Source organism: Melospiza melodia, unplaced genomic scaffold (genome assembly GCF_035770615.1).
Source record: "Melospiza melodia melodia isolate bMelMel2 unplaced genomic scaffold, bMelMel2.pri scaffold_206, whole genome shotgun sequence".
NCBI classification, from domain to species: domain Eukaryota; kingdom Metazoa; phylum Chordata; class Aves; order Passeriformes; family Passerellidae; genus Melospiza; species Melospiza melodia.
In genome coordinates this window covers 24,840-96,928 of record NW_026948544.1, presented here as the reverse complement: position 1 = coordinate 96,928, position 72,089 = coordinate 24,840, and the positions used below count along the sequence as shown (strand labels likewise).

Sequence of the window (72,089 nt, the reverse complement as noted above, 5' to 3'; positions counted from 1 at the left end):
ACTGACGGTCAGCTGATGAGGCTCAGAGAACCCTGGAGGAAGAAGATGCTAACTGAAGGATTTATTCCAAGAACAGCAAAGATCGATGCCTAGGAATCCTATGCTCAGAATCCTCTGCCTGCCCTCACATTCTTACAAGTCCTACTCCACCACAATGGATCCAGGTGGGGCACAGCTGTCCGTACAGCTCAGAACAAGACCTGACAAGACACCTGACTGGATGCTTCCAAAGAGAGAAGAGAGTCTGATGCCTGTCTGAGCTCCCCAGTCAAAAGTTCTGTGGCCTGGATGCCAGGCCAGGGAATGCAGTGATCACAGATGCTAACAAGGATGCCAAGGTTTATGACAGGCCCCCCTAAGGTAAAAGACATTGCATACACAAACAACACATAATGCACAACAGACACATGACACGAGACACACCGGGACTGCTCTGCCCTGCGCTCCTCAGCACTGGGATCAAAAGTGAGACGTGGCTTGTATGGGGCCTAAGGGGCCACTTCATGAACACCCCCCACCTCCAAATCGGACCCAAAAACCCCTGCCAGTAATTCCCAAACCAGCACCATGCCTTCATCCCCTCTGTGGGTCACAGCCCTCTACTTATCTCTCAGACATCTGGGGATGCCAGTCTGTCTCAGGTGCATAGAAAGGCCACCTCGTCAGCTGGGAAGGTCCTGCTGGCACCGGGCTGGTGTCTCTCAAACAGCTAGATTAAAGAGAACCAAACATCAGTGCCTGACCTTGGCACCGCATCGGCCAAAACCCCACCACTCTGCTACTCACCGCGCTCCTAAGAAGGCCCGGCACCTCCTAACCCTGACCCTCTGCGACACCTGGAATGCAGCTACACCTGAAAGAAAGCTAGAACATATGTCAAACACCACCAGGGTAACTCACAAGCTGCAAACACCTTATGTCAATCTAGGAAGAGCAGCTAGAGCCCAAGTACAGCCCACGTCACAAATTCCAACTCCCCATGGTTTGTCCTACTGAAGCACGCCATGCAGCAGGGCAGAACAGCTCCGGCACAAACACCTGCAGACACCCGTGACACAGAACGTGACAAACAGGGGGACGTGAAACACGACACATCATGCTTGTGGTGGGGGCCTCGAGGGAAGAGGGCAAAAGGGACCCCAAAGACACACTAGGGAACACGGCACACCGGACAACACGACGCACACCGGAGCTGTTCTGCACTGCCCGCCTGAAAGCTGCCATCAAAAGTAGAGCCTCTCCCTTTAGCTGTCCTAAGAGGCCCTTGGACAAGATTGCCTTTCCCTCTGCTCATTTTTAAATCTGCCCCAAGAACTCCCAACCCACTATTCACTCATCTCCAGGCCATGGCCCCCGACTTATCTTTTGGATGATCGGTGACGTGGATCCACGTTGCACCTGAAATGAGTCTGCCTCCGAGGGCCTCATGAGTGCCGAGGAGCCTCTTGGTCAGCTACAATAAAGTAAACCGAAACCAAAGTGTGATCCAGAGTTACGCGGGCCAAATCCCTGCAAGTCAGCTACTTGCCCTTTCCTGAGTGTGCCTGGCTCCCTCAGGCTCCAGCTTCATCCTGATTCCAAGGCTGTGGCCTTCATTAGGGGTGGCACCTGGGTAAGAGAAAGGCAAAGTTAAATGGCATTGCTGTGAGTGCAGTGGATGACCTTGTGTGCTGTAACACACGGGAATGCCTCTGCTAGGCTTCTGAACAGCCTTGTGTGGGGGGGCCCTCAAATAAACAAATAAACACCCTTTCTCACCCTGCTGCCTGCAAACCCCCTCCCAAGAACTCCTAAATGGATACCTGATCACCCTCTCTCTCCCATGCACAACCCTCAACTCACCTGAAGCTTCAATCTCAAACATCATCCTTGACACTGGGCAGACCTCTCTTGCGACATGATCCATCTGCTGAAAAATTGTTGTTCTTGAGAGCTGAGCAATAAGAACCATTTCTCTCCACTGCTCACCTTGGCTGCTGGTATCCAGATTGACTTCCTAAAAAGAAAGACAAAGAACAGTGCTGTAACACAGTCACCATACACACTTCTGCTGCAGAGACAAATGGGGCCTCACCTGCTCGGGGCAATCCCCTCAACGGGATGGGGCCCTCTGGCACCGATTCAATCCATCTCAATCTGAAAAAAAAGGTAGGACAAGAGTCAAACTGTTGCAGGATAACTGAGGAGCTCCAGATATCCTGTGTCCATCTACAAATCCCACCTAGAGTCCAACTACACCCCACATTACACATTCCAAGTCCCCGGGCCCTCTCCTATCGCACCAGGCTGTGCGGCAGGGCAGAGCAGCTCCGGCACATACGTGTGCTGACACCCGTGAATCAGGACAGGCAGGACAGGACAGACAACAGGGACACAACAGGAACAGAAATCTCTTGGCAAGGAAAATGGCTGCAAGGACTGAGAGAATGCAAAAGGAGATGACTGAGTTCAAACTGACGGTCAGCTGATGAGGCTCAGAGAACCCTGGAGGAAGAAGATGCTAACTGAAGGATTTATTCCAAGAACAGCAAAGATCGATGCCTAGGAATCCTATGCTCAGAATCCTCTGCCTGCCCTCACATTCTTACAAGTCCTACTCCACCACAATGGATCCAGGTGGGGCACAGCTGTCCGTACAGCTCAGAACAAGACCTGACAAGACACCTGACTGGATGCTTCCAAAGAGAGAAGAGAGTCTGATGCCTGTCTGAGCTCCCCAGTCAAAAGTTCTGTGGCCTGGATGCCAGGCCAGGGAATGCAGTGATCACAGATGCTAACAAGGATGCCAAGGTTTATGACAGGCCCCCCTAAGGTAAAAGACATTGCATACACAAACAACACATAATGCACAACAGACACATGACACGAGACACACCGGGACTGCTCTGCCCTGCGCTCCTCAGCACTGGGATCAAAAGTGAGACGTGGCTTGTATGGGGCCTAAGGGGCCACTTCATGAACACCCCCCACCTCCAAATCGGACCCAAAAACCCCTGCCAGTAATTCCCAAACCAGCACCATGCCTTCATCCCCTCTGTGGGTCACAGCCCTCTACTTATCTCTCAGACATCTGGGGATGCCAGTCTGTCTCAGGTGCATAGAAAGGCCACCTCGTCAGCTGGGAAGGTCCTGCTGGCACCGGGCTGGTGTCTCTCAAACAGCTAGATTAAAGAGAACCAAACATCAGTGCCTGACCTTGGCACCGCATCGGTCAAAACCCCACCACTCTGCTACTCACCGCGCTCCTAAGAAGGCCCGGCACCTCCTAACCCTGACCCTCTGCGACACCTGGAATGCAGCTACACCTGAAAGAAAGCTAGAACATATGTCAAACACCACCAGGGTAACTCACAAGCTGCAAACACCTTATGTCAATCTAGGAAGAGCAGCTAGAGCCCAAGTACAGCCCACGTCACAAATTCCAACTCCCCATGGTTTGTCCTACTGAAGCACGCCATGCAGCAGGGCAGAACAGCTCCGGCACAAACACCTGCAGACACCCGTGACACAGAACGTGACAAACAGGGGGACGTGAAACACGACACATCATGCTTGTGGTGGGGGCCTCGAGGGAAGAGGGCAAAAGGGACCCCAAAGACACACTAGGGAACACGGCACACCGGACAACACGACGCACACCGGAGCTGTTCTGCACTGCCCGCCTGAAAGCTGCCATCAAAAGTAGAGCCTCTCCCTTTAGCTGTCCTAAGAGGCCCTTGGACAAGATTGCCTTTCCCTCTGCTCATTTTTAAATCTGCCCCAAGAACTCCCAACCCACTATTCACTCATCTCCAGGCCATGGCCCCCGACTTATCTTTTGGATGATCGGTGACGTGGATCCACGTTGCACCTGAAATGAGTCTGCCTCCGAGGGCCTCATGAGTGCCGAGGAGCCTCTTGGTCAGCTACAATAAAGTAAACCGAAACCAAAGTGTGATCCAGAGTTACGCGGGCCAAATCCCTGCAAGTCAGCTACTTGCCCTTTCCTGAGTGTGCCTGGCTCCCTCAGGCTCCAGCTTCATCCTGATTCCAAGGCTGTGGCCTTCATTAGGGGTGGCACCTGGGTAAGAGAAAGGCAAAGTTAAATGGCATTGCTGTGAGTGCAGTGGATGACCTTGTGTGCTGTAACACACGGGAATGCCTCTGCTAGGCTTCTGAACAGCCTTGTGTGGGGGGGCCCTCAAATAAACAAATAAACACCCTTTCTCACCCTGCTGCCTGCAAACCTCCCTCCATCCACAATAACTCCTAACTGGACACGTGCTCACCCTCCCTCTCCCCATCACAATCCTCAACTCATCAGAAGCCTCAGTCTCAAACATCATCTTGGACACTGGGCAGATCCCTCTTAAGACATCATGAATCTGCTGAAAATTTGTTGTGCTTGACACAGCTTGGTATTTCAGGGAGTCTCACTCCTCAATTAAAAAAAAAAAAAAAAAAAAAAAAAAAAAAAAAAAAAAAACAGAGCAAAACCAAAAATTACAAAGGCACCTTACCACCCCTAAACACAAAACCCAAAATCACAAACCTAAACATTCCCTGTGTTCTATGCTGTTTTCTTCACAGAATCTTCCAAGCCTCTGTGCTTTAGATGGCCAGCAACACCTGCTGAAAACAAGCTGAGACGAGATGAAAGAGCCTCTTCGCTGAAATGGGAGGAGAGCTCTTACCCCAACACATCCCAGACAGGGTATGAAGCCCCTCAGCCACGGCTGGGGTTAATAACCCCTGGTGGTGCCCGCCTCTCGTTCCCATGCCACCCAGGAAAAGGGAGGGAGCTAATCCCACCAAGCCCTCAGAGCAGCTGCAGCTGTTTAGCTCTGACTCAGATTCAAGGGGAGTAAAGGGCTTGTTAGAGAAGAAAGTTCTTCAGAAAAATAGCAGTACTTTCTTTTTTGCAACAACTACTTGGAGCAGAAGAACAGAAAACTGGCAAGATATAAAACTTTGTGGTAAGGTTACTTAGCTGGATAAATTGGGTAATTGAGTAATTTGCTGTTACCTTCTATAATTATTCTGTGTTTAACAAAAGCCATCTAATAAATTCACACCCAAAACTCCAGCAGCCCAGCTGGCCCTACCAAATCTCTATGTTTATGCATACAGTAAACAAAACCAAAATCCCAGTAATACCTATCAGAAGTCTATGAAAGAAACCTATTGAAATTAATCCTACCTCAAATACAAAACAACCCATCCAAAGTTAGCTTCACGCAAAAAACAATTTACACAGAGTTAATAACACCAAGAAATAAAACAACACACCATATACCACCAATGAATATAACAGTGAAGAAAAAAAAACCACTTTTTTTTTTTGTTTGTTTTTTAAACTAACTTCTTTTATTAGCTAGAACAAAAGATTTTGCCAGGACTGTAACAACAACAACTTCTTCTTCTGAAATGTCCCTTCTTCTTCCCAAATTCCTTAAAACTTCTGAATTTACATCCAAGCAAAAAGCAAAATTCGTGCACTTGTGCATTCCATGCTCCTGTCAGATTCTCTGTTTCCCTCCACATCTTCTTACACTTTCAGTCTTCACGCTGTGCTGCCGTGATGAGTTTGACGGAAGAATTGGTAAACGTTAAGAGAGGATTTCCCTGCCTCCCTCCCCAAAGCTGGTTTCCTTAGTGCATTTCACTCAATCCCAAACCGGCAATGATGCACGCTCACCTCAAGGCTCACAGCTGCTCGGCTAAACTCGGCTATTGTCGGCTGCATTCGGCTGTACTCGCCTCTTCAGCGCGGCTCTGCTCTCTGCGCTTCGGCCGAACTCGGAGCCGCTCTCTGCGCTCGGCGCGGCTCGACTCGCTTCGGCAGAACTCGGAGCCGCTCAGCGCACTCGGCGCGGCTCGGCTCGCCTCGCTTCGGCGGAACTCGGAGCCGCTCTGTACGTTCGGCGCGGCTCGGCTCGCCTCGCTTCGGCCGAACTCGGAGCCGCTCAGTGCGCTCGACGCGACTCCGCTCGGCTCCCTGAGAGCGGGCAAGCGGCGGCGCCTCACGTTAAACTCGCCCGGCTCGGGGCTCTCCTGCTGCCGCGTCCCGCGGGCGGCCCGGCCATCGCACGGACACGATCGGGAGCGCGGCGTGCCGCAGGAGCTCATTAGGCTGTGACCGCGCTCGCGCTAATTAGCGCGCACGAGAGCAGCGGGCTCGGTTCGGCTGAGCTCGGCTCGATTCAGGCAGCCTCGCAAGCCTGGCCTCGGTTCGCTCGAGGCCGTCAGGTTCGGCCGGTCTCGCCTTGGTTCGGCTGAGCTCGTTGCATTCGGCCGAAGGCGGCGTCGTTCGTTCGTGTTTTTATAAATATCTTTCTATATTGACTGTATATTTCTATATTTAGATTTATATTTCTATAATATTTCTTTTATTCAAAATAAAACCCCCATCTCTAGCCAAATAAATACAAAAAACCACCTTCTTTCAAACGATATTGAAATATTTTTATACTTAGTATAATTATACGCACATTTATAGTTAGTTTCTTTTGATGCAGTGTATTATTAATTACATATAATATACATAAAATTCTAGAAATGGATTTAAATTATTATTTATGTATCATATCTACTGCTACAACTAATTTTTTCTTGTTTTTAAACTTTTTATATATATATATATATCTGTATTTATTTATGATATATTCCTATACTTACATTTCTACCTTCATATTATTTGTATTTATAATTTTTATAATCAAAACCCTGCCTATTGACAAATAAAAAAAGCCTGCTTTATGTAACGATTTTAAAAAATATTTTCATATTTATAATTTTCATATTTATATTTATAATTTATTCTATATTACATGAGAACACATCTGCTCCTGCACCCCAGTGGGGCTCCCTCTCCTGGGGACCTTGGGGTGCCCCAACGGCATCAGAGCCCAGAGTCTTCACCCTCTTCTCCTCTATTTAGAAACTACACTACAACTCTTTTCTGGAAACAAAGATATTACCTAAATCCTCTCCCCATGTCCCAGACAGATAGATATTCAGTTATTAGTTGGCTGGGCAGCAGTTTCTTAAATAGAATGATAAACAAGACGTGAACATTTTAGCTACAAGCAAATAGGCAAATCTGAACAAGGTACTGATGGCCAGCCACAGAAGTTATTTTGAAGCAATTTTTTAAACAATAAAATACTGATACCACAAAAATAAAGCAAAAAGCTAACTACTGGCTAAAAAAAAATTAACTTTTGACAGCAACAACATTCCAACCACACAGGTTTTTTCCCGATGTCATACTTTATAACTACCTCTCTTGGGAATTCTCATCATGTATCCCAAAAGGAATAAATACCTTAGAGCGTCCTAAAGCAAAAAGTAGCACACATGAGCTCCTCACACTCCCGGGAGGCCGGCACAGCGTGCACTGAGTCAGCAATGAATTCTGCTCAGTGAAGGTCTGCAAACAAAGGTTCAACTGATGAATTTAACTGATTTTAAAGGGAGGTTTTCTAAGCACTGAAGCACAACAAAGAACAAGCAACAACAATTCTTAAAAAAATCTGCAAGTTTTATTTAGCATATATGTGACTGATTTCCACGCTGTGGCTTCTCACTTTGATTTGTCTGTAGGTTCAGGAAGATGACAATGCACACTCTGCCCTCCCTGAGCCCCCCACAGCAGCTGAGCGCTGCTCTGTGTGCTCAGATCATCAGGAACTGGATTACACGTGCCCGGATGGACTGGAACTGCTCTGCTGCAGATTCAGGAGACGATGGCACAGAGGGGCTGGCCGAGGCGTCGTCCCAATTCCATTTCTGTGTGACGAGAAGCAGTTCGTTCCCAACAGCTGCAACAATCCCCAGCTCCCTTCCACGGTGAGTACCGATGGCACACAAATGGCAGCCCGAGGAAATCGTGTTCTGGGCTCTAAGTGGTTGGGACAGGGTCTGATTTGTTGTTTTGTACTTGTATGAAGATTAGTACAACAGGGCTCTGATGGATGACATGGCAACACAGAATTAAAAACTCCTCGATAGGATTACATCGACTTCTAGGAAAAGACAAAAGCTTAGGACCCTTCTGAAATCTACTTTTAATCCAAAGCACGGGGATTGTCAGCATGCTGCACCTTCCAGCTTTTCAAAGCAGCTTCCCTCTGAAGACCAGGAAACATTGATTTCTACAGAAACAACGGGCAACCCCCAGGCTAATCTCAGCACTACTGTTTAATAGGGGACCTGCCAGCGTGCCAGTCCAGCTTCAAGTGTGCTTTACTTCAGTCTAACGTCCCCACAAAATTCTTCTCACATCTTCCAACCCTGAAATCTTATCTTCCCCTAAAGCTTCTCTTCATTAGCAATTTCCAAGTAACATGGTATTTTTACAACATTCAAAAATGTCATGCTGGACTGTGCTAGAGAGTAATCTGCAAATATAAGCTTAGCAAAGTTTGAATTGACTTGTCCAGAGAAAAAAACTACAAGTGAACACCTACACCTGCCTACAAAGAGCTAACAAGCCCCTGGCAGCTGCCAGCATCAAAGCGCAGCGGATGTCTCTAATACAGGGTAAGGATAACAATATCACCTTCTGTTCTCTCCAGCTTCTTTTCCCTGCAGTCGTATTTTGCTTCTTATGATTTTTTTAGTCCCCGTATCTTCTTGGACAGCACCGAGCCCGACGACAAGGACACGAGAGTCTTTCCCTGCCGGGCGGAGAGAACCAGGAAAACAGTTAAAATAAGAACAGGGCAGTTTGAAATTCATACTTGCAACGAGAAGCAGCGCCTAACCAACAGAACAAAAGTAAACAAAGCATGACACCTCCCTGGGGACAGAAGACTCACAAACTCTCCAGGATTTACAATTCTAGCCACCAACCCCTTCAGGACAGCAGCCAAGTGTCCCCTGGGGTGGTGCTGCACCAAAGAACCATCTGAGAGGTTCCAAAGAGTGAAATGCACAGTATTTTGCAAAGACAAAAAATCTTGCAAAATAACAAAAATACAATAGATGTAAACTACAGGGCAAGAGTACAAGTGTTACCTTTGGCAGCTGGAACCATCCAGGTGAGCACCTGATAACTGGATCCTCACCAGAGTTTGAACCCTTCAGGACACAGAAGGGTTTTCCCCAGGAATTTCACAGACTGAGTTTTGACAGAAGCACGCTCGCCGGATCCTCAGAAACGTCGCCCATTCTCCAGGCGTCTGGAGAGAACTGCAAATGGCTCTCATGTAGTTGGAGCTGGTTCTGTAAGGTCTCAGGGTGAATTTCACCAGATGCAACCAAATTGGGCAACTCCCAGTGGGACAGAAGGAACCCAAAGCTTGGGTAAGCAGAGCTGCAGCAAATACTGAGGAAACAAACATAACAGCGTAAAAGATAATAAACCATCCTTTTTTTTCCCTTGCTTTTGTTTTTTTTTTTTCTTATTCAGATCAGCATAGCAATTAAAGAGAAGGTGAAAAACTCACCATTACTGAACATTTCATCACCTGTAAGCTGAGCATCCTTAGCATAGGGGACTCCAAAGTTAAAATTCACTGATTCCTGGGAAATGAAACCAAATATCGTATGGTAAATAATCAAACAGCAGACATAAAAATTTGTTTCCTCTAAGGACTTTCAGGTACGTATGTATCTTTGCATTACACATTAGAACATACACTTTATACCATCACCTAATACATAATAATTTACCTTTAAATTTTGATAGTATAGCATGAATTTTTAACTTAAACTGGTGATCTATTATTATTCAGTTGGTGCCTAAAGTTATTTCTGCTGTCACGTTCAAAAAAACATGAATTTTTTTTACTGGAATGAGCAATTGATTTCAAAGTCATCACAAGCCCACCAAAACACAAAGCTGGGTTCACTGGACGGGTCTGTGAGCTAGAAGTAGTTAGGCTTGTACTTCCCTCTTGTTCTTCCAGAACCAATAAATGCTGTCAACAAAACCAGGATCTTTAGCCCACTGCTGTGAAAGATTCTACAAGGATGATGGTTTGATTTGTGTTTAGAAGTTTTGATTTGAAATGGCCAGTCCAATGGATAAAGACAGTTTAAGTAGTATTACATTACTATTGTTATTATTTCTATTATGATTTTTACTAGTACTACTACTATTATTATCACCTGCTACTGGAAGAAACAAACCAGTAGTACCTATACTTAATTACTTTTATTTCCAGAAAATAATAAAGAAAAAGAACCAAACCAAAAAAGTCACTTCCTACCTTTTATATCAAGGGATGAAAAATTTCTCTTGGGCTCTTCTCCAATTGATCAAGACTCATAGCACTGAAAGGCAAACAAAACAGTGCTTTATAGAAGGCCAGGTGCACGTTTCAAGGCTGAACCACCAACTGATTGCAGTGACAGCACTTACAACATGAATCGTTCCCAGAGCCTCTGTTCAATGGAATGTTCTGTGGAACTGCCATTTCTTTCCCAAAACACTAACTTCCAACACTTCCTAAACTTATCTTGTATTTTAAAACCACAGAAGTTAGTGAGACTCTGTGCGGAGGTCAGCTTTAAATTTATTTCCTTCTAAAGCACAGAGCTCTGTTCCATCACCCTTCCCTTCGGCTCTACACTGGATCATGGTGAGCATTTGAGGAGTGCTCAAGAACCAATTCGATTTCTCTCTTTTTCTAGTTCTCTCTACTCTTAAATAATGCAAGACAAGTCAAATGAAAAATGACAAGTTCAGCATCAAAGCCACACTTTTTCCCTTTGTCTGCTCAAGAACAGGCTCTAAATCCACTTCTTGCTGCCTTCAACGATTCAGACTTGCAAAACCATTTTGACATGTTTTACAGCTTTATCATAACCCACAGAACGCAAGCTCTGTATTACAGGAAAAGGTAATTCACAGGCCAATATCTAAAGAGACCACTTACTTGTAAATACATACCTTGATAGAGATCGCACTGAGAACGTTTCTGTGGGACTCTAAGGGAGACATATTTTCTGAGTATCCTGTAAACAAGAAAAGCTACGATATATTACAAGACATCCCCACTTTTTCTACATATTCAAATAGGATTTTTAATAAAAACAATTCAGTTAAAAAAGAAGGAAGAAAATCAAGGTAATTTTACTCAGCTATATTTACTCCTGATTTAGAGGGAAAAAAAAGTCACGGGTGCTGCAAAGAAAAAAAAAGTGAACCATAAACGCTTACAGTAGAATTTTAAAACAAGTGCTTGCATAAAAGAATCTTACGGAACGTGAAGTAGAACAAAAAGTGAAACCACTATCAGACCTGCCTATTTTCTCACCATTGTACAAGAAAATCCTAAAAGCATTATAAAGTCGCTGCCTAAAACCGGTCATGGGATGTAACCAAGAACAATTGAGGCATTTGCTAATCTAGACAGAAACCTTTTCTGGATGCAAGTGTCAGATCACAAGTTTTGTCTTTCAGAAGCTCGACAATGCTGGAAAGCATTTTCCCTGGGGCTCGGGAGGGCAGGGGCGGAAGGGGGGGTGACTTTGCAGCTCGCACCTGTGCCATCCGAAGCATACAGCCCGCCCGCTCCCTGCGCTGGGCATTCTCCCGGCCATCTCTGGCTTTACCGCTCAGCGCCGCTCCATCCGCTGTCACGGCACAAAGAGCCACGAGCACTAACGCAGGCAGCAACCCCGTCATGCCGGCGATACCGCAGCGCTCCCTGCTCGCAGCGCCCAACACGCGGCGGAGCCGCCTCCGCCCGCAGCACCGGCAGCAGCCCGAGGGAGACGGCTGCAGCTCGGGGGCTCCTCCGGCGCCTCCGCCAGCCCGAGGGCGGCCGCCCCACCGGGACCGCGGCAGCGCCCGGCGCCGCTCGCCCGGGGCGGCTCCTGCAGCTCCCGGCCCGCGGCAGCAAAGCACCGCCTCGCCCTCCGCCATCGGCGGGCGGCAGCGCCCCCGCCCCCGGCACCGCTGAGTGCGGCCGAGGAACCGGGCGGACGCTCCTTCCGCGCTGCTCAGCTCCGGGCGGGCGGCCAGACGGAGGCTGCGCCCCTCCAGCGTCGCTGTCCCGCGCGGGAGAGGCGCCGGCAGCTGCGCGCGCACAGCCCCGCGCGGCCGCCTGGCACGCCAGCCACTCATGTGCCGCGTCAGCCGTTGCGTCACACGCCGCGCCAGCAGCATGGCCTGCCGGGAGTTGTAGTCTCGGGCTGACAGCCACCGCTCCGTCCCCCGCCACCGGGAGCTGCAGTCCCTCCTGGGCATCAAACAGGTCCTTCGCCCCAGGGCTGGGAAGGACCTGAGGCAGCACCGCTCCTCTCCAATGCCCTCTCTTTTTCCCTCCAACTCTTTTTACTTTTTTCACTCTGTTTTTCACCACTTCCCTTCCCCTTCCCTTCCCCTTTCCTTTCCTTCCCCTTTCCTTTCCTTTCCTTTCCTTTCCTTTCCTTTCCTTTCCTTTCCTTTCCTTTCCTTTCCTTTCCTTTCCTTTCCTTTCCTTTCCCTTCCCTTTCCCTTCCCTTTCCCTTCCCTTTCCCTTCCCCTTTCTTGTATTTCTAATCTTGGTTTACCTTTCCACCTTTAGAATAAAAAAGCAGCAGTAGAAACTTTCAGGCTACCCGAGAGTAAAAAAAAAAAAAATCCAAAACGAAAATGATTTAAAGAAAACTATTTATTCCCTGGGAGCCTGAAATTTTCTACTGCTGCACGTGACATAGAGCTTTTATTCCTTCTTACAGATAGTTGATATTTTATATATATTTATCGTTTATATTGATGCATTATATTAATAACTATATATAATATGCACCTTATTCAAAAAATATACGGGAAATATTTTTTAAATTATTTACCATATCTACTGCTACAACTTATTTTTCCTTATATTTCTAATTTTTATATAAATCTTTAATGTGTTTATGATATATTTCTATACTTATATTTCTACCTTTATATTATTTGTATTTGTAATTTTTACACGAAAACCCCTGCTTTGGCAAAGAAAAAACAAAACCATCCATTATTTTAAACTACCTAAATATTTCTTTATATTAATATTTATCATAATATACAACAAATGATAGATATAGATAGATAGATATATCACATCCGTATTTATATCTATTTTATATCCATTTCCGATAATATTTTTCATAAAATAAAATATATTTTCATAAAATATAATATGCAGTATTACTTGTATTATATATTGTATCAATTTATGTTATTTTACATTTACAATTTAATATTAATTTTTTATATATCTGCATATAGTTGCAATACATTTATATATTTGTATTTTTGTTTGGGTTGTATTTACATTTATATTCTCTATTCATATATCTATAAACATACACAATACTCTATTAAAATTAGAATAACTTATTGTAACATATAATGACTTATGTTACATGTTAAATTTTAAAAATTGACCGAATATATAAAAATAAAATTGGCTCATTCCCATTGCTACACATCTATTTCTTTTGTTTCAATATAGTTAGAGTCATAATTGCATATTTAAAATCCAATTCCTAAATGAAACGACAAAACAAACAGCGTCAAATTCCCACCAATGTCTTCCAAAAACATCAAGATACCTCCAACAGCCAAACAAGTGTCAGCAAAAAAACAAAGAACACTCTTTTCAATAACAATTCTCATCACGACAGAAAAATGGAACCAAAATAAAAGAAAATCCTATAGAAACACACACAGCAAATTACAAAAAGTACTAAAAAAAAGTCAAACCAATCTACTAAACTCAAGCCAGTGCCACTCACCCTGAATGACGTTACTAAAAAAAAAAACCCAACAAAATTCTACCTCTACACTAACTCAAGGAATAAACAATCCTCTGTAAAAATAACTTTAAAACCTGAACTAATTAACAAAATGGAAAAACATCTCAACCACTAAAAACTAAGAAATTAACTACCCAAATAAATAAATACTTTAAAAACCCACCATATAAATACCCATGTTCCCAAAGAAAACCCTGATAAACAATACTCAAATACATTAAAAGACAACAACAACAACAACAAGAAAATAAAGAAACCAACAACAGGAATAATACCAAAAACCAGATAAACTTAAATCTGCAACCAAAAAATTATTCCCAACTGAATAAACCCATAGTGCCTCAAGCTATCAAAATAAAAATACCACCTAGAAACAAACACAAAGACTAAAGACAAACGTAACCATAAACAATGTCCCCCAAATTACCCGTAGCCATAAAACATACACTACAATCAAATAAACCAAACAAATAAAAGCCCTGGAAGACGATAAACACACATGCAATTATAAAGATTAAAAACCCGCTGCTATGAACGACAGGACGCTACCTCAAGCCCCCCAAAACAAACACTACACACTCACGCTAATAAAAGCCACCGCAACAGAATTAAAATGCGAACCGCTGCTTCACGCTACGACCCGTAAAAACCACTGCGCTCCCTTCTAAACATAATACCCGGGAAAAAAAAAAAAAAAATCCGACTACAAAACCCAATCCAAAACAAACCATTATCATCCCTACCGGCACCGAGAACCGTGCCCCTCAGGAAGAACACCGTATCCCTTAGCGGACACCCGCTGCAAACCAAACCCAGCGATGCCACCCAGCCTCCAAAGCGCCTCCGAGCCACGGCACCGCCGAACCTGGTGCGGCCGAACCCCGCGCTCGCTGCCGGCCCCGGACGGAGCGCGGCTCCCGGCAGGAAAGCGGCTCCTGCGGCGGCTGCTCCGGCACGCGGGGCCGGCGCCGCCCCGGGGAGCCCCGCCCGCTGCCCCTGCCCGGCGGGGCCGGCACCGGGCCCGGGGCTACCGGCGGCGCCCGAGCCCCGCGCCCGGAGCGGACGGAGCGGCCGGCACCGCCCGGGCCGGCGCAGCAGCGCCCGCGCCGCCTCTGCCGCCCTTGGCCGGCCCGGCCCGGCTCCCCTCGGCTCCGCGCGGCTCGCACCGGCGCGGCTCCGCCACTGCCGCCCTTGGCCGGCCCGGCCGCGCCGAATCCCCCGTGCGCCCCGGCAGCTGCCCGGGCCGTGCCAGCAGCGCTCCCGAGCCGGAACGTTCCGGGCCGGGCCGCGGGCACGAGAAGCGCCCTCCAATGCAGCGGCACAGCCCCATTGCAGCCCTGCAAACGCTGCCGGAGCTGCGGCTTCCCGCAAGCCAACCCCGAAACCGCAGACGGGGCGCACCTCACTTCAACAAGGGCAAAGAAATGCGTTCTCCCCTAAAATTTCACCCCCTAGGAGAGCAGAAAAGAAGGGGCGCTCCCCAAATGAAAGCCTTCGACTGATGGGAAAGGGCGATTTCAACCTCCATTCAAACCCTTCAAAAGGAGGGACACAAGGGCTGCCCCCTCCATTTAAACCCGAGGGTGATGAAAATGGGGTGGGCTGCCTTCAAATCAAACCCATAATGCCACAAGAATACTTTTCCCATTCCCCTTAGAATAGAACGCAAGGATTCCCTGTCACCCCCGGGATACCCCTAACAGCCTGGAAAAGGCAGCTTTTCCTGCAATCAACACCCTTAAATCCACAAGTCAAGAGGGATCCCCTCAGGTCAAACGCAGACAATAAAAGAAGAGGAGCTGCTTCCTTCTCCTTAATTCCTTTTGTCTTCATAAGCTCCATTTTTGTTCCTGGGGAACCGGGGAGGGACTAGCAAGATGAAATTGCAAAGGGGAAGGAGAAAATTCCCCGCTCCAAACCCACACGGGCTCACCTGTTCGGCTGCTGCTCCCCGGCACAAAGATTTGTCCCTCGGCACCTCCTTTAAGCGATGCTCCACGTACCCAAGCGCGGATCCAGGTGTCCCCCCGACCCTGTGGGAAGCTCTCGCAGTCCTTCCATGAGACAGCGCCGGGAGCGGCCCATAAACCCCTCCACTCAGCAGTTCCATGCAAAAGGGAGCTGAGGCAAAGCCTCCCCCTAAAACAGCCTCGTCCTGGCCCCTCATCATCCTCACACTCACACCTGGTGCTGATCTGAGCCCCCATCATCCTCACACTCACACCTGGGCTGCTCCGAGCCCCCATCATCCTAACAGCTCACACCTGGGCTGCTCCGAGCCCCCATCATCCTCACACACACCTGGTGCTGATCTGAGGCCCCATCATATATTTTTCATATTTATAGTCGCATGTATATTTAGAATTTATATTACTGTATAATAAAAATTATATTATATATTGCATCTCTTCATGTTAGTTACATAGATTTCTATTTCTATTCATAGTTTGGTATTATATTTTTGTATCTCTATATATTTATTATATATTTCTGTGTGTCAATTTACATTTCTATAGTACTTATATTATTTAAAATAAAACCCTGCCTCTAATGAAATAAAAAGCAAAGACACCCCTTTATTTAAAACACATTTAAAAGTTTAAAAATAATTTTGTTTGTCATAATTCTATTCACATCTATATTTGTAATTTTCATTTGTTATATTTATAGATATTATATATATTGGAGAGAATACCTTTTTATATAATAATAGATATTTTCTTTTGACACAATAGATTTCTTTTACTTATATTTATATGTATTAAATATTTATTGATATCGACATATATATATGGTATATTTGGATTTCTAGTTTTATATTTTTTATGAAATCTCCAGCCCATACCCCAACAAAAGCCAAACAATCCCCAATTTATTTAAACTATATTTAAACATAAATCCTGTCACGGCTGCATTGCACAGCAGTGCCCCAAACTAATCTGACACTTGCTCATCTCCTGGACCTGAAACTGAACCCGCTCACCTTGATCGCACCTGGCAGAACCATTTTCGTACCTTTTTCTGGCATATCTTGTTTTTGGTTTTTTTTGTCTTGAGTTTTTGTGGCCTTTATTGCCACTCTTTCTTGCCTTGTTTCTTGGGGCTTTTACTCCCTTTTTCCTTGATTTTTTTCTGGCATTTCTTGGGGTTTTTTCTTCATTTCTTCTTGCCCATCTTGTTGGGGTTTTTTTTGGTTTTTCCTTGCCCCCCTTTGGGTTTTTTTTTTCAGGTGTTTTTTGTTTTTTGTTGTTTTTTTTTTTTTCCCTGGGTTTTTCTTGGCCTTTTTTTTTTTCTTTTCTGGATTTTTTCTTCCCCATCTTGGTTTTTTGTTCTGATTTTATTTCTTGCCCACTTTGGGGTTTTTCTCTGGTCTGTTTTCAGGGATTTTTCTTGCCCATCTTGGGTTCTTTTGTGGGTTTTTTTTTTTTTTTCTCTGCCTTTCTTACGGTTTTTTCTGTTTCTTTTTATTTTTTTTTTCCTGGGATTTTTCTCCCCCATCTTGGGGGTTTATTCTGGACTTTTTCATGCCCATCTTGGGGTTTTCTTCTGCGTTTTTTTCTTGCCCATCTTGTTCTTGTTTTTGGTTTTTTTTTGTTTTTTTTTTTTTTTTTGTTTTCTTTATTTTGTTTTTTTCCTGTTTTTTTTTTTTCTGTGGTATTTCTGGGATTTTTCTTGCCCATCTTGGATTTTTCGGGGAGGGGAGGTTTCTCACCCATCTCGAGTTTTTTTTTTATGTGGGTTTGTTTTTTGTTGTTTTTTTTTTTTTTTTCTTTTTCGTTTTCTTTTTTGTTTTGTTTTTTTTCCCCTAGGTTTCTCCTTGCCCTCCTCGTTTTTGGGTTTTTTGTCTGTCTTCCTTCCTCCCTTCCTGTCCTTCCTTCTTTCTTCCTTTCATTTCATTTCCTTTCCTTATTTTCTTTTATTCTTTTTCTTTCTTTCTTTCCCTGCATTTCTAATCTTGGTTTTCCTTTCTAGCTTTAGAATAAAAGAGCAGCAGTAGTAACTTTCAAGCTACCTGGGATTAAAAAAACTCCAAAACGAAAATGATTTAAAGAAAACGAGTTATTCCCTGGGAGCCTGAAATTTTCTACTGCTGACCCTGATATAGAGCTTTTATTCCTTCTTATAGATAGTTGATATTTTATACTTTATACAGCGCCCCCTGCCGTGTGCATGGGCGCACTGCAGGCACAGCGCTCCCTGCCGTCTGCACAGGCGCACTGCAGGCACAGCGCTGCGGCGTCGCCTTTTACGACAGTCGCGCTTTACGGCAGTCTTTACGGCAGTCGCGCTTTACGGCACCTTTTGCGACAGTCGCGCTTTACGGCACCTTTTGCGACAGTCGCGCTTTACGGCACTCTTTACGACAGTCGCGCTTTACGGCACCTTTTACGACAGTCGCGCTTTACGGCACCTTTTACGACAGTCGCGCTTTACGGCACCTTTTACGACAGTTTTTTCTTGCCCATCTTGGCGTTTTTTCTGTTTTTTTTTTCTTGCCAGTCTTGGGGGGTTATTTCCAGATTGCTTCTTGCCCATCTTGGGGCATTTTTTCTGAGTTTTTTCCTGGATTGCTCTTGCCCATCCTTGGGTTTTTTTCCAGTTTTTTTTTCTGTTTTTTTTTTTTTTTTTTTCTTGGTTTTTTAAGGTTTTTCTCTGGGCTATCTTGTTTTTTTTTCCTGGGAGTTTTCTCGCCCATCTTGGGGTTTTTTCCTTGGTTTTCTGTGGGTGTTTTCTGGGTTTTTTCTTGCCCATCTTGGGGTTTTTTTTCTTGTTTTTTTCCCTGTTTTTTTTTTTCCTGGTTTTCCCGGGGTTTTTTCTGGTCCATTCAGCATTTTTTTCCTGGGATTCTTCTTGCCGATCTTGGTGTTTTTTCTGGTTTTTCCTTGCCCCCTTGAGTTTTTTTTTTCAGTTTTTTTGTTTTTTTTTTTCCTGGGTTTTTCTTTTCTGGATTTTTTCTTCCCCATCTTGGTTTTTTGTTGTGATTTTTTTTCTTACCCATCTTGGGATTTTTCTCTGGTCTGTTTTCAGGGATTTTTCTTGCCCCTCTTGGTTTTTTTCTGTGTTTTTTTTTTTTCCTCTGCCTTTCTTACATATTTTTCTGGTTTTTTTTGTTTTTTTTTTTTTCTGGGCTTTTTCATGCCCATCTTGAGGTTTTCTTCTGTGTTTTTTTCTTGCCCTTGATGTTGTTTTATGGGTATTTTTGGTTTTGTCTTTATTTTGTTTTTTTCCTGTTTTTTTTTCTGTGGTATTTCTGGGATTTTTCTTGCCCATCTTGGATTTTTCGGGGGGGGGGGGGGTTTCCTCACCCATCCCGAGGTTTTTTCTGTGGGTTTTTTTTTTGGTTTTTTTTTCTTTTGTTTTTCTTTTTCCTAGGTTTCTCCTTGCCCTTCTAGTTTTTGGGTTTTTTTGTCTGTCTGTCTTTCTTTCTTTCTTTCTTTCTCTCTCTCTTTCTCTCTCTGCATTTCTAATCTTGGTTTTCCTTTCTAGCTTTAGAATAAAAAAGCAGCAGTAGTAACTTTCAGGCTACCTGGGAGTAAAAAAAACTCTTAAACAAAAATGATTTAAAGAAAACTATTCATTCCCTGGGAGCCTGAAATTTTCTACTGCTGCACTTGACAGAGAGCTTTTATCCCTTCTTATCGATAGTTGATATTTTATACTTTATACAGCGCCCCCTGCCGTCTGCACCGGCGCACTGCAGGCACAGCACTTCGCCGTCATTCAGTTCTGTTTAAACTCGGCTGAATGCGGCTTGGTTCGGCTCTTGGTCTAAACTCGTTTCAGTTCAGCTCTTCGGCTAAATTCGGTCGTATTCGGCACGTTGTCTAAATGCGGCTCAAGTCGGCTACAGTCTGCTATCGGTTCCAGTCGTCTATCATCGGCTCTTCGTGTAAACTCGGCTATTTTCGGCTGCACTGGGCTCTTCGGTTCAAGTTGGCTGTTTCCGGCCACGCTCGGCTCTTCGGTTCAAGTTGGCTGTTTCCGGCCACGCTCGGCTCTTCGGTTCAAGTTGGCTGTTTCCGGCCACGCTCGGCTCTTCGGTTCAAGTTGGCTGTTTCCGGCCACGCTCGGCTCTTCGGTTCAAGTAGGCTGTTTCTGGCCACACTCGGCTCTTCGGAACAATTCAGCCCGGCTCGGCTGCCTCAGGGCAGGAAAGTGGACGCGAGAGGACCCCAGCACAGCGAGGCATTTACCCAGATGCCTGTAACAAACCCGCCAAAATACGCTTGCCCGCGGCGCCCCTGAGCCCACAGCATGTCTTGAGTACACATGAAACGCCACAAAAAAATCCGTCGGGGCCGCAATGACGTCGGTATTCCGTGCAGGCAGTCCAGCTACACCCACCCAGTCCTCCACTTCCCCGCCCTTTTCACCGCCATCTTGAGAAGGTCAACCAAAACTCCGTGACATCAGCCACGCGCCACTCCCAAGCTGGCGGCCTCTCGGTGCACGGCTGCAGTACCGCGCTCTGCCCACAAGGCGGCAGCACTGCCGCCCGCCCCAGCCGGGGGCGCAGCGCGCCTCGGGGCTGCAGAAGCGAAGGCGGCAATAAAGAACAGGGGCGACCCCTGCCGAAAACTGCTCTGAAATAAATGCCCCAAAACAACCGGGAAGAGGGAAAAAAAACCATCTGCCTCTAATCTAATAGGATAAAAGACAAAACAAAAACACTACACAAGAAAAAAAAAAAAAAAAAAAACCACAAAAAGACATCAATTTATTTTAAAAATATTTAAGTTTTTTTTTAAATATTTTTTCATATTAACATTCACATTTCTATTTACAATGTATATTGATGTACACTGTCCATTTATACATTTCTTTTTATAAATACATTTCTATTCCATATTGCATATATCCCTAAAACTTAAACGTATTTTTGTATTTTTATACATATTTTTACATAGTAAGTATATATTTCTGTTACGATTTTTACTTCTGTAACACTTGGATTATTTAAAATAAAACCTTTACCTCCATCCAAATTAAAGCCAAAAAGAACCCCTTTTTTCTAAAGTGTATTTAAATATTTTTTAAAATTCTATTTTTCAGGTCCATATTCACATGTACATTTAAAATGTATACTTATGTATACTGTTATTTGTATTCTTCATTACATCTCTTCCTGTTATTTGTGTTTCTTTGTATTTTGTGTTTATATATATTTATATCTTGTTTGTATATCTCAATATTTAGAAATATATGACAATAATATCTACACTCATATTATTTAAAATAAAAACCCTGCCTCTAACACAATACGACTAAAAAAGACCCCAACCCTTTATTTTAAACAAAATTTAAATAGGTTTTATCCTAATGTTCAATTTTTATATTCATATTTGTATTTATAATGTATATTTAATGTATATTGCTTACTTACACATTTATCTTTACCAATGTCTATTTAAAACTAAATTTATATTCTATATTAGATCTGATGCGAGTAGTTTTTCATAATTTTTATATCTTTTTATTCATATTTTTTTATATTTGATTAAATATTTCTGCGTCAAGATTTCTACTTCTGGAATTTTTACTACGGCAGCAGGCCATGCGGCAGGGCAGAACAGCTCCAGCACAAATGTGTGCACACACCCGTGACACAGAACGTGACAAACAGGGGGACATAAAACACAACACATCATGCTTGTGCTGAGGGGATTGAGGTGGGAAGGCAAAAGGGACCCCAAAGACACACTAGGGAACATGGCACACCGGACAACACGACAGAGACCAGAGCTGTTCTGCACTGCCCGCCTGAAAGCTGCCATCAAAAGCAGAGCCTCTCTCCCTTCAGCTGTCCTAAGAGGCCCTTGCAGAAGAGATTGCTTTCCCCTCTGCTCATTTGTAAATCTGTCCCAGGGATTCCCAACCTGCTACTCCGCCATCTCCAGGCCGTGGCCCCCGACTTATCTTTTGGATGATCAGTCATGAGAATCCACGCTGCACCTGAAATGAGTCTGCCTTGGAGGGCCTCGTGATGGCCTGTGAGCCTCTCGGTCAGCTGCAATAAAGAAAACCAAATCCAAAGTATGAGTCCAGAGTTATGTGGGCCAAATCCCTGCAAGTCAGCTACTTGCCCTTTCCTGAGCGTGCCTGGCTCCCTCAGGCTCCAGCTTCATCCTGATTCCAAGCCTGTGGCCTTCATTAGGGGTGGCACCTGGGTTAGAGAAAGGCAAAGTTAAATGGCATTCCTGTGAGTGCACTGGATGACCTTGTGTGCTCTAAGACATGGCAATGCCTCTGCTAGGCTTCTGAACAGCCTTGTGTGGGGGGGCCCTCAAATAAACACCCTTACTCACCCTGCTGCCTGCAAACCCCCCGCCAATAACTCCTAACTGGATACCTGCTCACCCTCCCTCTCCCAGTCACAATCCCCAACTCACCTGAAGCCTCAATCTCAAACATCATCCTTGACACTGGGAAGATCCCTCTTGGGACACAATGAATCTGCTGAAAAATTGTTGTGCTTGAGAGCTGAGCAATAACAACCACTTCTCTCCGCTGCTCACCTTGGCTGCTGGTATCCAGATTGACTTCCTAAAAGAAAGACAAAGAACAGTGCTGTAACACAGTCACCATACACACTTCTGCTGCAGAGACAAATGGGGCCTCACCTGCTCGGGGCAATCCCCTCACCTGGGATGGGGCCCTCTGGCACAGATTTAATCCATCTCAATCTGAAAAGAAAGTTAGGACAAGAGTCAAACTGTTGCAGGATAACTGAGGAGCTCCAGATATGATGAGTCCATCTACAAATCCCATCTAGAGTCCAACTACACCCCACATTACACATTCCAGGTCCCCGGGCCCTCTCCTATTGCAGCTGGCTATGCGGCAGGGCAGAGCAGCCCCGTCCCAAATGCGTGCAGACACCCGTGACACAGGACACACAAGACATGACAAACACCGGGGACACAACAGGAATAGAAATCTCTTAGCAAGGAAAATGGCTGCAAGGACTGAGAGAACGCAAAAGAAGAAGAGTTGAAGATGACGGCGAGCTGATGAGGCTCAGAGAACCCTGGAGGAAGAAGATGCAAACGGAATGATTTATTCCAAAAACTGCAAAGATGGATGCTCGAGAATCCTACAGTCAGAACCCTCTCCCTAACATCACATCCTTACAAGTCCCAGTCTGCTATAATGGATCATTGCACAGCATGGCTGTCCGTACAGCTCAGAACAAGACCTGACAAGACATCTGACTGGATGCTTCTAAAGAGAGATGCATTTCTGATGCCTGTGTGAGCTCCCCAGTCAAAAGTTCTATGGCACGGGTGCCAGGGCGAGGAACACTGAGATCACGGATACTAGGAAAGGTTTCTGAGAGGCCCCTCGCAGGGCTAAGATAAGAGACATGAGATATCCAGACAACACACAATACACAAAAGACAAGTGACACGAGACACACCGGGACTGCTCTGCCCTGCTGCGCACCTCAGCACTGTGATCAAAAGGGAGACTTTGCTTTTATAGGGCCTAAGGGGCAACATCTTGGCTACCCTCATTGCCAGAGCCAACTCAGACCCCCAACTCAGGGAGTCCTGACCAAGCACCCCACGTTCATCTCCTCTGTGGGTCACAGCCCTCTACTTATCTCTCAGACATCTGGGGATGCTGGTCCCTGTCAGGTGTGAAGGAAGGCCACCTCGTCACCTGGGAAGGTCCTGCTGGCACCGGGCTGGGGTCTCTCAGACAGCTGGATTAAAGAGAACCAAACATCAGTGCCTGACCTTGGCACCGCATCGGTCAAAACCCCACCACTCTGCTACTCACAGTGCTCCTAAGAAGGCCCGACACCTCCTAACCCTGACCCTCTGCATGCACACCTGAAAGAAAGTTAGAACATATGTCAAACACCTCCACAATAACTCACAAGCTTCAAACGCCCTATGTCAATCTAGGAACAGCATCTAGAGCCCAAGTACAGCCCACGCCACAAATTCCAACTCCCCATGGTTTGTCCTACTGAAGCACGCCATGCGGCAGGGCAGAACAGCTCCGGCAAAAATACCTGCAGACACCCGTGACACAGAACGTGACAAACAGGGGGACATGAAACACGACACATCATGCTTGTGGTGAGGGCCTCGAGGGGAAAAGGCAAAAGGGATCCCAAAGACACACCAGGGAACACGACACACACCGGAGCTGTTCTGCACTGCCCGCCTGAAAGCTGCCATCAAAAGCAGAGCCTCTCTCCCTTCAGCTGTCCTAAGAGGCCCTTGCAGAAGAGATTGCTTTCCCCTCTGCTCATTTGTAAATCTGTCCCAGGGATTCCCAACCTGCTACTCCGCCATCTCCAGGCCGTGGCCCCCGACTTATCTTTTGGATGATCAGTCATGAGAATCCACGCTGCACCTGAAATGAGTCTGCCTTGGAGGGCCTCGTGATGGCCTGTGAGCCTCTCGGTCAGCTGCAATAAAGAAAACCAAACCCAAAGTATGAGTCCAGAGTTATGTGGGCCAAATCCCTGCAAGTCAGCTACTTGCCCTTTCCTGAGCGTGCCTGGCTCCCTCAGGCTCCAGCTTCATCCTGATTCCAAGGCTGTGGCCTTCATTAGGGGTGGCACCTGGGTTAGAGAAAGGCAAAGTTAAATGGCATTCCTGTGAGTGCACTGGATGACCTTGTGTGCTCTAAGACATGGCAATGCCTCTGCTAGGCTTCTGAAGAGCCTTGTGTGGGGGGGCCCTCAAATAAACACCCTTTCTCACCCTGCTGCCTGCAAACCCCCCGCCAATAACTCCTAACTGGATACCTGCTCACCCTCCCTCTCCCAGTCACAATCCCCAACTCACCTGAAGCCTCAATCTCAAACATCATCCTTGACACTGGGAAGATCCCTCTTGGGACACAATGAATCTGCTGAAAAATTGTTGTGCTTGAGAGCTGAGCAATAACAACCACTTCTCTCCGCTGCTCACCTTGGCTGCTGGTATCCAGATTGACTTCCTAAAAGAAAGACAAAGAACAGTGCTGTAACACAGTCACCATACACACTTCTGCTGCAGAGACAAATGGGGCCTCACCTGCTCGGGGCAATCCCCTCACCTGGGATGGGGCCCTCTGGCACAGATTTAATCCATCTCAATCTGAAAAGAAAGTTAGGACAAGAGTCAAACTGTTGCAGGATAACTGATGAGCTCCAGATATGATGAGTCCATCTACAAAACCCATCTAGAGTCCAACTACACCCCACATTACACATTCCAGGTCCCCGGGCCCTCTCCTATTGCAGCTGGCTATGCGGCAGTGCAGAGCAGCCCCGTCCCAAATGCGTGCAGACACCCGTGACACAGGACACACAAGACATGACAAACACCGGGGACACAACAGGAATAGAAATCTCTTAGCAAGGAAAATGGCTGCAAGGACTGAGAGAACGCAAAAGAAGAAGAGTTGAAGATGACGGCGAGCTGATGAGGCTCAGAGAACCCTGGAGGAAGAAGATGCAAACGGAATGATTTATTCCAAAAACTGCAAAGATGGATGCTCGAGAATCCTACAGTCAGAACCCTCTCCCTAACATCACATCCTTACAAGTCCCAGTCTGCTATAATGGATCATTGCACAGCATGGCTGTCCGTACAGCTCAGAACAAGACCTGACAAGACATCTGACTGGATGCTTCTAAAGAGAGATGCATTTCTGATGCCTGTGTGAGCTCCCCAGTCAAAAGTTCTATGGCACGGGTGCCAGGGCGAGGAACACTGAGATCACGGATACTAGGAAAGGTTTCTGAGAGGCCCCTCGCAGGGCTAAGATAAGAGACATGAGATATCCAGACAACACACAATACACAAAAGACAAGTGACACGAGACACACCGGGACTGCTCTGCCCTGCTGCGCACCTCAGCACTGTGATCAAAAGGGAGACTTTGCTTTTATAGGGCCTAAGGGGCAACATCTTGGCTACCCTCATTGCCAGAGCCAACTCAGACCCCCAACTCAGGGAGTCCTGACCAAGCACCCCACGTTCATCTCCTCTGTGGGTCACAGCCCTCTACTTATCTCTCAGACATCTGGGGATGCTGGTCCCTGTCAGGTGTGAAGGAAGGCCACCTCGTCACCTGGGAAGGTCCTGCTGGCACCGGGCTGGGGTCTCTCAGACAGCTGGATTAAAGAGAACCAAACATCAGTGCCTGACCTTGGCACCGCATCGGTCAAAACCCCACCACTCTGCTACTCACAGTGCTCCTAAGAAGGCCCGGCACCTCCTAACCCTGACCCTCTGCATGCACACCTGAAAGAAAGTTAGAACATATGTCAAACACCTCCACAATAACTCACAAGCTTCAAACGCCCTATGTCAATCTAGGAACAGCATCTAGAGCCCAAGTACAGCCCACGCCACAAATTCCAACTCCCCATGGTTTGTCCTACTGAAGCACGCCATGCGGCAGGGCAGAACAGCTCCGGCAAAAATACCTGCAGACACCCGTGACACAGAACGTGACAAACAGGGGGACATGAAACACGACACATCATGCTTGTGGTGAGGGCCTCGAGGGGAAAAGGCAAAAGGGATCCCAAAGACACACCAGGGAACACGACACACACCGGAGCTGTTCTGCACTGCCCGCCTGAAAGCTGCCATCAAAAGCAGAGCCTCTCTCCCTTCAGCTGTCCTAAGAGGCCCTTGCAGAAGAGATTGCTTTCCCCTCTGCTCATTTGTAAATCTGTCCCAGGGATTCCCAACCTGCTACTCCGCCATCTCCAGGCCGTGGCCCCCGACTTATCTTTTGGATGATCAGTCATGAGAATCCACGCTGCACCTGAAATGAGTCTGCCTTGGAGGGCCTCGTGATGGCCTGTGAGCCTCTCGGTCAGCTGCAATAAAGAAAACCAAACCCAAAGTATGAGTCCAGAGTTATGTGGGCCAAATCCCTGCAAGTCAGCTACTTGCCCTTTCCTGAGCGTGCCTGGCTCCCTCAGGCTCCAGCTTCATCCTGATTCCAAGCCTGTGGCCTTCATTAGGGGTGGCACCTGGGTTAGAGAAAGGCAAAGTTAAATGGCATTCCTGTGAGTGCACTGGATGACCTTGTGTGCTCTAAGACATGGCAATGCCTCTGCTAGGCTTCTGAACAGCCTTGTGTGGGGGGGCCCTCAAATAAACACCCTTACTCACCCTGCTGCCTGCAAACCCCCCGCCAATAACTCCTAACTGGATACCTGCTCACCCTCCCTCTCCCAGTCACAATCCCCAACTCACCTGAAGCCTCAATCTCAAACATCATCCTTGACACTGGGAAGATCCCTCTTGGGACACAATGAATCTGCTGAAAAATTGTTGTGCTTGAGAGCTGAGCAATAACAACCACTTCTCTCCGCTGCTCACCTTGGCTGCTGGTATCCAGATTGACTTCCTAAAAGAAAGACAAAGAACAGTGCTGTAACACAGTCACCATACACACTTCTGCTGCAGAGACAAATGGGGCCTCACCTGCTCGGGGCAATCCCCTCACCTGGGATGGGGCCCTCTGGCACAGATTTATTCCATCTCAATCTGAAAAGAAAGTTAGGACAAGAGTCAAACTGTTGCAGGATAAACTAGGAGCTCCATATATCCTGTGTCCATCTACAAATCCCATCTAGAGTCCAACTACACCCCACATTACACATTCCAGGTCCCCGGGCCCTCTCCTATTGCAGCTGGCTATGCGGCAGGGCAGAGCAGCCCCGTCCCAAATGCGTGCAGACACCCGTGACACAGGACACACAAGACATGACAAACACCGGGGACACAACAGGAATAGAAATCTCTTAGCAAGGAAAATGGCTGCAAGGACTGAGAGAACGCAAAAGAAGAAGAGTTGAAGATGACGGCGAGCTGATGAGGCTCAGAGAACCCTGGAGGAAGAAGATGCAAACGGAATGATTTATTCCAAAAACTGCAAAGATGGATGCTCGAGAATCCTACAGTCAGAACCCTCTCCCTAACATCACATCCTTACAAGTCCCAGTCTGCTATAATGGATCATTGCACAGCATGGCTGTCCGTACAGCTCAGAACAAGACCTGACAAGACATCTGACTGGATGCTTCTAAAGAGAGATGCATTTCTGATGCCTGTGTGAGCTCCCCAGTCAAAAGTTCTATGGCACGGGTGCCAGGGCGAGGAACACTGAGATCACGGATACTAGGAAAGGTTTCTGAGAGGCCCCTCGCAGGGCTAAGATAAGAGACATGAGATATCCAGACAACACACAATACACAAAAGACAAGTGACACGAGACACACCGGGACTGCTCTGCCCTGCTGCGCACCTCAGCACTGTGATCAAAAGGGAGACTTTGCTTTTATAGGGCCTAAGGGGCAACATCTTGGCTACCCTCATTGCCAGAGCCAACTCAGACCCCCAACTCAGGGAGTCCTGACCAAGCACCCCACGTTCATCTCCTCTGTGGGTCACAGCCCTCTACTTATCTCTCAGACATCTGGGGATGCTGGTCCCTGTCAGGTGTGAAGGAAGGCCACCTCGTCACCTGGGAAGGTCCTGCTGGCACCGGGCTGGGGTCTCTCAGACAGCTGGATTAAAGAGAACCAAACATCAGTGCCTGACCTTGGCACCGCATCGGTCAAAACCCCACCACTCTGCTACTCACAGTGCTCCTAAGAAGGCCCGGCACCTCCTAACCCTGACCCTCTGCATGCACACCTGAAAGAAAGTTAGAACATATGTCAAACACCTCCACAATAACTCACAAGCTTCAAACGCCCTATGTCAATCTAGGAACAGCATCTAGAGCCCAAGTACAGCCCACGCCACAAATTCCAACTCCCCATGGTTTGTCCTACTGAAGCACGCCATGCGGCAGGGCAGAACAGCTCCGGCAAAAATACCTGCAGACACCCGTGACACAGAACGTGACAAACAGGGGGACATGAAACACGACACATCATGCTTGTGGTGAGGGCCTCGAGGGGAAAAGGCAAAAGGGATCCCAAAGACACACCAGGGAACACGACACACACCGGAGCTGTTCTGCACTGCCCGCCTGAAAGCTGCCATCAAAAGCAGAGCCTCTCTCCCTTCAGCTGTCCTAAGAGGCCCTTGCAGAAGAGATTGCTTTCCCCTCTGCTCATTTGTAAATCTGTCCCAGGGATTCCCAACCTGCTACTCCGCCATCTCCAGGCCGTGGCCCCCGACTTATCTTTTGGATGATCAGTCATGAGAATCCACGCTGCACCTGAAATGAGTCTGCCTTGGAGGGCCTCGTGATGGCCTGTGAGCCTCTCGGTCAGCTGCAATAAAGAAAACCAAACCCAAAGTATGAGTCCAGAGTTATGTGGGCCAAATCCCTGCAAGTCAGCTACTTGCCCTTTCCTGAGCGTGCCTGGCTCCCTCAGGCTCCAGCTTCATCCTGATTCCAAGCCTGTGGCCTTCATTAGGGGTGGCACCTGGGTTAGAGAAAGGCAAAGTTAAATGGCATTCCTGTGAGTGCACTGGATGACCTTGTGTGCTCTAAGACATGGCAATGCCTCTGCTAGGCTTCTGAACAGCCTTGTGTGGGGGGGCCCTCAAATAAACACCCTTACTCACCCTGCTGCCTGCAAACCCCCCGCCAATAACTCCTAACTGGATACCTGCTCACCCTCCCTCTCCCAGTCACAATCCCCAACTCACCTGAAGCCTCAATCTCAAACATCATCCTTGACACTGGGAAGATCCCTCTTGGGACACAATGAATCTGCTGAAAAATTGTTGTGCTTGAGAGCTGAGCAATAACAACCACTTCTCTCCGCTGCTCACCTTGGCTGCTGGTATCCAGATTGACTTCCTAAAAGAAAGACAAAGAACAGTGCTGTAACACAGTCACCATACACACTTCTGCTGCAGAGACAAATGGGGCCTCACCTGCTTGGGGCAATCCCCTCACCTGGGATGGGGCCCTCTGGCACAGATTTAATCCATCTCAATCTGAAAAGAAAGTTAGGACAAGAGTCAAACTGTTGCAGGATAACTGATGAGCTCCAGATATGATGAGTCCATCTACAAAACCCATCTAGAGTCCAACTACACCCCACATTACACATTCCAGGTCCCCGGGCCCTCTCCTATTGCAGCTGGCTATGCGGCAGGGCAGAGCAGCCCCGTCCCAAATGCGTGCAGACACCCGTGACACAGGACACACAAGACATGACAAACACCGGGGACACAACAGGAATAGAAATCTCTTAGCAAGGAAAATGGCTGCAAGGACTGAGAGAACGCAAAAGAAGAAGAGTTGAAGATGACGGCGAGCTGATGAGGCTCAGAGAACCCTGGAGGAAGAAGATGCAAACGGAATGATTTATTCCAAAAACTGCAAAGATGGATGCTCGAGAATCCTACAGTCAGAACCCTCTCCCTAACATCACATCCTTACAAGTCCCAGTCTGCTATAATGGATCATTGCACAGCATGGCTGTCCGTACAGCTCAGAACAAGACCTGACAAGACATCTGACTGGATGCTTCTAAAGAGAGATGCATTTCTGATGCCTGTGTGAGCTCCCCAGTCAAAAGTTCTATGGCACGGGTGCCAGGGCGAGGAACACTGAGATCACGGATACTAGGAAAGGTTTCTGAGAGGCCCCTCGCAGGGCTAAGATAAGAGACATGAGATATCCAGACAACACACAATACACAAAAGACAAGTGACACGAGACACACCGGGACTGCTCTGCCCTGCTGCGCACCTCAGCACTGTGATCAAAAGGGAGACTTTGCTTTTATAGGGCCTAAGGGGCAACATCTTGGCTACCCTCATTGCCAGAGCCAACTCAGACCCCCAACTCAGGGAGTCCTGACCAAGCACCCCACGTTCATCTCCTCTGTGGGTCACAGCCCTCTACTTATCTCTCAGACATCTGGGGATGCTGGTCCCTGTCAGGTGTGAAGGAAGGCCACCTCGTCACCTGGGAAGGTCCTGCTGGCACCGGGCTGGGGTCTCTCAGACAGCTGGATTAAAGAGAACCAAACATCAGTGCCTGACCTTGGCACCGCATCGGTCAAAACCCCACCACTCTGCTACTCACAGTGCTCCTAAGAAGGCCCGACACCTCCTAACCCTGACCCTCTGCATGCACACCTGAAAGAAAGTTAGAACATATGTCAAACACCTCCACAATAACTCACAAGCTTCAAACGCCCTATGTCAATCTAGGAACAGCATCTAGAGCCCAAGTACAGCCCACGCCACAAATTCCAACTCCCCATGGTTTGTCCTACTGAAGCACGCCATGCGGCAGGGCAGAACAGCTCCGGCAAAAATACCTGCAGACACCCGTGACACAGAACGTGACAAACAGGGGGACATGAAACACGACACATCATGCTTGTGGTGAGGGCCTCGAGGGGAAAAGGCAAAAGGGATCCCAAAGACACACCAGGGAACACGACACACACCGGAGCTGTTCTGCACTGCCCGCCTGAAAGCTGCCATCAAAAGCAGAGCCTCTCTCCCTTCAGCTGTCCTAAGAGGCCCTTGCAGAAGAGATTGCTTTCCCCTCTGCTCATTTGTAAATCTGTCCCAGGGATTCCCAACCTGCTACTCCGCCATCTCCAGGCCGTGGCCCCCGACTTATCTTTTGGATGATCAGTCATGAGAATCCACGCTGCACCTGAAATGAGTCTGCCTTGGAGGGCCTCGTGATGGCCTGTGAGCCTCTCGGTCAGCTGCAATAAAGAAAACCAAACCCAAAGTATGAGTCCAGAGTTATGTGGGCCAAATCCCTGCAAGTCAGCTACTTGCCCTTTCCTGAGCGTGCCTGGCTCCCTCAGGCTCCAGCTTCATCCTGATTCCAAGGCTGTGGCCTTCATTAGGGGTGGCACCTGGGTTAGAGTAAGGCAAAGTTAAATGGCATTCCTGTGAGTGCACTGGATGACCTTGTGTGCTCTAAGACATGGCAATGCCTCTGCTAGGCTTCTGAACAGCCTTGTGTGGGGGGGCCCTCAAATAAACACCCTTACTCACCCTGCTGCCTGCAAACCCCCCGCCAATAACTCCTAACTGGATACCTGCTCACCCTCCCTCTCCCAGTCACAATCCCCAACTCACCTGAAGCCTCAATCTCAAACATCATCCTTGACACTGGGAAGATCCCTCTTGGGACACAATGAATCTGCTGAAAAATTGTTGTGCTTGAGAGCTGAGCAATAACAACCACTTCTCTCCGCTGCTCACCTTGGCTGCTGGTATCCAGATTGACTTCCTAAAAGAAAGACAAAGAACAGTGCTGTAACACAGTCACCATACACACTTCTGCTGCAGAGACAAATGGGGCCTCACCTGCTCGGGGCAACCCCCTCAACGGGATGGGGCCCTCTGGCACAGATTTAATCCATCTCAATCTGAAAAAAAAAAATAGGACAAGAGTCAAACTGTTGCAGGATAACTGAGGGGCTCCATATATCCTGTGTCCATCTACAAATCCCATCTAGAGTCCAACTACACACCACATTACACATTCCAGGTCCCCGGGCCCTCTCCTATTGCAGCTGGCTATGCGGCAGGGCAGAGCAGCTCCGGCACATACGTGTGCTGACACCCGTGACACAGGACAGACAGGACAGGACAGGACAGACAACAGGGACACAACAGGAACAAAAATCTCTTGGCAAGGAAAATGGCTGCAAGGACTGAGAGAATGCAAAAGGAGATGACTGAGTTCAAACTGACAGTCAGATGATGAGGCTCAGAGAACCCTGAAGGAAGAAGATGCTAACTGAAGGATTTATTCCAAGAACAGCAAAGATCGATGCCCAGGAATCCTATGGTCAGAAGCCTCTGCCTGCCCTCACATTCTTTCAAGTCCTAATCCACCAAAATGGATCCAGGTGGGGCATGGCTGTCCCTACAGCTCAGAACAAGACCTGACAAGACATCTGACTGGATGCTTCCAAAGAGAGAACTTCTGACTGGAGAGCTCAGACAGGTGTCAGATTCGCATCTATGGCCTGGGTGCCAGGCCTAGGAATGCAGAGATCACAGATGCCAACAATGATGCCTGGGTGTCTGACAGGCCCCCCAAAGGCTAACGTAAAAGAAACAGGATACACAAACAACACACAATGCACAATAGACAAGTGACATGAGACACACCGGGACTGCTCTGCCCTGCACACCTCAGCACTGGGATCAAAAGTGAGACGTGGCTTTTATGGGGCCTAAGGGGCCACTTCATGGACACCCCCCAACTCCAAATTGGACTCAAAAACCCCTCCCAGTAATTCCCAAACCAGCACCATGCCTTCATCCCCTCTGTGGGTCACAGCCCTCTTATCTCTCAGACATCTGGAGATGCTGGTCCCTGTCAGGTGCAAAGAAAGGCCACCTCGTCAGCTGGGAAGGTCCTACTGGCACCGGGGCTGGGGTCTCTCAGACAGCTAGATTAAAGAGAACCAAACATCAATGCCTGACCTTGGCACCGCATCGGCCAAAACCCCACCACTCTGCTACTCACCACGCTCCTAAGAAGGCCCGGCACCTCCTAACCCTGACCCTCTGCCACACCTGGAATGCATCTGCACCTGAAAGAAAGTTAGAACATATGTCAAACACCACCAGGGTAAATCACAAGCTGCAAACACCTTATGTCAATCTAGGAACAGCATCTAGAGCCCAAGTACAGACCACATTACAAATTCCAACTCCCCAGGCTTGTCCTACTGCAGCAGGCCATGCGGCAGGGCAGAACAGCTCCGGCACAAATGTGTGCACACACCCGTGAAACAGAACGTGACAAACAGGGGGACATGAAACACGACACATCATGCTTGTGCTGAGGGGTTTGAGGGGAAAAGGCAAAAGGGACCCCAAAGACACACTAGGGAACACAGCACACCGGACAACACGACAAACACCGGAGCTGTTCTGCACTGCCTGCCTGAAAGCTGCCATCAAAAGTAGAGCCTCTCCCTTTAGCTGTCCTAAGAGGCCTTTGGAGAAGAATGCTTTTCCCTTTGCTAATTTCTAAATCTGCCCCAAGAACTCCCAACCCACTATTCTCTCATCTCCAGGCCGTGGCCCTCAACTTATCTTTTGGATGATCGGTGATGGGAATCCACGCTGCACCTGAAATGAGTCTGCCTCGGAGGGCTCTGGGATGGCCTATGAGCCTCTCGGTCAGCTGCAATAAAGAAAACCAAAACCAAAGTGTGAGTCCAGAGTTACGTGGGCCAAATCCCTGCAAGTCAGCTACTTGCCCTTTCCTGAGCGTGCCTGGCTCCCTCAGGCTCCAGCTTCATCCTGATTCCAAGGCTGTGGCCTTCATTAGGGGTGGCACCTGGGTAAGAGAAAGGCAAAGTTAAATGGCATTGCTGTGAGTGCAGTGGATGACCTTGTGTGCTGCAAGACATGGGAATGCCTCTGCTAGGCTTCTGAACAGCCTTGTGGGGGGGGGGCGCTCAAATAAACAAATAAACACCCTTTCTCACCCTGCTGCCTGCAAACCCCCTCCCAAGAACTCCTAACTGGATACCTGATCACCCTCCCTCTCCCAGTCACAATCCTCAACTCACCTGAAGCCTCAATCTCAAACATCATCCTTGACACTGGGAAGATCTCTCTTGCAACACGATGAATCTACTGAAAAATTGTTGTGCTTGAGAGCTGAGCAATAACAACCACTTCTCTCCACTGCTCACCTTGACTGACGTCCTAAAAAGAAAGACAAAGAACAGTGCTGTAACACAGTCACCATACACACTTCTGCTGCAGAGACAAATGGGGCCTCACCTGCTCGGGGCAATCCCCTCACCCGGGACGGGGCCCTCTGGCACAGATTTAATCCATCTCAATCTGAAGAAAAAATTAGGACAAGAGTCAAACAGTTGCAGGATAGCTGAGGAGCTCCAGATATCCTGTGTCCATCTACAAATCCCACCTAGAGTCCAACTACACCCCACATTACACATTCCAAGTCCCTGGGACTTCTCCTATCGCACCAGGCTGTGTGGCAGGGCAGAGCAGCTCCGGCACATACGTGTGCTGACACCCGTGACACAGGACAGACAGGACAGGACAGGACAGGACAAACACTGGGGACACAACAGGAACAGAAATCTCTTAGCAAGGAAAATGGCTGCAAGGACTGAGAGAACGCAAAAGAAGAAGAGTTGAAGCTGACGGTCAGCTGATGAGGCTCAGAGAACCCTGGAGGAAGAAGATGCAAACGGAATGATTTATTCCAAAAACTGCAAAGATGGTGGCTCGGGAATCCTACAGTCAGAATCCTCTCCCTAACCTCACATCCTTACAAGTCCTAGTCTGCTATAATGGATCATTGCACAGCATGGCTGTCCGTACAGCTCAGAACAAGACATGACAAGACATCTGACTGGACGCTTCTAAAGAGAGATGCATTTCTGATGCCTGTGTGAGCTCCCCAGTCAAAAGTTCTATGGCACGGGTGCCAGGGCGAGGAACACTGAGATCACGGATGCTAGGAAAGGTTTCTGAGAGGCTCCTCACAGGGCTAAGATAAGAGACATGAGATATCCAGACAACACACAATACACAAAAGACAAGTGACACGAGACACACCGGGACTGCTCTGCCCTGCTGCGCACCTCAGCACTGTGATCAAAAGGGAGATGTTGCTTTTATGGGGCCTAAGGGCCACATCTTGGCTACCCTCATTGCCAGAGCCAACTCAGACCCCCACCTCAGGGAGTCCTGACCCAGCACCCCACGTTCATCTCCTCTGTGGGTCACAGCCCTCTACTTATCTCTCAGACATCAGGGGATGCCAGTCTGTGTCAGGTGCAAAGAAAGGCCACCTCGTCACCTGGGAAGGTCCTGCTGGCACCGGGCTGGGGTCTCTCAGACAGCTGGATTAAAGAGAACCAAACATCAGTGCCTGACCTTGGCACCGCATCGGTCAAAACCCCACCACTCTGCTACTCACAGTGCTCCTAAGAAGGCCCGGCACCTCCTAACCCTGACCCTCTGCCACACATGGAATGCATCTGCACCTGAAAGAAAGTTAGAACATATGTCAAACAACACCAGGATAACTCAAAAGCTGCGAACACCTTATGTCAATCTAGGAAGAGCAGCTAGAGCCCAAGTACAGCCCACGCCACAAATTCCAACTCCCCATGGTTTGTCCTACTGAAGCACGCCATGCAGCAGGGCAGAACAGCTCCGGCACAAATACCTGCAGACACCCGTGACACAGAACGTGACAAACAGGGGGACATGAAACACGACACATCATGCTTGTGGGTGAGGGTCTCGAGGGAAGAGGGCAAAAGGCACCCCAAAGACACACTAGGGAAGACGGCACACACCGGAGCTGTTCTGCACTGCCCACCTGAAAGCTGCCATCAAAAGTAGAGCCTCTCCCTTTAGCTGTCCTAAGAGGCACTTGGAGAAGAATGCTTTTCCCTTTGCTAATTTCTAAATCTGCCCCAAGAACTCCCAACCCACTATTCTCTCATCTCCAGGCCGGGGCCCTCAACTTATCTTTTGGATGATCGGCGATGTGGAACCACGTTGCACCTGAAATGCGTCTGCCTCGGAGGGCCTCGTGAGCGCCTATGAGCCTCTTGGTCAGCTACAATAAAGAAAACCAAAACCAAAGTGTGAGTCCAGAGTTATGTGGGCCAAATCCCTGCAAGTCAGCTACTTGCCCTTTCCTGAGCGTGCCTGGCTCCCTCAGGCTCCAGCTTCATCCTGATTCCAAGGCTGTGGCCTTCATTAGGGTTGGTACCTGGGTAAGAGAAAGGCAAAGTTAAATGGCATTGCTGTGAGTGCAGTGGATGACCTTGTGTGCTGCAAGACATGGGAATGCCTCTGCTAGGCTTCTGAACAGCCTTGTGTGGGAGGGCCCTCAAATAAACAAATAAACACCCTTTCTCACCCTGCTGCCTGCAAACCCCCTCCCAAGAACTCCTAACTGGATACCTGATCACCCTCCCTCTCCCAGTCACAATCCTGAATCACCTGAAGCCTCAATCTCAAACATCATCCTTGACACTGGGCAGATCTCTCTTGCGACACGATGAATCTTCTGAAAAATTGTTGTGCTTGAGAGCTGAGCAATAACAACCACTTCTCTCCGCTGCTCACCTTGGCTGCTGGTATCCAGATTGATTTCCTAAAAAGAAAGACAAAGAACAGTGCTGTAACACAGTCACCATACACACTTCTGCTGCAGAGACACACGGGGCCTCACCTGCTCGGGGCAATCCCCTCACCCGGGATGGGGCCCTCTGGCACAGATTTAATCCATCTCAACCTGAGGAAAAAATTAGGACAAGAGTCAAACAGTTGCAGGATAACTGAGGAGCTCCAGATATCCTGTGTCCATCTACAAATCCCACCTAGAGTCCAACTACACCCCACATTACACATTGCAAGTCCCTGGGACTTCTCCTATCGCACCAGGCTGTGCGGCAGGGCAGAGCAGCTCCGGCACATACGTGTGCTGACACCCGTGACACAGGACAGACAGGACAGGACAGGACAGACAACGGGGACACAACAGGAACAGAAATCTCTTGGCAAGGAAAATGGCTGCAAGGACTGAGAGAATGCTAAGAGAGATGACTGAGTTCAAACTGACGGTCAGCTGATGAGGCTCAGAGAACCCTGGAGGAAGAAGATGCTAACTGAATGATTTATTCCAAGAACAGCAAAGATCGATGCCTAGGAATCCTATGGTCAGAATCCTCTGCCTGCCCTCACATTCTTACAAGTCCTAATCCACCATAATGGATCCAGGTGGGGCATAGCTGTCCAGACAGCTCAGAACAAGACCTGACAAGACACCTGACTGGATGCTTCCAAAGAGAGAAGAGAGTCTGATGCCTGTCTGAGCTCCCCAGTCAAAAGTTCTATGGCCTGGGTGCCAGGCCAAGGAATGCAGAGATCACAGATGCTAACAATGATGCCAAGGTTTCTGACAGGCCCCCCTAAGGTAAAAGACATGGCATACACAAACAACACATAATGCACAACAGACAAAGGACACGAGACACACCGGGACTGCTCTGCCCTGCACACCTCAGCACTGGGATCAAAAGTGAGACGTGGCTGTTATGGGGCCTAAGGGGCCACTTCATGAACACCCCCTACCTCCAAATTGGACTCAAAAACCCCTCCCAGTAGTTCCCAAACCAGCACCATGCCTTCATCCCCTCTGTGGGTCACAGCCCTCTACTTATCTCTCAGACATCAGGGGATGTCAGTCTGTGTCAGGTGCATAGAAAGGCCACCTCGTCACCTGGGAAGGTCCTGCTGGCACTGGGCTGGTGTCTCTCAGGTGTCAGCTACAATAAAGAAAACCAAAACCAAAGTGTGAGTCCAGAGTTATGTGGGCCAAATCCCACCAAGGCAGCTACTTGCTTTTTCCTGAGTATGCCTGGCTGCCTCAGGCTCCAGCTTCATCCTGATTCCAAGGCTGTGGCCTTCATTAGGGGTGGCAGCTGGGTAAGAGAAAGGCAAAGTTAAATGGCATTGCTGTGAGTGCAGTGGATGACCTTGTGTGCTGTATGGGAATGCCTCTGCTAGGCTTCTGAACAGCCTTGTGTGGGAGGGCCCTCAAATAAACAAATAAACACCCTTTCTCACCCTGCTGCCTGCAAACCCCCTCCCAAGAACTCCTAACTGGATACCTGATCACCCTCCCTCTCCCAGTCACAATCCTGAATCACCTGAAGCCTCAATCTCAAACATCATCCTTGACACTGGGCAGATCTCTCTTGCGACACGATGAATCTTCTGAAAAATTGTTGTGCTTGAGAGCTGAGCAATAACAACCACTTCTCTCCGCTGCTCACCTTGGCTGCTGGTATCCAGATTGATTTCCTAAAAAGAAAGACAAAGAACAGTGCTGTAACACAGTCACCATACACACTTCTGCTGCAGAGACTCACGGGGCCTCACCTGCTCGGGGCAATCCCCTCACCCGGGATGGGGCCCTCTGGCACAGATTTAATCCATCTCAACCTGAGGAAAAAATTAGGACAAGAGTCAAACAGTTGCAGGATAACTGAGGAGCTCCAGATATCCTGTGTCCATCTACAAATCCCACCTAGAGTCCAACTACACCCCACATTACACATTGCAAGTCCCTGGGACTTCTCCTATCGCACCAGGCTGTGCGGCAGGGCAGAGCAGCTCCGGCACATACGTGTGCTGACACCCGTGACACAGGACAGACAGGACAGGACAGGACAGACAACGGGGACACAACAGGAACAGAAATCTCTTGGCAAGGAAAATGGCTGCAAGGACTGAGAGAATGCTAAGAGAGATGACTGAGTTCAAACTGACGGTCAGCTGATGAGGCTCAGAGAACCCTGGAGGAAGAAGATGCTAACTGAATGATTTATTCCAAGAACAGCAAAGATCGATGCCTAGGAATCCTATGGTCAGAATCCTCTGCCTGCCCTCACATTCTTACAAGTCCTAATCCACCATAATGGATCCAGGTGGGGCATAGCTGTCCAGACAGCTCAGAACAAGACCTGACAAGACACCTGACTGGATGCTTCCAAAGAGAGAAGAGAGTCTGATGCCTGTCTGAGCTCCCCAGTCAAAAGTTCTATGGCCTGGGTGCCAGGCCAAGGAATGCAGAGATCACAGATGCTAACAATGATGCCAAGGTTTCTGACAGGCCCCCCTAAGGTAAAAGACATGGCATACACAAACAACACATAATGCACAACAGACAAAGGACACGAGACACACCGGGACTGCTCTGCCCTGCACACCTCAGCACTGGGATCAAAAGTGAGACGTGGCTGTTATGGGGCCTAAGGGGCCACTTCATGAACACCCCCTACCTCCAAATTGGACTCAAAAACCCCTCCCAGTAGTTCCCAAACCAGCACCATGCCTTCATCCCCTCTGTGGGTCACAGCCCTCTACTTATCTCTCAGACATCAGGGGATGTCAGTCTGTGTCAGGTGCATAGAAAGGCCACCTCGTCACCTGGGAAGGTCCTGCTGGCACTGGGCTGGTGTCTCTCAGGTGTCAGCTACAATAAAGAAAACCAAAACCAAAGTGTGAGTCCAGAGTTATGTGGGCCAAATCCCACCAAGGCAGCTACTTGCTTTTTCCTGAGTATGCCTGGCTGCCTCAGGCTCCAGCTTCATCCTGATTCCAAGGCTGTGGCCTTCATTAGGGGTGGCAGCTGGGTAAGAGAAAGGCAAAGTTAAATGGCATTGCTGTGAGTGCAGTGGCTGATCTTGTGTGCTGTATGGGAATGCCTCTGCTAGGCTTCTGAACAGCCTTGTGTGGGAGGGCCCTCAAATAAACAAATAAACACCCTTTCTCACCCTGCTGCCTGCAAACCTCCCCCCTTCCACAATAACTCCTAACTGGATACCTGATCACCCTCCCTCTCCCAGTCACAATCCTCAACTCATCAGAAGCCTGAGTCTCAAACATCATCTTGGACACTGGGCAGATCCCTCTGAAGACATGATGAATCTGCTGAGAATTTGTTGTGCTTGACACAGCTTGGAATTTCAGGGAGTCTCACTCCTCAATTTAACAAAAAAAAAAAAAAAAAAAAAAAAAAACAAAAAAAAAAAAAAAAAAAAAACTAAACCAGAAAACAAAAATAAAAAACCCAAAACACCTAAATCCCCACAAAAAATAAAAAAAAAATACAGAAACCACCAAAAAATCAAAGAAAGCAACGAAAACCAACCAAAAACCCCAAAAAGAAAACCTAAGAAACCAAAATTTCCACCAAAAAAAAATCCAACAACAAAAAAAAAAAAAAAAAAAAAACAGAGCAAAACCAAAAATTACAAAGGCACTTTACCACCCCTAAACACAAAACCCAAAATCACAAACCTAAACATTCCCTGTGTTCTATGCTGTTTTCTTCACAGAATCTTCCAAGCCTCTGTGCTTCAGATGCCCAGAAACACTTGCTGAAAACAAGCTGAGATGAGCTGAAAGAGCCTCTTCCCTAAAATGAGGAGAGCTCTTGCCCCAGCACATCCCAGAGAGGGTATGAAGCCCCTCAGCCACGGCTGGGGTTAATAACCCCTGATTGTGCCCCGCCTCTCGTTCCCATGGCACCCAGGAAAAGGGAGGGGGCAATCCCACCAAGCCCTCAGAGCAGCTGCAGCTGTTTGGCTCCTCTGACTCACATTCAAGGGCAGTAAAGGGCTTGTCATAGAAGAAAGTTCTTCAGAAGAATAGCAGTACTTTCTTTTTTGCAACAACTACCTGGAGCAGAAGAACAGAAAACTGGCAAGATATAAAACTTTGTGGTAAGGTTACATAGCTGGATAAATTGGGTAATTGAGTAATTTGCTGTTACCTTACATAATTATTCTGTGTTTAACAAAAGCCATCTAATAAATTCACACCCAAAACTCCAGCAGCCCAGCTGGCCCTACCAAATCTCTATGTTTATGCATACAGTAAACAAAACCAAAATCCCAGTAATACCTATCAGAAGTCTGTGAAAGAAATCTATTGAAATTGATCCTACCTCAAATACAAAACAACCGATGCAAAGTTAGCTTCACTCAAAAAACAATTTACACAGAGCTAATAACACCAAGAAATAAAACAACACACCATATACCAGCAAAGAATATAATAGTGAAGAAAAAAGAAACCACTTTTTTTTTTTTAATTTAAACTAACTTCTTTTATTAGCTAGAACAAAAGCTTCCCAAATTCCTTACAACTTCTGAGTTTCCATCCAAGCAAAAAGCAAAATTCGTGCACTTGTGCGTTCGATGCTCCTGTCAGATTCTCTGTTTCTCTCCACATCTTCTTACACTTTCAGTCTTCACGCTGTGCTGCCGTGATGAGTTTGACGGAAGAATTGGTAAACGTTAAGAGAGGATTTCCCTGCCTCCCTCCCCAAAGCTGGTTTCCTTAGTGCATTTCACTCAATCCCAAGCCGGCAATGATGCACGCTCACCTCAAGGCTCACAGCTGCTCGGCTAAACTCGGCTGTAATCGGCTAAACTCGGCCACTGTCATCTGCATTCGGCCAGACTCGACCCTTCGGCACAGCTCGGCTCGCTTCGGCCGAACTCGGAGCCGCTCAGTGCGCTCGGCGCGGCTCGGCTCGCTTCGGCCGAACTCGGAGCCGCTCTCTGCGCTCGGGCCACCTCGGCTCGCTTCGGCCGAACTCGGTACCGCTCTGTGCGCTCGGCGCGGCCCGGCTCGCTTCGGCCCAACTCGGAGCCGCTCTCTGCGCTCGGCGCGCCTCGGCTCGCCTCGCTTCGGCCGAACTCGGAGCCTCTCCGTGCGCTCGGTGCGGCTCGGCTCGCTTCGGCCGAACTCGGAGCCGCTCTCCGCGCTCGGCGCGGCTCGGCTCGCTTCGGCCGAACTCGGAGCCTCTCCGTGCGCTCGGTGCGGCTCGGCTCGCTTCGGCCGAACTCGGAGCCGCTCTCTGCGCTCGGCGCGGCTCGGCTCGCTTCGGCCGAACTCGGAGCCGCTCTCTGCGCTCGGCGCGGCCCGGCTCGCTTCGGCCCAACTCGGAGCCGCTCTCTGCGCGTTCGGCTGAGCTCGGCTCCCTGAGGGCGGGCAAGCGGCGGCGCCTCGCGTTAAACTCGCCCGGCTCGGGGCTCTCCTGCTGCCGCGTCCCGCGGGCGGCCCGGCCATCGCACGGACACGATCGGGAGCGCGGCGTGGCACAGGAGCTCATTGGGCTGTGACCGCACTCGCGCTAATTAGCGCTCACGAGAGCAGCGGGCTCGGTTCGGCTGAGCTCGGCTCGGTTCAGGCAGCCTCGCAAGCCTGGCCTCGGTTCGCTCGAGGCCGTCAGGTTCGGCCGGTCTCGCCTTGGTTCGGCTGAGCTCGTTCCATTCGGCCGAAGGAGGCGTTGTTCGCTCGTGTTTTTATAAATATCTTTCTATATTGACTGTATAATTCTATATTTAGTTTTATACTTCTATAATACTTCCATTATTCCAAATAAAAACCCCGTCTCTAACCAAATATATAAAAAAACCCCTTCTTTTAAAGGATATTGAAATATTTTTTATTTATACTTTGTATAATTATACATTCATATTTTAATTTATCGTTTCTTTGGATGTATTACATTAATTATGATATATATATACAATTTTAAAATAGATTTAAATTAGTATTTAAATTATGTATAATATCTACTGCTACAACTAATTTTTTCTTATATTTTTAATTTTTATATTTATCTGTATGTATTTATTATATATTTCTAAACTTAGATTTCTACCTTTATATTATTTGTATTTATAATTTTTACAATCAAAACCCTGCCTATTGACCAATAAAGAAAACCTGCTTTATTTAAGTATTTTAAAAATATTTTCATGTTTATAATTTTCATATTTATAATTTGTTCAATATTAGATGAGAACACACCTGCTCCTGCACCGCAGTGGGGCTCCCTCTCCTGGGGACCTTGGGGTGCCCCAACGGCATCAGAGCCCAGAGTCTTCACCCCCTTCTCCTCTGTTTAGAAAGTACACTGGAACTTTTTTCTGGAAACAAAGACATTACCTAAATCCTCTCCCCGTGTCCTAGACAGATGGATATTCAGTTATTAGTTGGCTGGGCAGCAGTTTCTTAAATAGAATGATAATCAAGATGTGAACATTTCAGCTACAAGCAAATAGGCAAATCTGAACAAGGTACTGGTGGGCGACCACTGAAGTTATTTTGAAGGAATTTTTTAAACAATAAAATACTGATACCACAAAAATAAAGCAAAAAGCTAACTACTGGCTAAGAATGAAGGAAAAATTAACTTTTGACAGCAACAACATTCCAACCACACAGGCTTTTTCCCAATGTCATACCTTATAACTACCTCTCTTGGGAATTCTCATCACGTATCCCAAAAGGAATAAATACCTCAGAGCGTCCTAAAGCAAAAAGTAGCACACATGAGCTCCTCACACTCCCGGGAGGCCGGCACAGCGTGCACTGAGTCTGCAACAAATTCTGCTCACTGAGGGTCTGCAAACAAAGGTTCAACTGATGAACTGAACTGATTTTAAAGGGAGGTTTTCTAAGCACAGAAGCACAACAAAGAACAAGCAAAAACAATTCTTAAAAACAACCTGCAAGTTTTGTTTAGCATATATGCAACTGATTTCCACCCTGTGGCTTCTCACTTTGATTTGTCTGTAGGTTCAGGAAGATGACAATGCACACACTGCCTTCCCTGAGCCCCCCACAGCAGCTGAGCGCTGCTCCGTGTGCTCAGATCATCAGGAACTGGATTGCACGTGCCCGGATGGACTGGAACTGCTCTGCTGCAGATTCAGGAGACGATGGCAGAGAGGGGCTGGCCGAGGCGTCGTCCCAATTCCATTTCTGTGTGACAAGAAGCGGTTTGTTCCCAACGGGTGCAACAATCCCCAGCTCGCTTCCATGGTGAGTACCGATGGCACACAAATGGCAGCCTGAGGAAATCGTATTCTGGGCTCTAAGTGCTTGGGATGGGGTCTGATTTTTTGTTTTGCATCTGGATGATGATTAGTACGACAGGGCCCTGATTGATGACATGGCAGCACAGAATTAAAAACTCCTCGACAGGATTACATCGACTTCTAGGAAAAGACAAAAGCCTAGGACCCTTCTGAAATCTATTTTTAATGCGAAGCACACGGATTGTCACTATGCTGCGCCTTCCAGCTTTTCAAAGCAGCTTACTTCTGAAGACCAGAAAACATTTATTTCTACAGAAACAATGGGCAACCCCCAGGCTAATCTCAGCACTACTGTTTAATAGGGGATCTGCCAGCATGCCAGTCCAGCTTCAAGTGTGCTTTATTTCAGTCTAACATCCCCTCAAAATTCTTCTCACATCTCCCAACACTGACATCTTATTTTCCCCTAAAGCTTCTCATCATTAGCAATTTCCAAGTAACATGGTATTTTTACAACATTCAAAAATGTCATGCTGGACTGTGCTAGAGAGTAATTTGCATATATAAGCTTAGCAAAGTTTGAATTGACTTGTCCAGAGAAAAAACCTACAAGTGAACACCTACACCTGCCTACAAAGAGCTAACAAGCCCCTGGCAGCTGCCAGCATCAAAGCACAGCGGATGTTTCTAATACAGGGTAAGGATAACAATATCACCTTCTGTTCTCTCCAGCTTCTTTTCCCTGCAGTCATATTTTGCTGCTTATGATTTTTTTAGTCTCTGTATCTTCTTGGACAGCACCGAGCCCGACGACGAGGATATGAGAGTCTTTCCCTGTCGGACGGAGAGAACCAGGAAAACAGTTAAAATAAGAACAGGGCAGTTTGAAATTCATACTTGCAACGAGAAGCAGCGCCTAACAAACAGAACAAAAGTAAACAAAGCATGGTACCTCCCTGGGGACAGAAGACTTATAAACTCTCCAGAATTTACAATTCTAGCGACCATCCCCTTCAGGACAGCAGCCAAGTGTCCCATGGGGTGGTGCTGCACCAAAGAACCATCTGAGAGGTTCCAAAGAGTGAAATGCACAATATTTTGCAAAGACAAAAAATCTTGCAAAATAACAAAAATACAATAGATGTAAACTACAGGGTAAGAGTACAAGTGTTCACTTTAAGAGCTGGAACCATCCAGGTGAGCACCTGATAAATGGATCCTCACAGGAGTTTGAACCCTTCAGGACACAGAAGGGTTTTCCCCAGAAACTTCACAGACTGAGTTTTGATAGAAGTACACTTGCCAGACCCTCAGAAACGTCACCCATTCTCCAGGTGTCTGGAGAGAACTGCAAATGGCTCTCACGTAGTTTGAGCTAGTTGTGTAAGGTCTCAGGGTGAATTTCACCAGATGCAACCAAACTGGGCAACTCCCAGTGGGACAGAAGGAACACAAAGCTTGGGTAAGCAGAGCTGCAGCAAATACTGAGGAAACAAACATAACAGCGTAAAAAATAATAAACCATCCTTTTTTTTCCCTCTTGCTTTTGTTTTTTTCTTATTCAGATCAGCACAGCAATTAAAGAGAACGTGAAAAACTCACCATTACTGAACATTTCATCATCTGTAAGCTGAGCATCCTTAGCATAGAGGACTCCAAAGTTAAAATTCACCGATCCCTGGGAAATAAAACCAAATATCGTATGGTAAACAATCAAACAGCAGTCAAAAAAATTTGTTTCCTCTAAGGACTATCTGGTATGTATGTATCTTTGCATTACACATTAGAACATACACTTTATACCATCTCCTAATAGGTAATAATTTACCTTTGAACTTTGTTAGTATAGCATGAATTTTTAACTTAAACTGGTGATCTATTATTATTAAGTTGGTGCTTAAAGTTATTTCTGCTGTCACGTTCAAAAAAACATGAATTTTTTTTACTGGAATGAGCAATTGATTTCAAAGTCATCAAAAGCCCACCAAAACACAAAGCTGGGTTCACTGGACGGGTCTGTGAGCTAGAAGTAGTTAGGCTTGTACTTCCCTCTTGCTCTTCCAGAACCAATAAATCCTGTCAACAAAACCAGGATCTTTAGCCCGCTGCTGTGAAAGATTCTACAAGGATGATGGTTTGATTTGTGTTTAGAAGTTTTGATTTGAAATGGCCAGTCCAATGGATAAAGACAGTTTAGGTAGTATTACATTGCTATTATTATTTTTACTATTACTACTGCTATTGTTATCATCTGCTACTGGAAGAAACAAACCAGTAGTACCTATACTTAATTACTTTTATTTCCAGGAAATAATAAAGAAAAAGAACCAAACCAAAAAAAGTCACTTCCTACCTTTTATATCAAGGGATGAAAAATTTCTCTTGGGCTCTTCTCCAATTTATCAAGACTCATAGCAATGAAAGGCAAACAAAACAGCGCTTTATAGAAGGCCAAGTGCACGTTTCAAGGCTGAACCACCAACTGATTGCAGTGACAGCAGTTACAACATGAATCCTTCCTAGAGCCTCTGTGAAATGGAATGTTCTGTGGAACTGCCGTTTCTTTCCCAAAATACTAACTTCCAACACTTCCTAAACGTATTTTGTATTTTAAAACCACAGAAGTTAGTGAGACTCTGTGCGGAGATCAGGTTTAAATTTATTTCCTTCCAAAGCACAGAGCTCTGTTCCATCACCCTTCCCTTTGGCTCTACACTGAATTATGGTGAGCATTTGAGGACTGCTCAATAATCGATTCTATTTCTCTCTTTTTCTAGTTCTCTCTATTCCTAAATCATTCAAGACAAGTCAAATGAAAAATGACAAGTTCAGCATCAGAGTCACACTTTTTCCCTTTGTCTGCTCAAGAACAGGCTCTAAATCCACTTATTGCTGCCTTCAACGATTCAGACTTGCAAAACCATTCTTACATGTTTTACAGCTTTATCATACAACCCACAGAACGCAAGCTCTGAATTACAGGAAAAGGTACACAGGCAAATATCTAAAGGGATCACTTATTTGTAAATACATACCTTGATAGAGAGCCCACTGAGAACCTTTCTGTGGGACTCTAAGGGACGCATGCTTTCTGAGCACCCTGTAAACAAGAAAAGCTACGATATATTACAGGACATCCCCACTTTTTCTACATATTCAAATAGAATTTTTAATAAAAACAGTTCAGTTACAAAAGAAGGAAGAAAACCAAGCTAATTTTACTCAGCTGTATTTACTGCCGATTTAGAGAAAAATGCCGGGCCGCGTCGGCCGTTGCGTCACACGCCGCGCCGGCAGCAGGGCCTGCCGGGAGTTGGAGTCTCGGGCTGACAGCCACTCACGTGCCGCGTCAGCCGCTGCGTCACACGCCGCGCCGGCAACAGGGCCTGCCGGGAGTTGTAGTCTCGGGCTGACAGCCACGGCTCCGTCCCCCGCCACCGGGAGCTGCAGTCCCTCCTGGGCATCAAACGGGTCCTTCGCCCCAGGGCGGGGAAGGACCTGAGGCAGCACCGCTCCTCCCGGATGCCCTCTCTTTTTTCCTCCAACTCTTTTTACTTTTTTCACTCTGTTTTTTTTTTCACCACTTCCCTTCCCCCTTGCTCTCCTGCTTCCTTTCATTTCCTTTCCTTTCCTTCCCTTCCCTTTGCCTTTCTTCTATTTCTGATCTTGGTTTACTTTTCCACCTTCAGAATAAAAAAGCAGCAGTAGAAACTTTCAGGCTACCCGGGAGTAAAAATAAAACTCCAAAACGAAAATGCTTTAAAGAAAATGATTTATTCCCTGGGAGCCTGAAATTTTCTACTGCTGCATGTGACACAGAGCTTTTATTCCTTCTTATAGATAGTTGATATTTTATATATATTTATAGTTTATGTTGATGCATTATATTAATAACTACATATAATATGCACCTTATTCAAAAAATATACGGGAATTATTTTTTAAATTATTTACCATATCTACTGCTACAACTTATTTTTCCTTATATTTCTAATTTTTATATAAATCTTTAATGTGTTTATGATATATTTCTATACTTATATTTCTACCTTTATATTATTTGTATTTGTAATTTTTACACTAAAACCCCTGCTTTGGCAAAGAAAAAACAAAACCATCCATTATTTTAAACTACCTAAATTTTTTTTATATTTATATTTATCATAATATACAACAAATGATAGATATAAGTAGATAGATATATCACACCCGCATTTATATCTATTTTATATCCATTTCCTATAATATTTTTCATAAAATATATGCAGTATTACGTGTATTATATATTGTATCAATTTATGTTATTTTACATTTACAATTTATTATTAATTTTTTATAGATCTGCATATAGTTGCAATACACTTATATATTTGTATTTTTGCTTGGCTTGTATTTACATTTATATTCTCTATTCATATATCTATAAACATACACAATACTCTATTAAAATTAGAGTAACTTATTGTAACATATAATGACTTATGTTACATGTTAAATTTTAAAAATTGACCGAATATATAAAAATAAAATTGGCTCATTCCCATTGCTACACATCTATTTCTTTTGTTTCAATATAGTTAGAGTCATAATTGCATATTTAAAATCCAATTCCTAAATGAAATGACAAAACAAACAGCATCAAATTCTCACCAATATCTTCCAAAAACATCAAGATACCTCCAACAGCCAAACAAGTGTCAGCGAAAAAACCAAGAACACTCTTTTCAATAACAATTCTCATCACGACAGAAAAATGGAACCAAAATAAAAGAAAATCCTATAGAAACACACACAGCAAATTACAAAAAGTACTAAAAAAAAGTCAAACCAATCTACTCAACTCAAGCCAGTGCCGCTCACCCTGAACGACATTACTAAAAAAGAAAAAACCAACAAAATTCTACCTCTACACTAACTCAAGGAATAAACAATCCTCTGTAAAAATAACTTTAAAACCTGAACTAATTAACAAAATGGAAAAACATCTCAACCACTAAAAACTAAGAAATTAACTACCCAAATAAATAAATAGTTTTAAAAACCACCATATAAATACCCATGTTCCCAAAATAAACCCTGATAAACAATACTCAAAAAAATTAAAAGACAACAACAACAACAACAAAAAAAAAGAAAATAAAGAAACCAACAAGAATAATACCAAAAACCAGATAAACTTAAAACTGCAACAAAAAAATTATTCCCAACTGAATAAACCCATAGTGCCTCAAGCTATCAAAATAAAAATACCACCTAGAAACAAACACAAAGACTAAAGACAAACATAACCATAAACAATGTCCCCCAAATTACCCGTAACCATAAAACATACACTACAATCAAATAAACCAACCAAATAAAAGCCCTGGAAGACGATAAACACACATGCAATTATAAAGATTAAAAACCCGCTGCTATGAACGACACGACGCTACCTCAAGCCCTCCAAAACAAACACTACAGACTCACGCTAATAAAAGCCACCGCAACAGAATTAAAATCCGAACCGCTGCTTCACGCTATGACCCGTAAAAATCATTGCACGCCCTTCTAAACATAATACCCCGGGAAAAAAAAAAAAACTCCAACTACAAAACTCAATCCAAAACAAACCTTTATCATCCCTACCGGCACCGAGAACCGTACCACTCAGGAAGAACACCGTATCCCTTAGCGTACACCCGCTGCAAACCGAACACAGCGATGCAATCAACGCCTCCAAAGCGCCTCCGAGCCACGGCACCGCCGAACTATGAGCGGCCAAACCCCGCGCTCGCTGCCAGCCCCGGACGGAGCGCGGCTCCCGGCAGGAAAGCGGCTCCTGTGGCGGCCGCTCCGGCACGCGGGGCCGGCGCCGTCCCGGGGAGCCCCGCCCGCTGCCCCTGCCCGGCGGGGCCGGCACCGGGCCCGGGGCTACCGGCGGCGCCCGAGCCCCGCGCCTGGAGCGGACGGAGCGGCCAGCACCGCCCGGGCCGGTGCAGCAGCGCCCGCGCCGCCTCTGCCGCCCTTGGCCGGCCCGGCCTGGCTCCGCTCGGCTCCGCATGGCTCGCACCGGCGCAGCTCCGCCACTGCCGCCCTGGCCGCGCCAAAACCCCGTGCGCCCCGGCAGCTGCTCGGGCCGTGCCAGCAGCACTCCCGAGCGGGAACGTTCCGGGCCGGGAACGTTCCGGGCCGGGCCGCGGGCACGAGGAGCGCCCTCCAATGCAGCGGCACAGCCCCATTGCAGCCCTGCAAACGCTGCCGGAGCTGCGGCTTCCCGCAAGCCAACCCCGAAACCTACGCCGCAGGCGGGGCTCACCTCACTTCAACAAGGGCAAAGAAATGTGTTCTCCCCTCCAATTTCACCCCCTAGGAGAGCAGAAAAGAAGGGGTGCTCCTCAAATGAAAGCCTTCGTCTGATGGGAAAGGGCGATTTCAAACCCTTGAAAAGGAAGGACACCAGGGCTGCCCCCTCCATTTAAACCCTAGGGTGATGAAAATGGGGTGGGCTGCCTTCAAATCAAACCCATAATACCACAAGAATACTTTTCCCATTCCCCTTAAAATAGAACGCAGGGATTCCCTGTCACCCCCGGGATACCCCTAACAGCCTGGAAAAGGCAGCTTTTCCTGCAATCAACACCCTTAAAACCACAAGTGAAGAGGGATCCCCTCAGTTCAAACACAGACAATAAGAGAAGAGGAGCTGCTTCCTTCTCCGTAATTCATTTTGTCCTCATAAGCTCCACTTTTGTTCCTGGGGAACCGGGGAGGGACTGGCAAGATGAAATTGCAAAGGGGAAGGAGAAAAGTCCCCGCTCCAAACCCACACAGGCTCACCTGTTCGGCTGCTGCTCCCCGGCACAAAGATTCATCCCTCGGCACCTCCTTTAAGCGATGCTCCACGTACCCAAGCGCGGATCCAGGCGTTTCCCCGACCCTGTGGGAAGCTCCCGCAGTCCTTCCATGAGACAGCGCCGGGAGCGCCCCATAAACCCCTTCACTCAGCAGCTCCATGCAAAAGGGAGCTGAGGCAAAGCCTCGCCCCGGCAGGAGCCGGCCCCTCATCATCCTCACACTCACACCTGGGCTGCTCTGAGCCCCCATCATCCTCACACTCGCACCTGGGTTGCTCCGAGCCCCCCATCATATATTTTTCATATTTATATTCGCATGTATATTTAGAATTTATATTACTGTATAATAAAAATTATATTATATATTGCATCTCTTTATGTTACTTACATAGATTTCTATTTCTATTTCTATTCATAGTTTGGTATTATATCTTTATATCTCTATATATTTATTATATATTTCTGTATGTCGATTTACATTTCTATAGTACTTACATTATTTAAAATAAAACCTCTGCCTCTAATGAAATAAAAAGCAAAGACACCCCTTTCTTTAAAACACATTTAAAATTTTAAAAATAATTTTGTTTGTCATAATTCTATTCACATCTATATTTGTAATTTCCATTTGTTATATTTATAGATATTATATATATTGGAGAGAATACCTTTTTATATAATAATAGATATATTCTTTTGACACAATATATTTCTTTTACTTATATCTATATATATTAAATATTTATTGATATTGACATATATATGATATATTTGGATTTCTAGTTTTATATTTTTTATGAAATCTCCAGCCTATCCCCCTATAAAAGCCAAACAATCCCCAATTTATTTAAACTATATTTAAACATAAATCCTGTCACAGCTGCATTGCACAGCAGTGCCCCAAGCTAATCTGACACTTGTTCATCTCCTGGACCTGAATCTGAACCCGCTCACCTTGATCGCACCTGGCAGAACCATTTTCGTACCTTTTTCTGGCATATCTTGTTTTTGGTTTTTTTTGTCTTGAGTTTTTGTGGCCTTTATTGCCACTCTTTCTTGCCTTGTTTCTTGGGGCTTTTACTCCCTTTTTCCTTGATTTTTTTCTGGCATTTCTTGGAGTTTTTTCTTTGTTTCTTCTTGCCCATTTTGGTGTTTTTTCTGGCTTTTCTTTGCCCCTTGGGATTTTTTTTTCTGTTTATTTTTTTTTCTGGGTTTTTATTTGCCATTTTGTTTTTTTTTTTTTTTTTTTCCTGGATTTTTCTTCCCCATCTTAGTATTTTGTTCTGATTTTATTTCTTGCCCATCTTGGGGTTTTTCCCTGGTCAGTTTCAGGGGATTTTTCTTGCCCATCTTGGGTTCTTTTCTGGTTTTTTTTTTCTGGGTTTTTCTTAGGGTTTTTGTCCGTATTTTTTTTTTTCTGGGATTTTTCTCGCCCATCTCGGGGTTCTATTGTGGGCTTTTTCTTGCCCATCTTGGGGTTTTCTTCTGCGTTGTTTTCTTACCCATTTTGTTGTTGTTGTTGTTTGGGATTTTTGTTTGTTTGGTTTTGGGGTTTTTTTTCCTGTTTTTTTTTTTTTTTTTCCTGAGGTATTTCTGGGATTTTTCTTACCCATCTTGGGGTTTTTTTCGGGGGGGGGCGGTTTTCTCGCCCATCTCGAGGTTTTTTCTGTGGGTTTGTTTTTTGTTGCATTTTCTTTCTTTTATTTTTCTTTTTTTACCCCCTAGGTTACTCCGTGCCCTCCTGGTTTTTTCTTTACGGCCGTATTTACGACAGTCGTGCTTTACGGCCGTATTTACGACAGTCGCGCTTTACGGCACCTTTTACGACAGTCGCGCTTTACGGCCGTATTTACGACAGTCGCGCTTTACGGCCGTATTTACGACAGTCGCGCTTTACGGCCGCATTTACGACAGTCGCGCTTTACGGCCGTATTTACGGCAGTCGCGCTTTACGGCCGTATTTACGACAGTCGCGCTTTACGGCCGCATTTACGACAGTCGCGCTTTACGGCACCTTTTACGACAGTCGCGCTTTACGGCCGTATTTACGACAGTCGCACTTTACGGCACCTTTTACGACAGTCGCGCTTTACGGCACCTTTTACGACAGTCGCGCTTTACGGCCGTATTTACGACAGTCGCGCTTTACGGCACCTTTTACGACAGTCGCGCTTTACGGCCGAATTTACGACAGTCGCGCTTTACGGCACCTTTTACGACAGTCGCGCTTTACAGCCGTATTTACGACAGTCGCGCTTTACGGCCGTATTTACGGCAGTCGCGCTTTACGGCCGTATTTACGGCAGTCGCGCTTTACGGCCGTATTTACGGCAGTCGCGCTTTACGGCCGTATTTACGACAGTCGCGCTTTACGGCCGGATTTACGGCAGTCGCGCTTTACGGCCGTATTTACGGCAGTCGCGCTTTACGGCCGTATTTACGGCAGTCGCGCTTTAAGGCACCTTTTACGACAGTCGCGATTTACGGCCGTATTTACGACAGTCGCGATTTACGGCCGTATTTACGACAGTCGCGCTTTACGGCCGTATTTACGGCAGTCGCGCTTTACGGCCGTATTTACGGCAGTCGCGCTTTACGGCCGTATTTACGGCAGTCGCGCTTTACGGCCGTATTTACGGCAGTCGCGCTTTACGGCCGTATTTACGGCAGTCGCGCTTTACGGCCGTATTTACGGCAGTCGCGCTTTACGGCCGTATTTACGGCAGTCGCGCTTTACGGCCGTATTTACGGCAGTCGCGCTTTACGGCCGTATTTACGGCAGTCGCGCTTTACGGCCGTATTTACGGCAGTCGCGCTTTACGGCCGTATTTACGGCAGTCGCGCTTTAAGGCACCTTTTACGACAGTCGCGCTTTACGGCCGTATTTACGACAGTCGCGCTTTACGGCCGTATTTACGGCAGTCGCGCTTTACGGCCGTATTTACGACAGTCGCGCTTTACGGCCGTATTTACGACAGTCGCGCTTTACGGCCGTATTTACGGCAGTCGCGCTTTACGGCCGTATTTACGGCAGTCGCGCTTTACGGCCGTATTTACGGCAGTCGCGCTTTACGGCCGTATTTACGACAGTCGCGCTTTACGGCCGTATTTACGACAGTCGCGCTTTACGGCCGTATTTACGGCAGTCGCGCTTTACGGCCGTATTTACGACAGTCGCGCTTTACGGCCGTATTTACGACAGTCGCGCTTTACGGCCGTATTTACGGCAGTCGCGCTTTACGGCCGTATTTACGACAGTCGCGATTTACGGCCGTATTTACGACAGTCGCGCTTTACGGCCGTATTTACGACAGTCGCGCTTTACGGCCGTATTTACGGCAGTCGCGATTTACGGCCGTATTTACGGCAGTCGCGCTTTACGGCCGTATTTACGACAGTCGCGCTTTACGGCCGTATTTACGGCAGTCGCGCTTTACGGCCGTATTTACGACAGTCGCGCTTTACGGCCGTATTTACGGCAGTCGCGCTTTACGGCCGTATTTACGGCAGTCGCGCTTTACGGCCGTATTTACGGCAGTCGCGCTTTACGGCCGTATTTAAGGCAGTCGCGCTTTACGGCCGTATTTACGGCAGTCGCGGTTTACGGCCGTATTTACGGCAGTCGCGCTTTACGGCCGTATTTACGACAGTCGCGCTTTACGGCCGTATTTACGGCAGTCGCGCTTTACGGCCGTATTTACGGCAGTCGCGCTTTACGGCCGTATTTACGGCAGTCGGGCTTTACGGCCGTATTTGCGGCAGTCGCGCTTTACGGCCGTATTTACGGCAGTCGCGCTTTACGGCCGTATTTACGGCAGTCGCGCTTTACGGCCGTATTTACGACAGTCGCGCTTTTCGGCCGTATTTACGACAGTCGCGCTTTACGGCCGTATTTACGACAGTCGCGCTTTACGGCCGTATTTACGGCAGTCGCGCTTTACGGCCGTATTTACGGCAGTCGCGCTTTACGGCCGTATTTACGGCAGTCGCGCTTTACGGCCGTATTTACGGCAGTCGCGCTTTACGGCCGTATTTACGACAGTCGCGATTTACGGCCGTATTTACGGCAGTCGCGCTTTACGGCCGTATTTACGGCAGTCGCGCTTTACGGCCGTATTTACGACAGTCGCGATTTACGGCCGTATTTACGACAGTCGCGCTTTACGGCCGTATTTACGGCAGTCGCGCTTTACGGCCGTATTTACGGCAGTCGCGCTTTACGGCCGTATTTACGGCAGTCGCGCTTTACGGCCGTATTTACGACAGTCGCGATTTACGGCCGTATTTACGACAGTCGCGCTTTACGGCCGTATTTACGGCAGTCGCGCTTTACGGCCGTATTTACGGCAGTCGCGATTTACGGCCGTATTTACGACAGTCGCGCTTTACGGCCGTATTTACGGCAGTCGCGCTTTACGGCCGTATTTACGACAGTCGCGCTTTACGGCCGTAGTTACGACAGTCGCGCTTTACGGCCGTATTTACGACAGTCGCGATTTACGGCCGTATTTACGACAGTCGCGCTTTACGGCCGTATTTACGACTGTCGCGCTTTACGGCCGTATTTACGGCAGTCGCGCTTTACGGCCGTATTTACGACAGTCGCGCTTTACGGCCGTATTTACGGCAGTCGCGCTTTACGGCCGTATTTACGACAGTCGCTATTTACGGCCGTATTTACGGCAGTCGCGCTTTACGGCCGTATTTACGACAGTCGCGCTTTACGGCCGTATTTACGGCAGTCGCGCTTTACGGCCGTATTTACGGCAGTCGCGCTTTACGGCCGTATTTACGACAGTCGCGCTTTACGGCCGTATTTACGGCAGTCGCGCTTTACGGCCGTATTTACGGCAGTCGCGCTTTACGGCCGTATTTACGACAGTCGCGATTTACGGCCGTATTTACGACAGTCGCGCTTTACGGCCGTATTTACGACAGTCGCGCTTTACGGCCGTATTTACGACAGTCGCGCTTTACGGCCGTATTTACCGCAGTCGCGCTTTACGGCCGTATTTACGACAGTCGCTATTTACGGCCGTATTTACGACAGTCGCGCTTTACGGCCGTATTTACGACAGTCGCGCTTTACGGCCGTATTTACGGCAGTCGCGCTTTACGGCCGTATTTACGGCAGTCGCGCTTTACGGCCGTATTTACGGCAGTCGCGCTTTACGGCCGTATTTACGGCAGTCGCGCTTTACGGCCGTATTTACGACAGTCGCGCTTTACGGCCGTATTTACGGCAGTCGCGCTTTACGGCCGTATTTACGTCAGTCGCGCTTTACGGCCGTATTTACGGCAGTCGCGCTTTACGGCCGTATTTACGACAGTCGCTATTTACGGCCGTATTTACGGCAGTCGCGATTTACGGCCGTATTTACGACAGTCGCGCTTTACGGCCGTATTTACGGCAGTCGCGCTTTACGGCCGTATTTACGGCAGTCGCGCTTTACGGCCGTATTTACGACAGTCGCTATTTACGGCCGTATTTACGACAGTCGCGCTTTACGGCCGTATTTACGGCAGTCGCGCTTTACGGCCGTATTTACGACAGTCGCGCTTTACGGCCGTATTTATGTCAGTCGCGCTTTACGGCCGTATTTACGACAGTCGCTATTTACGGCCGTATTTACGGCAGTCGCGCTTTACGGCCGTATTTACGACAGTCGCGCTTTACGGCCGTATTTACGACAGTCGCGCTTTACGGCCGTATTTACGGCAGTCGCGCTTTACGGCCGTATTTACGTCAGTCGCGCTTTACGGCCGTATTTACGACAGTCGCGCTTTACGGCCGTATTTACGACAGTCGCTATTTACGGCCGTATTTACGACAGTCGCGCTTTACGGCCGTATTTACGGCAGTCGCGGTTTACGGCCGTATTTACGACAGTCGCGCTTTACGGCCGTATTTACGACAGTCGCGCTTTACGGCCGTATTTGCGACAGTCGCTATTTACGGCCGTATTTACGACAGTCGCGCTTTACGGCCGTATTTACGGCAGTCGCGCTTTACGGCCGTATTTACGACAGTCGCTATTTACGGCCGTATTTACGGCAGTCGCGATTTACGGCCGTATTTACGACAGTCGCGCTTTACGGCCGTATTTACGGCAGTCGCGCTTTACGGCCGTATTTACGGCAGTCGCGCTTTACGGCCGTATTTACGACAGTCGCTATTTACGGCCGTATTTACGACAGTCGCGCTTTACGGCCGTATTTACGACAGTCGCGCTTTACGGCCGTATTTACGGCAGTCGCGCTTTACGGCCGTATTTACGACAGTCGCGCTTTACGGCCGTATTTACGTCAGTCGCGCTTTACGGCCGTATTTACGACAGTCGCGCTTTACGGCCGTATTTACGACAGTCGCGCTTTACGGCCGTATTTACGACAGTCGCGCTTTACGGCCGTATTTACGGCAGTCGCGCTTTACGGCCGTATTTACGACAGTCGCGCTTTACGGCCGTATTTACGACAGTCGCGCTTTACGGCCGTATTTACGACTGTCGCGCTTTACGGCCGTATTTACGACAGTCGCTATTTACGGCCGTATTTACCACAGTCGCGCTTTACGGCCGTATTTACGACAGTCGCGCTTTACGGCCGTATTTACGGCAGTCGCGCTTTACGGCCGTATTTACGGCAGTCGCGCTTTACGGCCGTATTTACGGCAGTCGCGCTTTACGGCCGTATTTACGACAGTCGCGCTTTACGGCCGTATTTACGACAGTCGCGCTTTAAGGCCGTATTTACGACAGTCGCTATTTACGGCCGTATTTACGACAGTCGCGCTTTACGGCCGTATTTACGACAGTCGCGCTTTACGGCCGTATTTACGGCAGTCGCGCTTTACGGCCGTATTTACGACAGTCGCGCTTTACGGCCGTATTTACGACAGTCGCGCTTTACGGCCGTATTTGCGACAGTCGCGCTTTACGGCCGTATTTGCGACAGTCGCGCTTTACGGCCGTATTTACGGCAGTCGCGCTTTACGGCCGTATTTACGACAGTCGCGCTTTACGGCCGTATTTACGACAGTTGCTATTTACGGCCGTATTTACGGCAGTCGCGCTTTACGGCCGTATTTACGACAGTCGCGCTTTACGGCCGTATTTACGGCAGTCGCGCTTTACGGCCGTATTTACGACAGTCGCGCTTTACGGCCGTATTTACGACAGTCGCGCTTTACGGCCGTATTTACGGCAGTCGCGCTTTACGGCCGTATTTACGACAGTCGCGCTTTACGGCCGTATTTACGACAGTCGCTATTTACGGCCGTATTTACGACAGTCGCGCTTTACGGCCGTATTTACGGCAGTCGCGCTTTACGGCCGTATTTACGACAGTCGCGATTTACGGCCGTATTTACGACAGTCGCTATTTACGGCCGTATTTACGACAGTCGCGCTTTACGGCCGTATTTACGGCAGTCGCGCTTTACGGCCGTATTTACGGCAGTCGCGCTTTACGGCCGTATTTACGACAGTCGCGCTTTACGGCCGTATTTACGGCAGTCGCGCTTTACGGCCGTATTTACGACAGTCGCGCTTTACGGCCGTATTTACGACAGTCGCGCTTTACGGCCGTATTTGCGACAGTCGCGCTTTACGGCCGTATTTACGGAAGTCGCGCTTTACGGCCGTATTTACGACAGTCGCGCTTTACGGCCGTATTTACGGCAGTCGCGCTTTACGGCCGTATTTACGGCAGTCGCGCTTTACGGCCGTATTTACGGCAGTCGCGTTTTACGGCCGTATTTACGACAGTCGCGCTTTACGGCCGTATTTACGGCAGTCGCGCTTTACGGCCGTATTTACGGCAGTCGCGCTTTACGGCCGTATTTACGGCAGTCGCGCTTTACGGCCGTATTTACGGCAGTCGCGCTTTACGGCCGTATTTACGGCAGTCGCGCTTTACGGCCGTATTTACGACAGTCGCGCTTTACGGCCGTATTTACGACAGTCGCGCTTTACGGCCGTATTTACGGCAGTCGCGCTTTACGGCCGTATTTACGACAGTCGCGCTTTACGGCCGTATTTACGACAGTCGCGCTTTACGGCCGTATTTACGACAGTCGCGCTTTACGGCCGTATTTACGACAGTCGCTATTTACGGCGGTATTTACGACAGTCGCGCTTTACGGCCGTATTTACGACAGTCGCGCTTTACGGCCGTATTTACGGCAGTCGCGCTTTACGGCCGTATTTACGACAGTCGCTATTTACGGCCGTATTTACGACAGTCGCGCTTTACGGCCGTATTTACGGCAGTCGCGCTTTACGGCCGTATTTACGACAGTCGCGATTTACGGCCGTATTTACGACAGTCGCTATTTACGGCCGTATTTACGACAGTCGCGCTTTACGGCCGTATTTACGGCAGTCGCGCTTTACGGCCGTATTTACGGCAGTCGCGCTTTACGGCCGTATTTACGACAGTCGCGATTTACGGCCGTATTTACGACAGTCGCTATTTACGGCCGTATTTACGACAGTCGCGCTTTACGGCCGTATTTACGGCAGTCGCGCTTTACGGCCGTATTTACGGCAGTCGCGCTTTACGGCCGTATTTACGACAGTCGCGCTTTACGGCCGTATTTACGGCAGTCGCGCTTTACGGCCGTATTTACGGCAGTCGCGCTTTACGGCCGTATTTACGGCAGTCGCGCTTTACGGCCGTATTTACGGCAGTCGCGCTTTACGGCCGTATTTACGGCAGTCGCGCTTTACGGCCGTATTTACGGCAGTCGCGCTTTACGGCCGTATTTACGGCAGTCGCGCTTTACGGCCGTATTTACGGCAGTCGCGCTTTACGGCCGTATTTACGACAGTCGCGCTTTACGGCCGTATTTACGACAGTCGCTATTTACGGCCGTATTTACGACAGTCGCGCTTTACGGCCGTATTTACGACAGTCGCGCTTTACGGCCGTATTTACGGCAGTCGCGCTTTACGGCCGTATTTACGGCAGTCGCGATTTACGGCCGTATTTACGACAGTCGCGCTTTACGGCCGTATTTACGGCAGTCGCGCTTTACGGCCGTATTTACGACAGTCGCGCTTTACGGCCGTATTTACGACAGTCGCGCTTTACGGCCGTATTTACGGCAGTCGCTATTTACGGCCGTATTTACGGCAGTCGCGCTTTACGGCCGTATTTACGGCAGTCGCGCTTTACGGCCGTATTTACGGCAGTCGCGCTTTACGGCCGTATTTACGGCAGTCGCGCTTTACGTCCGTATTTACGACAGTCGCTATTTACGGCCGTATTTACGACAGTCGCGCTTTACGGCCGTATTTACGGCAGTCGCGCTTTACGGCCGTATTTACGGCAGTCGCGCTTTACGGCCGTATTTACGACAGTCGCGCTTTACGGCCGTATTTACGGCAGTCGCGCTTTACGGCCGTATTTACGACAGTCGCGCTTTACGGCCGTATTTACGACAGTCGCGCTTTACGGCCGTATTTACGGCAGTCGCGATTTACGGCCGTATTTACGGCAGTCGCGCTTTACGGCCGTATTTACGACAGTCGCGCTTTACGGCCGTATTTACGACAGTCGCGCTTTACGGCCGTATTTACGACTGTCGCGCTTTACGGCCGTATTTACGACAGTCGCTATTTACGGCCGTATTTACGACAGTCGCGCTTTACGGCCGTATTTACGACAGTCGCGCTTTACGGCCGTATTTACGGCAGTCGCGCTTTACGGCCGTATTTACGGCAGTCGCGATTTACGGCCGTATTTACGGCAGTCGCGCTTTACGGCCGTATTTACGACAGTCGCGCTTTACGGCCGTATTTACGACAGTCGCGCTTTACGGCCGTATTTACGACAGTCGCGCTTTAAGGCCGTATTTACGACAGTCGCGCTTTACGGCCGTATTTACGGCAGTCGCGCTTTACGGCCGTATTTACGGCAGTCGCGATTTACGGCCGTATTTACGGCAGTCGCGCTTTACGGCCGTATTTACGACAGTCGCGCTTTACGGCCGTATTTACGACAGTCGCGATTTACGGCCGTATTTACGACAGTCGCGCTTTACGGCCGTATTTACGACAGTCGCGCTTTACGGCCGTATTTACGGCAGTCGCGATTTACGGCCGTATTTACGACAGTCGCGCTTTACGGCCGTATTTACGGCAGTCGCGCTTTACGGCCGTATTTACGGCAGTCGCGCTTTACGGCCGTATTTACGACAGTCGCGCTTTACGGCCGTATTTACGACAGTCGCTATTTATGGCCGTATTTACGACAGTCGCGCTTTACGGCCGTATTTACGGCAGTCGCGCTTTACGGCCGTATTTACGGCAGTCGCGCTTTACGGCCGTATTTACGGCAGTCGCGCTTTACGGCCGTATTTACGGCAGTCGCGCTTTACGGCCGTATTTACGACAGTCGCGCTTTACGGCCGTATTTACGACAGTCGCGCTTTACGGCCGTATTTACGGCAGTCGCGATTTACTGCCGTATTTACGGCAGTCGCGCTTTACGGCCGTATTTACGGCAGTCGCGCTTTACGGCCGTATTTACGACAGTCGCGCTTTACGGCCGTATTTACGGCAGTCGCGCTTTACGGCCGTATTTACGACAGTCGCGCTTTACGGCCGTATTTACGGCAGTCGCTATTTACGGCCGTATTTACGACAGTCGCGCTTTACGGCCGTATTTACGGCAGTCGCGCTTTACGGCCGTATTTACGACAGTCGCGATTTACGGCCGTATTTACGACAGTCGCTATTTACGGCCGTATTTACGACAGTCGCGCTTTACGGCCGTATTTACGGCAGTCGCGCTTTACGGCCGTATTTACGGCAGTCGCGCTTTACGGCCGTATTTACGACAGTCGCGCTTTACGGCCGTATTTACGGCAGTCGCGCTTTACGGCCGTATTTACGACAGTCGCGCTTTACGGCCGTATTTACGACAGTCGCGCTTTACGGCCGTATTTGCGACAGTCGCGCTTTACGGCCGTATTTACGGAAGTCGCGCTTTACGGCCGTATTTACGACAGTCGCGCTTTACGGCCGTATTTACGGCAGTCGCGCTTTACGGCCGTATTTACGGCAGTCGCGCTTTACGGCCGTATTTACGGCAGTCGCGTTTTACGGCCGTATTTACGACAGTCGCGCTTTACGGCCGTATTTACGGCAGTCGCGCTTTACGGCCGTATTTACGACAGTCGCGCTTTACGGCCGTATTTACGGCAGTCGCGCTTTACGGCCGTATTTACGGCAGTCGCGCTTTACGGCCGTATTTACGACAGTCGCGCTTTACGGCCGTATTTACGGCAGTCGCGCTTTACGGCCGTATTTACGGCAGTCGCGCTTTACGGCCATATTTACGGCAGTCGCGCTTTACGGCCGTATTTACGGCAGTCGCGCTTTACGGCCGTATTTACGGCAGTCGCGCTTTACGGCCGTATTTACGGCAGTCGCGCTTTACGGCCGTATTTACGGCAGTCGCGCTTTACGGCCGTATTTACGGCAGTCGCGCTTTACGGCCGTATTTACGACAGTCGCGCTTTACGGCCGTATTTACGACAGTCGCTATTTACGGCCGTATTTACGACAGTCGCGCTTTACGGCCGTATTTACGACAGTCGCGCTTTACGGCCGTATTTACGGCAGTCGCGCTTTACGGCCGTATTTACGGCAGTCGCGATTTACGGCCGTATTTACGACAGTCGCGCTTTACGGCCGTATTTACGGCAGTCGCGCTTTACGGCCGTATTTACGACAGTCGCGCTTTACGGCCGTATTTACGACAGTCGCGCTTTACGGCCGTATTTACGGCAGTCGCTATTTACGGCCGTATTTACGGCAGTCGCGCTTTACGGCCGTATTTACGGCAGTCGCGCTTTACGGCCGTATTTACGGCAGTCGCGCTTTACGGCCGTATTTACGGCAGTCGCGCTTTACGTCCGTATTTACGACAGTCGCTATTTACGGCCGTATTTACGACAGTCGCCCTTTACGGCCGTATTTACGGCAGTCGCGCTTTACGGCCGTATTTACGGCAGTCGCGCTTTACGGCCGTATTTACGACAGTCGCGCTTTACGGCCGTATTTACGGCAGTCGCGCTTTACGGCCGTATTTACGACAGTCGCGCTTTACGGCCGTATTTACGACAGTCGCGCTTTACGGCCGTATTTACGGCAGTCGCGATTTACGGCCGTATTTACGGCAGTCGCGCTTTACGGCCGTATTTACGGCAGTCGCGCTTTACGGCCGTATTTACGACAGTCGCGCTTTACGGCCGTATTTACGACAGTCGCACTTTACGGCCGTATTTACGACAGTCGCGCTTTACGGCCGTATTTACGGCAGTCGCGCTTTACGGCCGTATTTACGGCAGTCGCGCTTTACGGCCGTATTTACGGCAGTCGCGCTTTACGGCCGTATTTACGGCAGTCGCGCTTTACGGCCGTATTTACGACAGTCGCGCTTTACGGCCGTATTTACGACAGTCGCGCTTTACGGCCGTATTTACGACAGTCGCGCTTTACGGCCGTATTTACGGCAGTCGCGCTTTACGGCCGTATTTACGACAGTCGCGCTTTACGGCCGTATTTACGGCAGTCGCGCTTTACGGCCGTATTTACGGCAGTCGCGCTTTACGGCCGTATTTACGACAGTCGCGCTTTACGGCCGTATTTACGACAGTCGCTATTTACGGCCGTATTTACGACAGTCGCGCTTTACGGCCGTATTTACGACAGTCGCGCTTTACGGCCGTATTTACGGCAGTCGCGCTTTACGGCCGTATTTACGGCAGTCGCGATTTACGGCCGTATTTACGACAGTCGCGCTTTACGGCCGTATTTACGGCAGTCGCGCTTTACGGCCGTATTTACGACAGTCGCGCTTTACGGCCGTATTTACGACAGTCGCGCTTTACGGCCGTATTTACGGCAGTCGCTATTTACGGCCGTATTTACGGCAGTCGCGCTTTACGGCCGTATTTACGGCAGTCGCGCTTTACGGCCGTATTTACGGCAGTCGCGCTTTACGGCCGTATTTACGGCAGTCGCGCTTTACGTCCGTATTTACGACAGTCGCTATTTACGGCCGTATTTACGACAGTCGCCCTTTACGGCCGTATTTACGGCAGTCGCGCTTTACGGCCGTATTTACGGCAGTCGCGCTTTACGGCCGTATTTACGACAGTCGCGCTTTACGGCCGTATTTACGGCAGTCGCGCTTTACGGCCGTATTTACGACAGTCGCGCTTTACGGCCGTATTTACGACAGTCGCGCTTTACGGCCGTATTTACGGCAGTCGCGATTTACGGCCGTATTTACGGCAGTCGCGCTTTACGGCCGTATTTACGGCAGTCGCGCTTTACGGCCGTATTTACGACAGTCGCGCTTTACGGCCGTATTTACGACAGTCGCACTTTACGGCCGTATTTACGACAGTCGCGCTTTACGGCCGTATTTACGGCAGTCGCGCTTTACGGCCGTATTTACGGCAGTCGCGCTTTACGGCCGTATTTACGGCAGTCGCGCTTTACGGCCGTATTTACGGCAGTCGCGCTTTACGGCCGTATTTACGACAGTCGCGCTTTACGGCCGTATTTACGACAGTCGCGCTTTACGGCCGTATTTACGACAGTCGCGCTTTACGGCCGTATTTACGGCAGTCGCGCTTTACGGCCGTATTTACGACAGTCGCGCTTTACGGCCGTATTTACGGCAGTCGCGCTTTACGGCCGTATTTACGGCAGTCGCGATTTACGGCCGTATTTACGGCAGTCGCGCTTTACGGCCGTATTTACGACAGTCGCGCTTTACGGCCGTATTTACGACAGTCGCGATTTACGGCCGTATTTACGACAGTCGCGCTTTACGGCCGTATTTACGACAGTCGCGCTTTACGGCCGTATTTACGGCAGTCGCGATTTACGGCCGTATTTACGACAGTCGCGCTTTACGGCCGTATTTACGGCAGTCGCGCTTTACGGCCGTATTTACGGCAGTCGCGCTTTACGGCCGTATTTACGACAGTCGCGCTTTACGGCCGTATTTACGACAGTCGCTATTTATGGCCGTATTTACGACAGTCGCGCTTTACGGCCGTATTTACGGCAGTCGCGCTTTACGGCCGTATTTACGGCAGTCGCGCTTTACGGCCGTATTTACGGCAGTCGCGCTTTACGGCCGTATTTACGGCAGTCGCGCTTTACGGCCGTATTTACGACAGTCGCGCTTTACGGCCGTATTTACGACAGTCGCGCTTTACGGCCGTATTTACGGCAGTCGCGCTTTACGGCCGTATTTACGGCAGTCGCGCTTTACGGCCGTATTTACGGCAGTCGCGCTTTACGGCCGTATTTACGGCAGTCGCGCTTTACGGCCGTATTTACGGCAGTCGCGCTTTACGGCCGTATTTACGACAGTCGCGCTTTACGGCCGTATTTACGACAGTCGCGCTTTACGGCCGTATTTACGGCAGTCGCGCTTTACGGCCGTATTTACGGCAGTCGCGCTTTACGGCCGTATTTACGACAGTCGCGCTTTACGGCCGTATTTACGACAGTCGCGCTTTACGGCCGTATTTACGGCAGTCGCGCTTTACGGCCGTATTTACGACAGTCGCGCTTTACGGCCGTATTTACGGCAGTCGCGCTTTACGGCCGTATTTACGGCAGTCGCGCTTTACGGCCGTATTTACGGCAGTCGCGCTTTACGGCCGTATTTACGGCAGTCGCGCTTTACGGCCGTATTTACGACAGTCGCGCTTTACGGCCGTATTTACGGCAGTCGCGCTTTACGGCCGTATTTACGGCAGTCGCGCTTTACGGCCGTATTTACGGCAGTCGCGCTTTACGGCCGTATTTACGGCAGTCGCGCTTTACGGCCGTATTTACGGCAGTCGCGCTTTACGGCCGTATTTACGGCAGTCGCGCTTTACGGCCGTATTTACGACAGTCGCTATTTATGGCCGTATTTACGACAGTCGCGCTTTACGGCCGTATTTACGACAGTCGCGCTTTACGGCCGTATTTACGGCAGTCGCGCTTTACGGCCGTATTTACGGCAGTCGCGCTTTACGGCCGTATTTACGACAGTCGCGCTTTACGGCCGTATTTGCGACAGTCGCGCTTTACGGCCGTATTTACGGCAGTCGCGCTTTACGGCCGTATTTACGGCACTCGCGCTTTACGGCCGTATTTACGACAGTCGCGCTTTACGGCCGTATTTACGGCAGTCGCGCTTTACGGCCGTATTTACGGCAGTCGCGCTTTACGTCCGTATTTACGACAGTCGCTATTTACGGCCGTATTTACGACAGTCGCGCTTTACGGCCGTATTTACGGCAGTCGCGCTTTACGGCCGTATTTACGACAGTCGCGCTTTACGGCCGTATTTACGGCAGTCGCGCTTTACGGCCGTATTTACGGCAGTCGCGCTTTACGGCCGTATTTACGACAGTCGCGCTTTACGGCCGTATTTACGACAGTCGCGATTTACGGCCGTATTTACGGCAGTCGCGATTTACGGCCGTATTTACGGCAGTCGCGCTTTACGGCCGTATTTACGGCAGTCGCGCTTTACGGCCGTATTTACGACAGTCGCGCTTTACGGCCGTATTTACGACAGTCGCGCTTTACGGCCGTATTTACGACAGTCGCGCTTTACGGCCGTATTTACGGCAGTCGCGCTTTACGGCCGTATTTACGGCAGTCGCGCTTTACGGCCGTATTTACGGCAGTCGCGCTTTACGGCCGTATTTACGGCAGTCGCGCTTTACGGCCGTATTTACGACAGTCGCGCTTTACGGCCGTATTTACGACAGTCGCGCTTTACGGCCGTATTTACGACAGTCGCGCTTTACGGCCGTATTTACGGCAGTCGCGCTTTACGGCCGTATTTACGACAGTCGCGCTTTACGGCCGTATTTACGGCAGTCGCGCTTTACGGCCGTATTTACGGCAGTCGCGCTTTACGTCCGTATTTACGACAGTCGCTATTTACGGCCGTATTTACGACAGTCGCGCTTTACGGCCGTATTTACGGCAGTCGCGCTTTACGGCCGTATTTACGACAAGTCGCGCTTTACGGCCGTATTTACGACAGTCGCGCTTTACGGCCGTATTTACGGCAGTCGCGCTTTACGGCCGTATTTACGACAGTCGCGCTTTACGGCCGTATTTACGACAGTCGCGCTTTACGGCCGTATTTACGGCAGTCGCGCTTTACGGCCGTATTTACGGCAGTCGCGCTTTACGGCCGTATTTACGGCAGTCGCGCTTTACGGCCGTATTTACGGCAGTCGCGCTTTACGGCCGTATTTACGACAGTCGCGCTTTACGGCCGTATTTGCGACAGTCGCGCTTTACGGCCGTATTTACGACAGTCGCGCTTTACGGCCGTATTTACGACAGTCGCGCTTTACGGCCGTATTTACGACAGTCGCGCTTTACGGCCGTATTTACGGCAGTCGCGCTTTACGGCCGTATTTACGGCAGTCGCGCTTTACGTCCGTATTTACGACAGTCGCTATTTACGGCCGTATTTACGACAGTCGCGCTTTACGGCCGTATTTACGGCAGTCGCGCTTTACGGCCGTATTTACGACAGTCGCGCTTTACGGCCGTATTTACGGCAGTCGCGCTTTACGGCCGTATTTACGGCAGTCGCGCTTTACGGCCGTATTTACGACAGTCGCGCTTTACGGCCGTATTTACGACAGTCGCGATTTACGGCCGTATTTACGGCAGTCGCGATTTACGGCCGTATTTACGGCAGTCGCGCTTTACGGCCGTATTTTACGGCAGTCGCGCTTTACGGCCGTATTTACGGCAGTCGCGCTTTACGGCCGTATTTACGACAGTCGCGCTTTACGGCCGTATTTACGACAGTCGCGCTTTACGGCCGTATTTACGACAGTCGCGCTTTACGGCCGTATTTACGGCAGTCGCGCTTTACGGCCGTATTTACGGCAGTCGCGCTTTACGGCCGTATTTACGGCAGTCGCGCTTTACGGCCGTATTTACGGCAGTCGCGCTTTACGGCCGTATTTACGACAGTCGCGCTTTAACGGCCGTATTTACGACAGTCGCGCTTTACGGCCGTATTTACGGCAGTCGCGCTTTACGGCCGTATTTACGACAGTCGCGCTTTACGGCCGTATTTACGGCAGTCGCGCTTTACGGCCGTATTTACGACAGTCGCGCTTTACGGCCGTATTTACGGCAGTCGCGCTTTACGGCCGTATTTACGGCAGTCGCGCTTTACGGCCGTATTTACGACAGTCGCGCTTTACGGCCGTATTTACGACAGTCGCGCTTTACGGCCGTATTTACGGCAGTCGCGATTTACGGCCGTATTTACGGCAGTCGCGCTTTACGGCCGTATTTACGGCAGTCGCGCTTTACGGCCGTATTTACGGCAGTCGCGCTTTACGGCCGTATTTACGACAGTCGCGCTTTACGGCCGTATTTACGACAGTCGCGCTTTACGGCCGTATTTACGACAGTCGCGCTTTACGGCCGTATTTACGGCAGTCGCGCTTTACGGCCGTATTTACGGCAGTCGCGCTTTACGGCCGTATTTACGGCAGTCGCGCTTTACGGCCGTATTTACGGCAGTCGCGCTTTACGGCCGTATTTACGGCAGTCGCGCTTTACGGCCGTATTTACGACAGTCGCGCTTTACGGCCGTATTTACGACAGTCGCGCTTTACGGCCGTATTTACGGCAGTCGCGCTTTACGGCCGTATTTACGGCAGTCGCGCTTTACGGCCGTATTTACGGCAGTCGCGCTTTACGGCCGTATTTACGGCAGTCGCGATTTACGGCCGTATTTACGGCAGTCGCGCTTTACGGCCGTATTTACGACAGTCGCGCTTTACGGCCGTATTTACGACAGTCGCGATTTACGGCCGTATTTACGACAGTCGCGCTTTACGGCCGTATTTACGACAGTCGCGCTTTACGGCCGTATTTACGGCAGTCGCGATTTACGGCCGTATTTACGACAGTCGCGCTTTACGGCCGTATTTACGGCAGTCGCGCTTTACGGCCGTATTTACGGCAGTCGCGCTTTACGGCCGTATTTACGACAGTCGCGCTTTACGGCCGTATTTACGACAGTCGCTATTATGGCCGTATTTACGACAGTCGCGCTTTACGGCCGTATTTACGACAGTCGCGCTTTACGGCCGTATTTACGGCAGTCGCGCTTTACGGCCGTATTTACGACAGTCGCGCTTTACGGCCGTATTTGCGACAGTCGCGCTTTACGGCCGTATTTACGGCAGTCGCGCTTTACGGCCGTATTTACGGCAGTCGCGCTTTACGGCCGTATTTACGGCAGTCGCGCTTTACGGCCGTATTTACGGCAGTCGCGCTTTACGGCCGTATTTACGACAGTCGCGCTTTACGGCCGTATTTACGGCAGTCGCGCTTTACGGCCGTATTTACGGCAGTCGCGCTTTACGGCCGTATTTACGGCAGTCGCGCTTTACGGCCGTATTTACGGCAGTCGCGCTTTACGGCCGTATTTACGGCAGTCGCGCTTTACGGCCGTATTTACGGCAGTCGCGCTTTACGGCCGTATTTACGACAGTCGCTATTTATGGCCGTATTTACGACAGTCGCGCTTTACGGCCGTATTTACGACAGTCGCGCTTTACGGCCGTATTTACGGCAGTCGCGCTTTACGGCCGTATTTACGGCAGTCGCGCTTTACGGCCGTATTTACGACAGTCGCGCTTTACGGCCGTATTTGCGACAGTCGCGCTTTACGGCCGTATTTACGGCAGTCGCGCTTTACGGCCGTATTTACGGCAGTCGCGCTTTACGGCCGTATTTACGACAGTCGCGCTTTACGGCCGTATTTACGGCAGTCGCGCTTTACGGCCGTATTTACGGCAGTCGCGCTTTACGTCCGTATTTACGACAGTCGCTATTTACGGCCGTATTTACGACAGTCGCGCTTTACGGCCGTATTTACGGCAGTCGCGCTTTACGGCCGTATTTACGACAGTCGCGCTTTACGGCCGTATTTACGGCAGTCGCGCTTTACGGCCGTATTTACGGCAGTCGCGCTTTACGGCCGTATTTACGACAGTCGCGCTTTACGGCCGTATTTACGACAGTCGCGATTTACGGCCGTATTTACGGCAGTCGCGATTTACGGCCGTATTTACGACAGTCGCGCTTTACGGCCGTATTTACGGCAGTCGCGCTTTACGGCCGTATTTACGGCAGTCGCGCTTTACGGCCGTATTTACGACAGTCGCGCTTTACGGCCGTATTTACGACAGTCGCGCTTTACGGCCGTATTTACGACAGTCGCGCTTTACGGCCGTATTTACGGCAGTCGCGCTTTACGGCCGTATTTACGGCAGTCGCGCTTTACGGCCGTATTTACGGCAGTCGCGCTTTACGGCCGTATTTACGACAGTCGCGCTTTACGGCCGTATTTACGACAGTCGCGCTTTACGGCCGTATTTACGACAGTCGCGCTTTACGGCCGTATTTACGGCAGTCGCGCTTTACGGCCGTATTTACGACAGTCGCGCTTTACGGCCGTATTTACGGCAGTCGCGCTTTACGCCGTATTACGACAGTCGCGCTTTACGGCCGTATTTACGGCAGTCGCGCTTTACGGCCGTATTTACGGCAGTCGCGCTTTACGGCCGTATTTACGACAGTCGCGCTTTACGGCCGTATTTACGACAGTCGCGCTTTACGGCCGTATTTACGACAGTCGCGCTTTACGGCCGTATTTACGGCAGTCGCGATTTACGGCCGTATTTACGGCAGTCGCGCTTTACGGCCGTATTTACGGCAGTCGCGCTTTACGGCCGTATTTACGGCAGTCGCGCTTTACGGCCGTATTTACGACAGTCGCGCTTTACGGCCGTATTTACGACAGTCGCGCTTTACGGCCGTATTTACGACAGTCGCGCTTTACGGCGTATTTACGGCAGTCGCGCTTTACGGCCGTATTTACGGCAGTCGCGCTTTACGGCCGTATTTACGGCAGTCGCGCTTTACGGCCGTATTTACGGCAGTCGCGCTTTACGGCCGTATTTACGGCAGTCGCGCTTTACGGCCGTATTTACGACAGTCGCGCTTTACGGCCGTATTTACGACAGTCGCGCTTTACGGCCGTATTTACGGCAGTCGCGCTTTACGGCCGTATTTACGGCAGTCGCGCTTTACGGCCGTATTTACGGCAGTCGCGATTTACGGCCGTATTTACGGCAGTCGCGCTTTACGGCCGTATTTACGACAGTCGCGCTTTACGGCCGTATTTACGACAGTCGCGATTTACGGCCGTATTTACGGCAGTCGCGCTTTACGGCCGTATTTACGACAGTCGCGCTTTACGGCCGTATTTACGGCAGTCGCGATTTACGGCCGTATTTACGACAGTCGCGCTTTACGGCCGTATTTACGGCAGTCGCGCTTTACGGCCGTATTTACGGCAGTCGCGCTTTACGGCCGTATTTACGACAGTCGCGCTTTACGGCCGTATTTACGACAGTCGCTATTTATGGCCGTATTTACGACAGTCGCGCTTTACGGCCGTATTTACGACAGTCGCGCTTTACGGCCGTATTTACGGCAGTCGCGCTTTACGGCCGTATTTACGACAGTCGCGCTTTACGGCCGTATTTGCGACAGTCGCGCTTTACGGCCGTATTTACGGCAGTCGCGCTTTACGGCCGTATTTACGACAGTCGCGCTTTACGGCCGTATTTACGACAGTCGCGCTTTACGGCCGTATTTGCGACAGTCGCGCTTTACGGCCGTATTTACGACAGTCGCGCTTTACGGCCGTATTTACGGCAGTCGCGCTTTACGGCCGTATTTACGACAGTCGCGCTTTACGGCCGTATTTGCGACAGTCGCGCTTTACGGCCGTATTTACGACAGTCGCGCTTTACGGCCGTATTTACGGCAGTCGCGCTTTACGGCCGTATTTACGGCAGTCGCGCTTTACGGCCGTATTTACCGCAGTCGCGCTTTACGGCCGTATTTACGACAGTCGCGCTTTACGGCCGTATTTACGACAGTCGCGATTTACGGCCGTATTTACGACAGTCGCTATTTACGGCCGTATTTACGACAGTCGCGCTTTACGGCCGTATTTACGGCAGTCGCGATTTACGGCCGTATTTACGACAGTCGCGCTTTACGGCCGTATTTACGGCAGTCGCGCTTTAC

General features: G+C 48.7%; 2 long non-coding RNA genes across 4 annotated transcripts; both read right to left on the bottom strand.

Moving 5' to 3' along the window:
* Nucleotides 1-7,501: 7,501 nt before the first annotated feature.
* Nucleotides 7,502-11,753, bottom strand: LOC134433572 (uncharacterized). 3 transcript variants are annotated; one of them, XR_010031641.1, is made up of 7 exons: nt 11,474-11,753; nt 10,880-10,944; nt 10,197-10,260; nt 9,432-9,507; nt 9,001-9,310; nt 8,543-8,660; nt 7,502-7,948 (listed from the first exon to the last, which is right to left on the bottom strand). It is a non-coding gene; the product is annotated as an uncharacterized LOC134433572 (long non-coding RNA). The 3 variants fall into 3 exon arrangements; XR_010031642.1 differs by having other exon boundaries at nt 7,502-7,882; XR_010031643.1 differs by having other exon boundaries at nt 9,051-9,310.
* A 31,072-nt stretch (nt 11,754-42,825) lies between these two features.
* LOC134433574 (uncharacterized) lies at nt 42,826-47,042 on the bottom strand. Its single transcript, XR_010031647.1, has 3 exons — nt 46,419-47,042; nt 44,782-45,743; nt 42,826-44,098 (listed from the first exon to the last, which is right to left on the bottom strand). It is a non-coding gene; the product is annotated as an uncharacterized LOC134433574 (long non-coding RNA).
* Between the last annotated feature and the right edge of the window lie 25,047 nt (nt 47,043-72,089).